This window comes from Atractosteus spatula, chromosome 14, assembly GCF_055471065.1.
Source record: "Atractosteus spatula isolate fAtrSpa1 chromosome 14, fAtrSpa1.hap1, whole genome shotgun sequence".
Classification (NCBI taxonomy): domain Eukaryota; kingdom Metazoa; phylum Chordata; class Actinopteri; order Semionotiformes; family Lepisosteidae; genus Atractosteus; species Atractosteus spatula.
In genome coordinates this window covers 21,860,033-21,932,121 of record NC_142719.1, presented here as the reverse complement: position 1 = coordinate 21,932,121, position 72,089 = coordinate 21,860,033, and the positions used below count along the sequence as shown (strand labels likewise).

At 38.2% G+C, this 72,089-nt stretch overlaps 1 protein-coding gene and 1 long non-coding RNA gene across 3 annotated transcripts; both read right to left on the bottom strand.

Annotated features, from left to right (window-relative positions):
- Window positions 1-11,698: 11,698 nt before the first annotated feature.
- Window positions 11,699-19,502, bottom strand: LOC148820907 (uncharacterized). Its single transcript, XR_016094132.1, has 3 exons — window positions 18,028-19,502; window positions 14,695-14,778; window positions 11,699-12,539 (listed from the first exon to the last, which is right to left on the bottom strand). It is a non-coding gene; the product is annotated as an uncharacterized LOC148820907 (long non-coding RNA).
- Window positions 19,503-21,926: 2,424 nt separating this feature from the next.
- Window positions 21,927-54,307, bottom strand: LOC148820906 (adhesion G protein-coupled receptor E3-like). Of its 2 annotated transcripts, none has more exons than XM_088932712.1 (10): window positions 54,248-54,307; window positions 49,501-49,566; window positions 48,116-48,409; window positions 32,276-32,322; window positions 29,983-30,060; window positions 29,064-29,241; window positions 27,513-27,626; window positions 26,756-26,952; window positions 22,561-22,776; window positions 21,927-22,021 (listed from the first exon to the last, which is right to left on the bottom strand). In XM_088932712.1, exons 1-10 carry the CDS (start codon window positions 54,267-54,269, stop codon window positions 22,004-22,006), a joined length of 1,230 nt encoding a protein of 409 aa, XP_088788838.1. In that variant the 5' UTR covers window positions 54,270-54,307; the 3' UTR covers window positions 21,927-22,003. The 2 variants fall into 2 exon arrangements, with proteins under 2 accessions (XP_088788838.1, XP_088788839.1); XM_088932713.1 differs by having other exon boundaries at window positions 22,008-22,119.
- Window positions 54,308-72,089: the final 17,782 nt, after the last annotated feature.

The window sequence follows — 72,089 nt, the reverse complement described above, 5'->3', positions numbered from 1 at the left end:
CTTTGTAACCGTTTTTGTAAACGAAAATACTTTATTTTTTCATTGACAAAAAGTAACACCACAGCATTTCGTTGATCCGATCACACATTTGTTTCCAATCATACAAAGTAATTCTTGAGAATCTCCAATTCACCATGCCTTTCACATGCTCATAAAAGATATTAATTTAGGAACATAAACATATTACTGTATGTAAACTGTACATACAATACATGCGAAAAACCCGTATGTCACCATAGGAAGCATGACAGTGTAGCCTCCAATTACCCACACCACAAAACAAAGGAATAAAGCTTTGTTTGATTTCTGAAACCCTTTCTTTATGTCCTGTTTTCATTCAGGTAAGGGTACTGCTGACAGCTAAAATTTACTTTACTCAGCAGCGTCTTAAAACCAGCACCCATGGTATTCAAACCAATTTTTTTTACACAGAAGACTGACACAGCTTCGCGTTGTGTACAGATGCAGTCATTCAAAGTTCGCGATACAAACACGTTCTGCATGCAACTACCCACAAGCCACTGCAGCGCACTGTGGTAAGTGATTGGCTGGCCAAAATGACCAACAGGGGCACTCGTGGTGCATTGGTCGGTAGTGAAAAGATTTAATCATTTAATGACTTCACTGTGTACATTTTAATCCCCTTAGTATTGAACATTTATATGAAATTTTACCACTAAAGGGAAATTTTAGTAGCTGAGCATAAAAAGAAGAGGAGCATAACGCATCTGAAGGTCATAAACGATATTAATTTAGGAACATAAACACATTACTGTATGTAAATTGTACTGTGTATGGCTGGTCTTGGTAGTTTAAAGAAAAAATACACACCAGTCTTCCATTTCTCCCTAAACATTTTAAGCATTAGGGTTTTATGAAACGGTACCCAAATATGCAATTGCTGTATAGAATGAATTTTAATTTAAAAAAATTATTTAACACGAAAATTAAGCTGTTTACATCTTCCGCCTGAGAATATAGTCACCCGTTGCTACCCAACGCAGAAACACAGCCACTAACTAGCAAAGAGAGGACATTAGCTAGCCAATATGATAAAGAAATAAATGATTATTTTGTTTATTTCTTTTGCACATTTATTTGTACATTTCCATCGATTGTACAAGCACTTGGAAACTGTCCAATCCCTAGTTCATCAGGCATTTTCTTTTACGCTGCGGGCATTCTCCCGGTCTGGCACCGGTCTGTGTCTTCTAGGATATAATGCCAGCGATTTTTTGTTAAATTTGGGTTTCCAATAACGCCGCAGGAAACTCTTGTTTTTATGTCCACTATAACAGACAATCTCCCTTGCTTTTAACCGAGCGTTTCATAATTTCCTAAAATGAAAATGATTTACTTTATTTCCCTCACGGGATCAATAAAGTATCTATCATCTATCTAAACTATGGGACAGAATTCTGGTGTCTCCCTATACCAGAGATTACGGTAGGGCTTCAGAATGGTGATTGGCTGACACCATCTGACACCCCTCTGATTGGGGAAAAAAGACGTGCTGATCTGCTCTACACACCAGGAAGTCAACAACATACAGTATGTTGTTTCTATTCCAAACGCGTATTTTAAAAGTTTAATTAAGTAAAAACCTTACAGCGTACACAGATTTCTAAGCTGAATAGGAGGAAGAAAAATCACCCGTGTTTCGTGCATAAAAAGTGGTTATTAACTATCGAAACCTGTTTTATTTATTTTATTTTTATTAAGATTAAGAGTTCCCGTCACCCCCATTTCCATTTAAATCGCAAACCCGTGTTTAATTAAATGTCTTTTAACGTAAATCGTTATCTTTGTCTTCTGCATAATAATGTTCACCACTCTGTCCAGCAAATTAATAATAAACTTTATCTTATATAGCGTTTTAAACGAATAAGTAATTAGATTGCTCATAAACCTAATCACTTATTCTACATAAACACAGCGTAATTGCTCTGAAAATGCTCTTTTTCTTTTTATTTAGGCTCAGATTTCAACTATAGTTCGTACACTAATTACTAGCACTAAATACTGATGTTATGTTCCCTCTTACCACAAAAATATTAAAAATAATGTATTGTAGCTGGAATGAATCTTTTTTGGAACGTGTCTCTACCTACTGCGACTCGGACACGGAATGGTTAAAGATGGCGAAAACTCAGGCACCCAGAGATGGGGGGGCATCTTTCCGCCTCCATAACTAAAATGCCAAATAGGAGTAGTTTTTAATTCAGTTTGAATTATAACTGTACATACTGTCTTCGTATTTGGTCAGGGCTTTAAAGAGAGGGCACGCCAAAATTTTTCGGTGCCGTTGTCTGCCCCTTAAAGGTACCCCTGTCGCGGAAGAATTTGACCTCGGAACGTTTACCCAGCGTAATTATTGTATTTAATTGCACTTTGACAGATTGTCTTTAAATCAGTTGTTGTTAGAATATCCCCACCTCCAAACAAGAACAAAATTGCAACGATTTTATTAACTGGCTGTTTCAGTAACCTAAAGTATATATTTAAAGTTATAAATTAACAATATATGTAAATGTTTTAAGATATGTTTATGTTGTGAATGTCTGTAGATTGTATCTTATTTTTAGTTTTTGTTTTGTTTCACGTTAATTTTATTTAGGGAATCTTGATTAAAATACTTTTATTTTTTCACAATCTGGTAATGCCAGACAGAATTCACATTCGCTGCAGCCAAATGGCCTTGCAGATCAGAAAATCAAGAAAAAAAACAATTATCGCTCCCGGCTCCTCAATGGAATCGCTTTAACATGCTAATGCGTTGGTGTAACACTCTGTGTCTACAGTACATTGTGAACAAACCAGTTGCCCAGGTATTTTCAACCCCCAACCACTGTTGTTTCATCGGTTGTTATCCTGTAAAGCGCTTTGAGGAGCCACCTTTAAAGGTGCTATATAAAATAAAGTTTATTATTATTATTATTATTATTATTAATATTTATCATATTTTCCTCCCAGAACTTGTAAATTATTTTTGTTATTGTTGTTGTTATCCTGTAAAGCGCTTTGAGAAACATACTGTCCAGCTTGTCAGGTGCATTCTCTTGTAAAATAATAAGTAGAGCTTTGGGCTTATTAGTGCTCCACTTACAGCAACCCAATGTAAATACATTTTGTCTCCACATCCACCACCACTTGTATGAATCATAGCCCTGCCAAACGATGCAAATTCCACTGCAATGGTTGTGTGCAGGAATTATTCAGTATGGCATCTCCATGTTCAAGTACCTTTAAAGGCGCTATATAAAATAAAGTTTATTATTATTATTAATATTGATGATATTCTTCCTCCCAGGACATGTAAAATTGTTGTTGTTATTGTTGTTATCCTGTAAAGCGCTTTGAGAAGCATACTGTCCAGCATATCGTATTTCATTGCACTTTGACAGATTGTCTTATAATCACTTGTTGTTAGAATATCCCCCAAGAGGATATTCCCCCCAAGAGGATATAGAGGATATCCCCTCCAAGAGGTATCCAGGTAACAGTGAAATGGGCGTACAGTCTGGGGAGATCGCCCGTTTTCAATGTAAATAGTTCCCTGGTTCCGCACCCCTTGGTGTCTCTGTCTCTCTGTCTCTCTCTCTATCTCTCTCTCTGTCTGGGGGTCCGGCTGCCTCGGTGCCCGGCAGGATACCAGGCCGCACCAGGGTGATGGTCGAACCGGTGTCGACGAGGGCCTGGCAGGGTCTGCCCTCGATGAGGCAGGGAAGAAATAAGCCTTGGCTGTAGCCAACCCTTCCCACAGCGGGCAGGGTGAAGCACTCTTTCTGACTTTCCGGAGTGGGGGTAGCGTTGCTCAAGGGCGGCCTTCCCCCCTTTAGGCCGCCCCACTCCCGTTTCCCAACAGCCTCCGGAGTCCCCGGGGATCCAGCGCCTGGCACTCCCGGGCGATGTGCCCCCTCTCCCCACAGAGGTGACAGATGACCAGCCGTCGTCGCTCCCCCAGCATTGCCGCGCTGGCCGTCTCCTCCTCCCCATCTGATTCCCCATGCACCCCTCCGTTGGTGCCCACGGGTCTCCTCGAAAACGGCATCAGCCTGCTCAGCCAGAGCCAGGGCCTGCTCCAAGAGGACCAGCGCGGCCAGCATCACGTGGAGCTACACATCAGTCGGCACCAGGGCCCAGAGGAACGCCTGGAGCACTATCTCCCAGTGGGCCTCCTCCGGGAGAGTAGGATAACCCTGGCGGGCTAAGTAGGCCACGTCCGCGGCGACTGGACCCAGTGGCTCTCCCGCTAGGCAGCAGCACCGGTGCCTCCCCTCTCCTGCCAAAACGCCTCCAGAGGGCCGACGCCAACCCAGCGTAGTTGTACCTCTGGTCCCCGGGTACATCCAGCAACACCTGGCAGGCCTTCCCCTCCAGGACGGCGGTGAGGTGGCCCACCATCTCCACCTGAGACCAGCCGTTTGCCCAGGCCACCATCTGGAACTGGGCCTCAAACATTTGCCATGGGATCTCCCCATTATAACGGTTCAGTCTCACCGGCGCAGGCTGGAGCGGGGGTGGCGGGCTGGACCCCGCTGGTCTGGCATCTCCTTCCTGCCACACGGCCTGAGGTGACCTGGGAAAGGGCCCCCCTTCCGCTGAGTAGGTCACCGTGGGGTAGCCCTGATAAGAGCTGTGGCCCCTGGCTATGCTGAGGGGTCGTCCTGGCCCCTGGCGGCTGCTGCTCACCCCCAAAAGGGGCTTTAGGGGGTCACTCAGCTGCTGGGGGAACCGGCGCTTCTCTGAGTCTGACATCATCAGCCGTTCATTGTCCATCCTCCCGCTTCTGACACCCATGTAATGAATTTGGGTTTGTTGAGGACGAACACAGAGACTCAAACTTGTGGAGTTAAAAACCATGCTTTATTTCTTCTCCGTCACCACCCGCTAGCAGCACTCCCGCACCCAGACGAGAGAGAAACACAAGACAAGCCCGCCAACAGCGCGGGCCCGAGAGAGACAGAGACAGAGAAAGAGAGAGAGAGAGAGAGAGACACCAAGGGGTGCTGAACCAGGGAACTATTTACATGGAAAACGGGCGATCTCCCCAGACTGTACGCCCGTTTCACCTGGATACTTCTTGGGGGATATCCTCTATATCCTCTTGGGGGGAATATCCTCTTGGGGGATATTCTAACAACAAGTGATTATAAGACGATCTGTCAAAGTGCAATGAAATACAATATGATGGACAGTATGCTTCTCAAAGCGCTTTACAGGATAAGAACAATAACAACAACAATTTTACAAGTCCTGGGAGGAAGAATATCATCAATATTAATAATAATAATAAACTTTATTTTATATAGCGCCTTTAAAGGTGGCTTTTTTAAAAAAAAAACTTTTTTTAAATGCAGTTGCATTTGCACACAGAGCAGTGTGTACTTGAACATGGAGATGCCATACTGAAAAATTCCTGCACACAACCATTGCAGCAGAATTTGCATCATTTGGCAGGGCTATGATTCATACAAGTGGTGGTGGATTTGGAGACAAAATGTATTTACATTGGGTTGCTGTAAGTGGAGCACTAATAAGCCCAAAGCTCTACTTATTATTTTACAAGAGAATGCACCTGACAAGCTGGACAGTATGCTTCTCAAAGCGCTTTACAGGATAACAACAACAATAGCAACAACAATTTACAAGTTCTGTGAGGAAAGATATGATCAATGTTCATAATAATAATAATAATAATAATAATAATAAACTTTATTTTATATAGCGCCTTTAAAGGTGGCTCCTCAAAGCGCTTTACAGGATAACAACCGATGAAACAACAGTGGCTGGGGGTTGAAAATACCTGTGAAACCGGTTGGTTCACAAACAATGTACTGAACACACAGAGACTCAGTAGCAATAGCAATTAGCAATATCAAAATAGCAATATTATGGACACACAATTGACTTTTTAAAAAAAAACGTTTTTTTGACAGCTGGTTTTTGTTGACAGCTTGACACAAGTTTATCAGTGAAAAGACCACGGGCATTCTTCCTCCCCCCTACATTCTCAGAGTAGAATAGAATTTATTATCAGCACAATTTATTACAGTGCTAAATTTAATATTATTGATTACTAATAGTTTATGCTAACACCTAGCTTTCTTAACGCGAGAAGTACTACCGTAAGTACTGTACAGTAAGTACTTACTGTACTGTACTTAGGTACTACTACTGTAACCAAAAAAAGGGTTTTTTTTTTGGGGGGAGGTGTCTTTCGCTGGAAGACTTCTACTTTGAAAATACCTGTGAAACCGGTTTAATTCGTCACAGTCAGCACTCCCGCAGAGAGTGATGAAAACCGCGCTGCGCCAGGCGAATGCACATAATGTTGGGCCTTTGGGCTCAGGTGGATTTGCGCCCTACAGTTCAACCTGCGGTACCGCTTTGTACTGTACATACAGTACAAACGTGTTATTTTGAAATATAAAAAATGTCAATATACTGTAGTGTCCATAATATTTGCTATTTTAGTTTTTCATAGAAGTGTTTCTGTTAAAAGAAAACTCATAGCTATTGCTGGATTTGAACACCCAACCTCACATTTATATAGTACTGTAAATCAGTCGCTTAAGCCCTGACGCCACCAAGGCAAGACATGCAGCATACACTGAAACAGCAATACAGATATTACAGTAATATGGTCGGAAGGTCAACCACGTAAGACTTTGGTGCTTAAAATGTTTAGGGAGAAATTGAGTATTGGTGTGTATTTTTTCTTTAAAATACCAATAACAGCAACATACAGTTTACATAATATGTTTATGTTCCTTATTGTTTATGACCTTCGTTATGCTCCTCTGCATTTTATGCTTAGCTACTAAAATTTCCCTTTAGTGGTAAAATTCCATATACATATTCAATACTAAGCGGATTAAACTGTGCACAGTAAACAGATTAAATGATTAAATCTTTTCACTAACGACCAACACACCACATTATCTTCCATGTCGCATTAACATTGGAATGTTTTTTTTACAAGTGTCAAAAGAAGTGATACACAACCTGTCTCCTCTATAACTCTTCAATTTACAGAGAAATTCTGCCAGAGCGTCACAACATTGTCCAATAATACTCTTCTCGTGTCTAATTTTTAGTTAAGCAGGATTTGAGCTACAGACCATAACAGACCAAAAAACAGAATGCACCTGCTATTCGGGTGTTAACAAAATGTGTTTACAAAGAAAGTAAAATACAGTAATACTACCAGCTATATAGATACATAGATTTAGAAATTTAGATCCTTAAATTAATATCATTATTAATTTATTTAGATACGTGATTACATATTCTCGATTATAAAACAGATCATTCCAGTCCTGGAATCTGACTGGCTGACACCCTTCTGAAGCGGTACCATAAACTCTGGTATACAGACGCCCCTGAAATTTGACTTGTTACTGTGTGATAAATTTTAAAGACGTAGATAAAAAAGCTTGGATTCTCATGTATCTGGTACAAATATCTTTTAAAACAGGCTTTGTTGTGCTCTTGAGGATCCTTGTGATATTTTGAGCTCTGGTTCAATGATAAGTGTCGCAGATTAAATAATTTTCGTTGTTAGAAATTATGAAACGCTCTGTTAAAAGCAAGGGAGTTTTTATGTCTGTTATACTAAAAGAAAATGCCCAACGAACTAGGGATTGGACAGTTTTTCAGTGCTTGTACAATCGATGGAAATGTTCATAAATTAAAATATTTATGATAAAGGTAGGTTGTGTACTTTTTCCCAACTGAGCAATCTTGCTTTCATAAAATATACCAACTTTTTAATGACTGATGATTAACATGCTGTAATACACAGTTTAAATTTAAAAGCTCAAATGCTGTACTAAGAGGTTAAGTTTTATTAGCTCCTCCTGGCGGTTTTACAAGGTGATTCCGGATACTTTCCGGTATGACGTCAAATGACGCGATACACCGCGTGATACTGCGTGAAACTGCGTTTTGATGCGACACGCCCACCGGGGTATACTGCGAAATACCCTACCAGTTTTGAATGGCTGCATCTGAATCTGTTTTTCTAAGAAAACATGTCAGTGGGGAAGGTGGACTTGCCCTTATTCTACTTTGAAAATACCTGTGAAACCAGTTTGTTTACAAACAATGTAGACAGAGAGAGAGAGAGAGAGATGCGATAACCGCGCAGCACTGGACAAATGCACATTAATGTAGGGCTTTCGGGCTCACATGGATTTGAGCCCTACAGTACAACCTGCGGTACCGCTGTGTACATACAGTACGAACATGTTGTGATATTTAGAAATATAAAAAATGTCAATATAATGCCAATAATATTTGCTATTTTAGTTTTTCAAAGAAATGTTTATTTGTTAAAAGAAAACTGATGGCGATAGCTGGGTTTGAACACCCAACCTCAAGGTTATAAGTCAGTCACTTAAGCTATCATGTCACCAAAACAGTCATGTGACAGACATATCTCAATGGAAAGTCTTATACTACTGTTTGTGCAACAGTACATGAATATATTTATACCGTTATTAATTTCTTTAGATACATGATTCCATATTATATTCCCTATTAATCAAATTCTAAAAATATGCTTCTGTTTACTCCGGTATCGAGCGTATTCGCAGAAGAGCTTAAAACTCACTTTTCTCACAAAGTACTGTATACTGTATAAACGTACAGTAACATGGTCAGAAGGAGCAAGGAGCACGTAAAAACGTTTCCAAAATAACCACATGTAAGACTTTGATACTTAAAATGTTTAGGAAGAAATGGAATACTGGTGTGTATTTTTTCTTTAAAATACCAAGACCAGCAATATACAGTTTACATAATATGTTTATGTTCCTAAATTAATATCGTTTATGACCTTCAGACGTGTTATGCTCCTATTCTTTTTATGCTCAGCTGCTAAAATGTGCACAGTAAAGAGATTAAATGATTAAATCTTTTCACTACCGACCAATGCACCACGAGTGCCCCTGTCGGTCATTTTGGCCAGCCAATCATGTACCGCAGTAGGGTGCGGTGGCGCACGCGTAGATGCCTGTAGTACGGGTTTGTAACATGCATTTTGAATGGCTGCATCTGTATGTAACTCTTCAGCTTACAGAAAAATTCCGCTAGAGCTAAAATGTTCTCCATGCCCTTCTTGTGTTTAATTTCCAGGGAGTAACCCTGTAACATAAGTGAACAGCGCATTGGCCCTTGATTATGGTAATAGAGTACATGTGATGTCTGGCTGAGTTTCAGCATTCACTTTTCTGTAATCTATACTAAACTGTGATGTCTCATCAAGTTTTGGTACCAAAAAACAAGGCGAACTCCACAGACTCAGAGAGATTGAAACTTGACATGTTACAGTTATTATATTTAATCAGAATAATTAAATATCCTGTGTCCTAATTAGGAGAAAAAATGTTTTATTTTTTAATTGCTCCAGATTGTGTGGCTGTGCAGCCACTATTAATTCTAACAGATGTCTAAGAAACTCAGTCAAACACATTCTGCAGTCTAACTCCCAATTAGCCTTCCAGGCTCTCCTGCTAACTGCCTGCTGATAGCCCAGGCAGGTTACCTATGAACATCCATTTACACATCAGCAGAGCCTGTTGATCCCTCTGAACAGATGTTTTGGGTTATTTGCACTCCTCTTACAGCCTCAGTCTCAGTCAAAGATATATGAGAAGAGTATAAAAATATTCCATTGATCCTTAGTATCTTTTTGGGCATGGAGAATTTGATCATTAAGAAGTGTGTCTAGATAAAGCTACCTCTCCAGACTCTAAACGGGATCAACAATATCCAGATCACTCCACTAAGGGGCTTCCATGGAACTAAAAAGAACATTTTAAATCCTGAGGATTGTAACAAAGAATGTAATTGTTACTGCAACCAACTGGAAAAAAGTTTTTTTGTGCATCTCTTTACTGTGCTTGTTTTAATACACTTAGTATTGAATATTTATATGGAATGTTATAACTAAAGGGAAATTTTAGTAGCTGAGCATAAAAAGAAGAGGAACATAATGTGTCTGAAGGTCATAAATGATATTAATTTAGGAACATAAACATATCATGTAAACTGTATATGGCTGGTATTGGTATTAAATAAAAAATGCACACCAGTATTCCACTTTCTTCCTAAACATCTTAAACATCAAAGTCTTTCATTCTGTTACATACTGTTGTTATTTTGGAAACATTTTTACATACTCCTTCTGACTAGATTAAGTTTATATACTTTCTAAAAAGTTATAATGTTTTAACCTTTTCTGCGAATACTTACGCTTGTTATCGCAGTAAAAAACCGCATACTTTTTAGAATTTGGAATAATAGGGAATATAATATGGAATTGAATCTCTAAAGAAATTAATAACGATATAATTATATTCATATACTGTAGCTCAAATCCTGCTAAACTAAAAATTAGACACAAGAAGAGTATTATTGGACAATGTTGTGAGGCTCTGGCGGAAGAGTTAAAGAGGAGACACATTGTGTATAGCCTCTTTTTACACTATTTACACAAAGAACATTCAAATGTCAATGCGACATGGAAGATATTATTAATAATGTAGTGCTTTCAGGCTCACATTATTGAGCCCTACACCCTGCACCCTACACCCTGCGAGACCGCTGTGTACATACGTTCACAATGAGAGAAATACTGCTCAATAAGAGTTTGTGCGAACAACCCGCATATGACCATTGGAACACAGAACAGCACTGAAACTTACTGTAGTATTGTCCTGGTCTTCACTTTGCAAACTCCATTCATCTAATTCTGGTCTCCTGTCTGTCCTCAAGCCCTGTCTACATTCTATGGGTCTCTTGCTATGCTCCAAAGCTCTAGAATTTTATCCCTAAGATTTCAGAGAGTCACTTTCCCTGAGCCCTTTCAAATAAAGACTTAAATTTAAATTGTTCTCTATCTGCCCTTTTGTTTTCCTGCTATATTCCCAACTCTTATTCTAATTATGTAATTCTGCTCTCTCCTCTCATTGTATTTTTCCTGACTGTAAAGTTCTTTAATAAGCCACTTTTAAAGGAACTATATAAATTGTATTATTATAATTATTGTTGTTATTAAATAATGATTTGCAGTTGTGGAACTTAAAGGATTCATTGTGCACCTGGCAGTGCTTTCTTGAGTCAGATCATTTGAAAAAAAATAAATAAATGCAGTGCACTCCAGGAAATAGATGTACCAGTATATTCACCCAACTCCTACAATTATATCTCCTTTACTAAGAACTTTTCTTCACTTGTATCCCTTATAAAATAACATTTAAAAAGACATCTAAGTGCTTGAATGGATCAGCTTCTGACAATATCTAATACAGTATATATCTAATATATGCCAAAACTGCAGCTTCACCCATAAAACATGTCTGAACATTCAAGTTTTGGTTAAAAAATCAAATTGAGGAAAGTGCATAAATCATATATACAGTACATCAAAAGAATATGACATTATTGAAAGTGGATAAATACTTTCTTAAGACACTGTATCTGGTGATACTGGACCAATTCAGACATTTTTTAAAAACTTTCTTTCTTGATGTATTATGAAAGCACTCAAGAATAAGTATATTTTCTTATTAAGTACTAATCTACAAAATGGCACAGGTCTGGGCATTGGAATCAAGTGAATGAGCAGGATTTGTTGTTCATTTTATATTTTCATTAAATTGCAATAAAAAAGCATTCAATTTGCTGGTGCTTTTGAAACAATATAGATCTTTAATTATACTGCTAAGGAAGTAAAGATCTTTAAACAAAAAGATACATAATTTTTTTTTTTTCAAAGGAGAAGGTTCAGACCACATCTCTACATAGCAAAATTCAACATTTTAAAAGATTTAAAAAAAAAAGATATCAAAGTCAGACTACAATTAATAGAACATGTAACCTTTAAGCTAAATTAAAATGTATTTATAAATAAACAAATTAACAACATTTAGAAATTACCCATATTTAAATAGATGGATGTGAATGTGCTGCTTTCTGAATTTTAAAACCACTTTGTTGTATGGTATTGCACATGGAAACTTTCTACGCAGATATGTAATATGTCCAGAGATGCTGCAATTGATAAACTAGAGCAAAAGACACATTGTCAAACCTGTCAAAAAACTATTATTTTTTAACTATTTTATAAAAACTTAAGTGAACAAAATAATGTTCTAAAAATTATACTCACATTTACATATCGACATGTCACAAAATTTGATAAATAACAAAAGAGTGAACTATAAAATTCGCTAGGCTGTGTCAATCTAGGACAATCCTGTATTAATTAAAGACATATTTTGTGGCTTAGGTGGCTGCACTGAGAGGCCTGATTTTTGGGATTGGAAATGTTGTTTAATTGTTTAACACACATTGTTTATACAGCATATTATAAAAGTAAAACATTTATAGACATTGTTTGCACATTTATACACATTTCAGTGCTCTGCAACAGACTGTAGCTTTTCTGCAGTATTTCTGCCATTCATGTCTTCTCAGCACATTTCCTTTTCATAGTTTTATTTTGGTTTGTGTTCTGTTGTAGATATTTCCTAGAAAAATTAAAGAATAAAGGAAATATGAGGAGAACTTTAGGTTAGTCTCTGTTTATGTTTATTTCCTGGACCTAATTTTTCATAATGGAGATGATACATTCACCTGACACTAATCCTGACATCATCTACCAAATTGCACCTTTCCTCTTCTTTCTCACCAAAATGTGAGCACATTTAGGTGATAGCTATAACTGCACCATGTTTCTTCTGTCACCTCCTCAATCCAACACTGCTCTTATAGAATTTCTCACTCTGCCTTTCGCTTTTCACTGCAATTTCACTGCTACTGAACTACTGCTCCTCACTGATTTATTACACACTACAGATTCCAGACATTCACTGAAATATAACTTTACAACAGAGGTACTATTCTATATTTTAATTTAGTTAAATTTTATTTTAGTCTGTATTACATTTAAATGACCTGCTGTGATAAAGCTACAAAACACATCTCTTATGCAACTTTGATGAAGATCAATTTGAAGTAATAGCATGTTATCTCAAAGCCATATATCACTTAAGGTATACAAAATGGATATTTGTAATATAATAATATTCGGACTGTGAAACATCTATGTTATTATTGCTTCAAACACATTTTTTTAATTAACATATTGTAGCACAATCGCCTGGTTGAGCTGCTGAAGAGCGCCCAGCCGGGGTACATGGCAAGGGGCAGGGCAGGAGTCACAGTGGCCAGGGCGGGGACTAGGAGAGCTGCTGACCAGTGCAACTGACCCATTGCAAAATGGGCGTACAGTTTAGTGAGATCACCCAGAATCTTGTAAATAGTTCCCTGGTTTCGTACCCCTGTTATACTTGTACCCAATTGCCACCCTCTCCCTGTGTAACTACCCAAATAGACCCCAGTTTGTTGCTCTCTCTGGTGCTCACTTGTTCTATCTCTCACTCTCACTCTCAACTCTCTCTCTCTCTGGCTGGCGTGCAGGCGTAGTGAGTGCAGTGCTGGCTGTGCCGAAAAATAAAGGGCCGTTTGGTAGTCAATGAGTGTCTGAGTCACTGTGTCCGTCAAACCCGAAAAATGTACAATATTCCATATACATTTGAATTCTAGAATAAGTGTGCTTGAGCTATGCAAAAACATAGTTCAGTTCTATTTGGGTTTCTGTGTGCCCAAATTATTTTGTATAAGATGACTACTTAGGGTCAAATGAAATGAAGAGGAAAGATGGGCTAATATTCAAATTATTCATGCATAGAGTCCTCAGGCTATATTAACAGAATATTTTATATCAAAAGCAGTAGTTACAGGCAATAGTAGGTGACTATGGAAGTGTCTCTAAGAATCTAGATACAATGGGTAATACCTAACCTGTGTCAAATTTTCCACTTCCTAGTGTTCAAACTAAGGGATGTTTAATTGCTGGGTGTGAAACATACCGATCAAACAAATCTTCTGGTTTAAGTTATTTTCTGGAATTAATTATTAAAAGTGCACAATAAAAAGAAAACACTGGGGAATGGACAAAAACAGAACAAGAAAGAGGAGAAGACATGAGGACACAGATCATCCATGAATACCAGATTGGAATTAATTATTTGAACCGTGCTAAAAGCGTTTTTGGGGACCTTTCATTTCCTGAGTGAAGAATTCCCTGGTTTAAAATGGTCTTTCCTGGTTTGTGGGTGCATTTATAGAATAGGGAGATGAATAGGTTCCCATTCATTTGGTGGCTTTCGGGTTTACAAAGAGAGAGATTTCTCCACCAAAAAGACAAAGGAAAATTGTTTGCCTTCTTTATCGATTTCAAGGGATTTGATGTGATTTGGCATGAAGGACTGTTTTATAAACTGCTTCAAAGTGGCATAGGGGGTAAAGTTACGACATAATTAAATTAATGTATTCAGAGAACAAATGTGCAGTGAAAATTGGAAACAAAAGAACAGAATTCTTGAGACAGGGCTGCAGCCTGAGCCCAACACTGTTCAATATTGCTTACACATGAAGAAGGCTACACAGCCTAAACTTATTTTTTTCTTTCTTCTCTTTTCAGCATGGAATAAACCTATTATGTGTTCTTTTGCAGCCTAAGCATGCTGACGCAGCTACCCACCTGAACTGTTCAATAAATATTCACAAGAATATTTAATATGTTTAAGAATACCATCTTTACTGAAAAGTGTTACTTACTGCTAATGTTCTCATTGTAATTCCAGAAGATATCTCCTTCTGTCTGTATTTGATCCTGAACCACCTTCTATACTCATCTCTTATCTGTTGATTAAAAAGGCAGTGTCTCTTAACAAAAGTGGAACATTTGTCATTGTCATTTATAAAGAATTTATATAAGCTTGAGGTACAGTAGAAATCTTAAAAACTATTTTATTCACAATATGATACCAGATTGTTAAAAATATGTAAAAAGGTTCCTATACACAAACAACTAAAGTCTGTTATTCACTAATTAGTTGTATAATAATTTACATCATTTCATTAGCATTTATATCATTTTAAAAGCTTACAGTGTAAGTTAGTGCTTATTTTTTTAATGGATATTAATGTTCACTTCCATGGTTGCTTTAATTATCTGCCTGTATCTTTCCCACTGAAGAAGCATTTGAATTCTGTGAAAACTGCACATTTATTTTAAACTTCAACAAGTGTAAATGATTAGCATTTTTCAATGATAGCCAATCAGACAGTTGTGCATTTTATAGATCAAGCAAAGGAACCGTGCCATGATTTCCATTTACTGTTTTCCCTACTGCCATAAGAATCTTGTCATGTTTACTAATTCTTTTTGCAATACCTTGTTGATATGATTGTGTCTCATACAACATCTCTCATCTAGGGGTGTCCCAGGGAAACACATCACATCCTCATGAGGATCCGTCATTGTTCTTTTCACCCCCTTTTAGTTTTCACGTCTGCACTTTTTTTTCTCCGTTCCGTTTTTATTTCACCTCATCGTGTCTGTTCTCTTCTGGTCTCTGGTTCCCTGGGCTGGTATCTAAGCAGCATCTCACCCTGGATTCTGAAGCCCATCTGCACACCTGTCTTTGGTTCTTCACTCCAGGATTCAGCTCCGAAGTCGAATTCCCGTTCTCCCTTGGGGCTCGACAACAGCATTCCATCCCTAAACAGAGATACCTGAATGTCCATTCTTTTTTTCTTGGGAGCTCAACACAGAATTCGGCTCCGGAGCTGAGGCTTCCCAATTCCTGTTACCAGGCTGATTAACCAGGGTAGAGATCCCCTTGCTGGACGCTGACCTCCTACCTCTCACCGCTATTGTAGTCTGTTCAGACCCCAGTCCAGATCATACCAGTTCCAGGGCTTCACTCAGCACTGCATCCTCTGTTCCAGTTCTTGACTGCATGGTGACCCTAGATCTTCACCCTGGATTTCTCTCTGCTGGCATACCTTCCACAAGATTATGTCCTGCATCCAGGGGGCAACTTCCGTCGTCCAAGAAGCAGTCCCCTCACCTTTGCCCATGGCCCAGTCTTGTTCCATAAAGTTCTGTCCTTGCACTTTTTCTTTTCTGTGTCTTCATCCTGGCTTCTCTTCTGGCTCCTCTTTGGGGTGGCTTCCTCTCTTGGTTTAGTGCTCTTTTCTTTTCTTTTCCTCACTCTCCTGTTTCTTGGGGTGTCTGTGTTCTTATATTTTTCTCCTTTTCCCTAAGTCTCCTTACAATGTCTCAGCAGAGCCTTCTGTCCTGGGAAGACATCCGCTCTGTTTGGAGAGCATTTCTGTTAGCCAGGACTCCCTGAGGATTCATGTTCCCGGGCTCTGAATGGGACCGCTCCCTGCAGCTGTGCTGGCTCAGGATTCTGAGGGCAGAGAGGGATCTTAGGATGGGTCATTGCCTCCCATCTTTCTCAGATGTCTCCCCACGTTGGTTGAGAGGATGCCTGGGTATCCAATTTTGTTCGCACCCAGGTGCCTCAGTCAGACAGTGCACGCCTGGCCTGGTCTCGGAGGAGACCTTCTGTGAGAGCATGTGAATCACAGACTCCTGGGCCCTCTGGCTGGACCACTGAGTGGGAGTCCTCTCAGTAGAGCCCCTGGGGTAAAGTACCTAGAGAAGACTTATTTTCCTGTCCTGCACATCAGCCTGTGGGTTTGCTGGCCTTCACCTCTGTCTATTTGGAGGGCTGCCTCCCAGATCAGTGCGGTTCCCTTTCCTTCTGGAGCCTCAATTGCCAATTCTGTCCTGGAGCCGAGGGTCCCAGATTCCAGTTGGCAAGCAGAGATGAGTGTTATGCTTCACTTGGTTTCTTTTCTTGCTGGTGTCTTCCTTGGATCGCTGGCCAGATTAAACTGATTAAACCCTTCCAGCCAGTAATTAATTATTTTATTATTTTTTCACTTTTCCTTTCTCCCAGAGCATCCTAGCCCTCAATCAGTTGGGTCTCCTTGACTCAAGTCTCAAGTTGGGTTCTGTCACTCTTTGATCACTTACGCTTGGGCTCTGGCATGTCACTACACTTATGGCAGTAACTGGTGGTGGCAATACACTGTAGGTAAGTTCAGTATATTTGGATATAGGATTACAGGAACTATACATAAACAAAGCATTACACTTTAATGTAATATTTGGGAGCAAATGTATGAACTGAAATTGTGTCTGAACAGGAGATGAAATTCCTTGTGCGGTCCATGTTATTTCGATAATAAACTGGAAATTTTAATAATTACAGTAAAAAATAACAATTGTCTCCAGCACTGTTAAAGCCACACGATCTTCCTCTTTTAAATTAGTTTTCAGCTTAATAATTCAGGATTGATGCAACCTTTTGAAAATGAGTTTGGATAAAAAGACTCAGAAGTCTGTCAACTAATAATTTCAGAGAATTAATAAAGAGTAATGAAGTGTGAGAGAAAAACTTCCTGAACACATGATGTCTTTCATATTTGGAGCTAGCTATACCTTAAAAACCTCTTTAATATACAAGCAAGCACATGGTTATATAAAACATGGCTTGTGTTTAAGCTTTAACAAAATTAATATTACGTACAATTTAGTTACTATTTCTCCATGTGCATAAAGCATCCAATTCATAGTAAAGAGAAGAACCAACCCAAAGTAAAGATTAGTGAATAAATGCATGGGCACAAAAAGCACATTTCGCTTTGCTTGGGAGGGCCAGAAACAGATGGATCAACAGGCTGTTGTTGTGCACTTGACAGTTTCTGTGCCATACCTTAGACCACTACATTATTTTAATGCACAATCTGAAGTGTATTGACCAAGATTTAAGGTGTATCTGTTTGTGATGACAAGTTAGAACATATTTTTTTAAGGTTTATGATGTTTGAGAATAAAATACCTGCACAATTTAAGAAATCATTTAACTTTCTGAATAAATATTTGACTACACTAAAGGACAATAATAGGGAATAACAATAACTATAAGAAATTACAATAAAATAAGGGAAAACAAGAGTGTGACATAGCAGCTACAGTGAAAAGTTGCAAACATTTTGCAGTGGTACGTTGGATTGTCTATTAGAAGTTACCTGTTGGTTCAGCACACAGTGCACTAGGAAGATAAAAGGACCCTGCAGGGAGTTGATGATGACAAATGCGTATCTGAAGAATACGTCTTCTTGGAAGAAGCCCAATATCCAGCTGCAGCCCATTATAATGAACTGTGCCATGGATTTGAAAGTCAGCAACCTGAAAAAAAGAAATGTAGCAAATGTCACTCTGGTAGTCCAGCAGTAATTATACCCTAGTACTGTAGATTCAATTGACTTGCCATTAGAGGTTGATCCTATTGTTAGTTTCATGGTTTCATTATGAAAATAAATTTAATAGCAATGAATGAATTAATTAATTGGCTGATTGACAAAAGGCTGAGAGTTTCATTTGGACATGTATTTAATCTTTGGTATACAGAGGCTTTCATGGTGGTAGTTGGTTTTGGGTTGTAGAGTAGATGTTTCTTTCGTAGAATTTTGGTCAACACTATTTGCATATTATTTTCTTTCCATTGTGGTCAGGCCTGTTGGTTATATTTAAGCCTTATTTCTTCTACAATCTTGTTAAATATTTAACAGTTTTGGAACAAACCACTGAAAAACCCTCTTGTAGTAGTGGCCTAGTTCAGCTTGATTTATGCAGAAATGCTGATTTATTATGGAATCTTTTACTTTACAACAAGAACATGATATTATACAACCTTTACCTGGTGTTTCTCACTTTAGAAATGTCAGTATTGAGAAAACTCAACTGTGATCTCAGAGTCTGTAAAATGAAGGCAAACAGTATAATGTTCACCTTTAGGGAAAATAAAAAAAAACAGAAATTGACTTTAGAACAACACCACCAAACATTGAAATATATAACCATAAAAAGTTTATCCAAGTAGTAGTGGAGCAATATAAACATTAAAGTACACAGTATATGCTTTTGAGAAAGTTGTATTCTTTTTGCTTACTTTGGTAATCAAACACATACATAGATGCAGTACTACAAAACATATGAATAATTATTTGTTTCTATTTTTGGAGAGAAATGAATTTGTATTGACCGATTCTGGTTAAAAAAACAATTTGGAAGTGTTTTTAGGGGGGCATGTTTCACAGTTCAGTAAGGAACTCTGAAAGGATCATCAAGGAATATAATGCATACAGATACAACTATCTAAATTGCACATCAAATCTCATGTTAACGCAATGCAAACTCAATTTTGGCCTGTATGCCGCAATCAGCCTTTCGCTGCTCAAAAAATATTTTTCAATGGCATTCGTGTTGTGTTAGATTTTACTGAAATGACAGTGTACCGGCAATGCTTATTAATAAGTCAGAATTAAGCATTGCTGTGCTTTCCTAAATGAGGCCCCATCGCTCTCTCACCTTGACCAAACAATCAGGAAACTGCAGGGCGTGGTAACCCCATGTGGGTCTCCGATGCTGGCTAAACTTTTGACCAATCATCACCTGTCTTGGTTCTGTTTTAAAAGACACTGCACAGCTCAGAAACTTTGCTTCTCTGGCCATTTTCACACCCATAGTGAAAGTCATGTGATGGCCAGTGTTGTCTGTATAGGGACTGGAACCTTGTTTCAGCACAGTGTCGGCCCGGGGAATGCCCAACATAAATTGCTAGCCACCAACATGGACACTTCGCTTGATCACCGAAGTATACATCTGGACTCTTATCGACAGCCTGAATAAGTTTTATTCAGCAACAGCGCTACACCGGAAGGAAACCGAGTTTCTTCCCCCTGAAAAGTGACTTTTTCAGACCCGCGGTCACCCTCTGTGCATAGAGACTTTTTACTAGTCAGCCGGACTACTAGTAGGTTCCTGAGAGAGAGACACTGTCAGGCACATCGCTGTAGCAGAAATCTCTCCTCCTAATTCGTCCCACTCCGAGCTGCACCCCGACTGGTTGGCTGAGCCAGAGAATGCCGGGATGACACCTATTGAATTCTGCAGCGATTGGACGCAGCTGCTAGCTGGTCTTGATGCCTGTGCCGGAAATAGGAATCCATATCTGGATAAGTAAACCCAATGTTCTACATTGCATCTCGAGAATTCAGTTGTTACCTCAACACTAATTGATATCAATTCAATTCATATGAGTGATGTATTTACTTTTGAGTAGCTAATGTAGAATTTATATTAATGAGACTGATTAATGATAGCATAGCCGAACGGTATACTGTACTGTTCAAGTTTATTGTCATTATACTCATATACAGGTATATGGTATAACAAAATGCTATTTAGCTAGCTCTCAGACGATACATAGTACAAAAAAACACCAATACAATTGTATAATAAAAGAAAGACTGAGACAACAGGCAGTGTGCAAAACAACAACAACAGGCAATGTGCAAAACAACAAAAGGTAACGGGTAATGTGCAAAAACAACATCAGATGTGCAAAAACGTGCATCAACAGAATGAAATAAAAGGATAGAAATTATGGGGAGTGAGCTTTTTGACATGTAAGGTAGGTAGATTTCAATGTGTGAGTTTTTGGTAAGAAAGAAAGAAGGCACTGTGAGGTTCAGATCATAGGTAAGAGGTAAGGTGAGATAGAGAGAGGCTGGGAGTTTAATAGTTTGATAGTGTGGGGGTAAAAACTGTCTCTGAGTCTGGTAGTCCGGGCCCGAATGCTCCGGTACCGTTTTCCAGGTGGTAGAGGGTCATATAGTCTGTAGCTGGGGTGTGTGGGGTCTTTGATGATGCTTAGAGCTATCCTCAAGCACCGTCTGTCATAAATGTCCTGCATAGATGAGAGGACAACCCCAGTGATGGACTGGGCAGTTTTCACCACCCGCTGTAGGGCTTTGCGGTCAGCAATACTATAGTTGCCATACCACACTGTGATGCAACCTGTCAGTGTGCTTTCTGTAGTGCATCTGAAAAAAGTTAGTGAGGATCTGGGGACATATCTTAGCCTTCTTCAACCGTCTTAGGAAGTACAGGCGCCGTTGCGCTTTCTTGATCAGACAGGTGGCATTGAGAGACCATGTGAGGTCCTCGGTGATATGGACGCCAAGGAATTTCAAGTTACTGACCCTTTCCTGAAGCATATTCTTTGTTTGTATCTTTGTATCTTGCATCTCTTCGTGATTATATACCTTGCACTTTGATAACCCTCACAGTAAGATCTGCATTCTGTATCCAGGCAGACTGTTATGTGTTTTATATGCACATTTTATGTATTAATAAATGTATCTCATGTATTGAATCTGTGTATGTGCATTGCTGATCATTGATTTTCTAAAAACCATAACGAATCACCTCGTGATTACTGCTACAATTAATAAATTGTCCCAGTTAATTCACAAAAACCCTACAGCAGCTTCATTTAATCTTTGTTTTTCTTAATCTACTGATACTATCTTGAAAATATTACATTTTCAGTTGTATAAAAATTTATACAAAACACAGCATGTGTAAGCTGCAAAGGGATAAGTAAAGGTTTATTCCATACTGAAAAGAGAAGAAAAGAAACACTATGTTTCAGCTATAGAGCTTTCTTTTGTGGAATTTGACATTCTCTTTCAACAGTAGTTTCTTTGAAGCACAATACAGCGCTGAGTATAAATATGTGCTAATATTTTGCACTTAATAAAGGTAGTTAAAGTTCTATTAATTCTTACATTAATTCTATTAATTCTTACATTAAATCTAGATATATGGAGATTTGATTCAATAATGCAATTATACATGTATACTATGTATTACTAGAATGAAACTACTACAATGCAAATTTCATTGTAGAACTAACACAACAGTAAAAATGGCTTTGGAATGTTTTGTGGTAGCCGATTTACAATTTTATAGCACCATTCTGTTTACTGTTAGAAAAACGGAAACAGAAAAGTTCTTCCTGTTTCTACTTTATCTTTCATTTTTCTTAACTTCAAATTTCAGTTCCATTAATTACCCCGCATTATAAATATAGGATTTAGTATACTTACAGCGATCAGGAAGCTAACAGGACCAAGGAAACTCCATTTAAAACTTTTCTCACAGGACAGCCAGCAACTGTAATGTCATCAAAAATTATTTTATTACCGGGATAGTAGGTAGGTCCAGCAGCAGTCTGATGTGTTTTTTTTTCTGTGTGTCTTTTTTTGTTGTCACTAAAATATATGAAGGAACTTTTATTATTTAATGGTGAAAGTTGAAAATTAAGAGAAGCACATTGCATTGTTTTTTTTGTAGAGCTTATAAGTAGTCACTTCAAGCTTAGCAATTCCCATTTTGTATTCTTACTTTGCGTTTGCTACCTGCAATCAATACCTTAATTTGCTTACATCAAATATAATCTGATAGGTACATGCTCAGTCCTGTATTTGTTATTTGTTATTTTTAATTCATTTTTTGCAATTCCTTCAGCATTTGTAAATCTTTCTCACTTTGCATCCTCTGTAAACTTAATGACTTTGCTACCGGGTATCTTGTAGTTTCTAGACTCTAGATTTGTTACTATTTCTGAAAAACCAAGTATTAAAAATGAAGAAGGGGATTTTAAAAGATTTATCTGATTTATCAGACAACTCAGTATGAAGAGACCTTCTCACCTGTGGGAAAACTCCTGCTGACACAACAACAATCATCGCAGGAATACCGTACCCAGGTGGAAACAGGTACCTCTTGGTCAGTCTGCTTCTGCTGCTGTACTTGACCACTCTCAGATTGGTCACTAACAGAAGCAGCTGCACTCCCTCCAGACACATCCACACAAAACTGGCAAGAAAAAGGAAGTGGAGGACTCCTGCTATAACTGCACAGATTACCTGCAGTAATACAGAGAACAGATCCAAAGTGCTGAAGTGCTGGAAAATAATACATTTGGTCAACTCAAACACATTCCAGAGGACACTATAGTGTCAAGGATCTGGGTATCATTTTATATGACTTAATATTAATAATAAATTTGTCCTATAAGCTATTATAAAAATCAAAAATCCAAAAAAATAGTTAAGGAATATGTTTCCCCATTACTACAGTGCATTGGTATGTTTTGCTTGAATTACAGATGCAACCATTCAAAGTGCGCGGCACAGACACGTACCGCAGGTAATTGGCTACGGCGTCGTGCATCGTGACGCGCGATGACGCAAAATACCGCGGTGCGTGATTGGTTGACCGACAGGGGCACTCGTGGTCCGTTGGTCTGTCGTAGAAAGACTTACTGTAAACGTCTTTACTGTGCCCGTTGTAGATATTGAATTTTACCACTGAAGGGAAATCTTAGTAGATGAGCATAAAAAGAATAGGAGCATACTGTAACGCGTGTGAAGGTCATAAACGATATTAATTTTGGAACATAAACATACAGTATATAGCTGGTCTTGGTACTTTAAAGAAAAAAATACACACCAGTATTCCATTTCTCCCTAAACATTGTAAGCTTCGAAGTCTTTAACTAACGTGATACCGGAGTCAACAAGCATACTTTTAGAATTTGATTAAAAGGGAATATAATATGGAATCGCGTATCTAAAGAATTTAATTACGGTATTCGTGTGCTGCGACAGGGCTGTGTAGGGCTGTTTCGCCTGCCTGTTCATGCGAGCTGTCTTGTAGCCGACTGGTCTAGGTGCGTGACTACCAGCTGGCAGGTTGTGTGTTCGAATCCAGCTGGTGCTGGACTTTTCTTTTAACAAACATTTCTTCGAAAAAATAGAATAGCGATATTATGGACAATCAATTGACTTTTATATTTCAAAATATCGCAACATGATCGATATTTGCGATATTTTGAACATATCTTCCCTTCTGACAGCGGTTCCTGCTTCTATTGTGTGTGTGTGTGTGTGCAACAGAGTAAATTTTTATAGAGAAATGGAGGCTGGACAGTATGCGTTACAATATAAACATTTATATTGATTTAAATCGTGTTCTGATTTAAATCGCAAACGCGTGTTTAATTATGTGTTTTTTAATCATAATCAGGCTAATGCATTTCTACATTTTCTGTATGAACCAGCTTAGAGGTTCATACAGAAAGACAGCTTGTGTTTAAATTGAGTGTAAGGTAATTTATGCTTCTAAAGTCATGGTCAGCATTTATTATTGTACTGTGCTGTAAACTTTTTCTGTGCCTAGTCACATTATTTTATAGCGTTTTTATTGCGTTATTAAATCCGGTGGCGCTGTGTGTTAGTTTCCTGACTCCCATTATTTAAACTGCGACACTGATCATTCATCTCTAAATAAACTTTATTTTATATAGCGTTTTAAGCGAATAGGTAATTAGATTGCTCATAAACCTAATCGCTTTTTCTACATAAACACAGCGTGATTGCTCTCTGAAAATGCTTTTCCTTTATTTTTAAAGTAGGCTCAGATTTCAACTATAGATCGTATTATTATAAACTGTCTTGGAAAAATGTATTTTATGTAAACCATGTTTGCTATTAATTCATTTAGGGCTAAAATACGTTCATTGTCTTCCAATCGAGTCGAGTTGACATTGGAAGCCTGCCACACCCGGACTGTTAAACCAACGCATTAGCACGTCGCCAGTATTGGCTTTAGTATTCCCCCCCCCTCTCCCCTCAATTCAATTCAATTCAAGGTGTTTTATTTGCATGACAGATGGGTACAAGCAGTGTTGGGTATGTATATTGTAACGCTTACGGCAGACAGGCACTGTGTAAGAGCCGGCGCACCAGAGCAGCGCACCGAGGGAGCGTCTGCATTTATAACTTAGTTTTTAAAATCAGTCAAGCAATATGAAGCATCTCCTTTTACTTAGTGCCTGAGCATAAAAAGAATAGGAGCATACTGCAACGCGTGTGAAGTCCATAAACAATATTAATTTTGGAACTTAAACATACAGTATATGGCTGGTCTCGGTACTTTAAAGAAAACATACACACCAGTATTCCATTTCTCCCTAAACATTTTAAGCATCGAAGTCTTTAACTAACGCGATACCGGAGTCAACAAGCATACTTTTAGAATTTGATTAAAAGGGAATATAATATGGAATCGCGTATCTCAAGAATTTAAAGACCAGACAATCGCAAACGCATTTTCAATAAAATTATTTTATTCGTTCAGCAGTTTGTGAGAGGGACATCCAGCAGGGAGAGACACACACACCGGTTTTCATTGACAAAATTGTTTTTTTTCAATCCCACTTTCTTTGGAAATGTATGCTTCAGTTTCACTCCTTCCCACGTGATTACATCTGTGGCGTAATGGATTAAGTGTGTGCTTTCCGTGCTGTAAGTTGGGTGTTTAATTTCTTTAGGTACGCTATTCTATATTATATTCCGTATTAATCAAATTCTAAAAAAGTCAATATAGTGTCCATAATATTTGCTATTTTAGTTTTTCAAATAAATTTGTACTTCTTAAAAGAAAACTCATGGCAACAGCCGGGCTTAATAACGATAGAATTATATTCATATACTGTAGCTCAAATCCTGCTTAACTAAAAATTAGACACAAGAAGAGTATTATTGGACAATGTTGTGAGGCTCTGGCGGAATTTCTCTGTAAACTGAAGAGTTATAGAGGAGACACGTTGTGTTTCAACTCTTTTAACACTTGTAAAAAAGAACATTCCAATGTTAATGCTACACAGAAGATATTATTAATAATGTAGGGCTTTCAGGCTCACATTGGTATGCACCCTACCAGCTTAGGGATCAAACCTGGGCCTCTAGCGTCACTCAACAGGGAACCAGCCAGTCAATCTACAGTGAGATCTACCCTTACCCCCGATGGATCAGGTCCCTGCTATTCACATGAAAGGCAGTGACGTCACTGCGCTGGCAAGCCGGCTCGCACAATACCTGTAATGTCGGCCATACGGCCTATGCGTTTACGAAGTATATAAACTTAATATAGTTAGAAGGAGCACCTTCCAAAATAACCACAGTATGTAACCGAATGAAAGACTTTGATGCATGAAATGTTTAGGAAGAAAGTGGAATACTGGTGTGATTTTTTTATTTAAACTATACAGTTTACATAATATGTTTATGTTCCTAAATTAATATTGTTTATGACCTTCACATGAGTTCTGCTCCTCTCCTTTTTATGCTCAGCTACTAAAATTTCCCTTTAGTTGTAAAATTCCATATAAATATTAAATACTAAGTGAATTAAAACATGTACAGTAAAGAGATTAAATAATTAAATTGTTTCACTAACAACCAATGCACCACGAGTGCCCTTGTCGGTCATTTTGGCCAGCCAAATCACAAACCGCTGCACGCCGCGGTGCACTGTTGGTAACTGCGTGCATTACGGGGTTGTACCGTGCATTTTGAATGGCTGCATCTGTATATGGTAATGAGCAATCAGCTAAAATATACATTAATCCCTCCTCTGTGTTCAACCTTTAGTCTCTCTCTCCATGGGTATCATAATGCACTGGAATGAACCCTGTAATAAAACTGTCAGAGATCCTCTAAATTTGTTTCTAGCCAGCCATTACCCACACTGCTAACACAGAACCACATTGAACTGCAGATGCAGGTAGCAGATAAGGGGAAAGGTTCACTCACTAACTCACTCCAAGTTTGTTGTGTCACTAATCTGAAAGCTGTGGTTAACAACTGTCAGCTCAGTTTCATCCAGCTTTGCTCTTATTCCATACAAGACCCTGTTGGCCACACAATATTGCTGATGGCGACACCCTATTGTACTGCATTATTTTAAAATGGACTCACAATTTATTTTTTCTCATTATTAAATTTTTTTTTAATTACCCTAAGAGTTGGAAGGAATAATTAAATTTTATGGTTGTCCTACCTGCTTATTCTGGAAAGTGACATTGATGGGCTGGAAACTTTTGTAGTTGTGATTGTTCTTCTGTTTTATTACAACAGTTACTATGTGTGAGTTGATCTGAGGAGATACAGTGTCCTCAGAGGAATTTGACTGGAAGAATCTTCCATCCAGAACAGATTCAAGCCCAGTATATGAGGCAAACAGAACAGCTGTATTTCCTTAAACAGTAAAACATTTATGAAGCTCTAAAATAAATATTTAGAAAAAAGTACCTCAGTCCATTTTATATTGAATTGAATCCCTCCCACTAAAACTATGTGCTGTTATTTTTTAGTCTTTCCAAAATTTAAAGAACACTTGATTTTTTAAAATCAGTATTATTTCTTGTTTATTTTATCCTAGTTTAGAACTGACAATTGTTTCTCATTCATAATTGAAGAGTGTTCATATGCTCCTACAACATGCTCACTCTCAAGTTATTTGCCATTTGACAACAAGTACACAAAACCCTCTGGAAGAGCTAACATCAAATGAAGGAGTGATGTATGTCTTAAAATAATTCAAACTTGGCAAATTCCATAGAAACCCTAGGGACATGTTATTTTAATTACACTCTTTTAATTTATCAAATCCAATTGCAATAATCCATATCAAAGCCCAAGATGTACAATGAATGTTACAAGGACAGCACATTATACTGTGTATTAATTTTAACAAAAATACCAGTTCTTTATGAATCTATGTGTAAAGTATATTCTGCACACATATTAGGGTTTACCTTGAGTGGTGTTCTGGATAGGACTTTGCAGATTTACTTGCAGTGTGTTCCCATATATTTGTAAAGGTTCTATTTTCTGAGTAAAATTAGCAGGAATGACAAGCCACTCTAGAGCTTTAAGAAAAAAAAATAGTGAGTGAAAAACTGAACAAACTTAAGTAGTAAAACCTGCTACAACAAGAAGAGACACAAAACAGGGAAAGTTCCAAACAAGAAAATTTGTAGTCCATACTAATCATTTGACTGAATCTTGCTTAAGGAAAGAAAATGACAAAAAAGGAAAGCAGGTACATCACACAAATATATTAATCTGCAGTTTTCTCACTTATAGTACTTTCATATCACAGCTAGTTAATGCTACAGTAATCCTCAATCCAATAAGTCCTCTGAACATAGTGGGATTCTGCTAAACAATTACAACCTTAAAGTTAGAGAAAATTTTGTATGATAAAAATCTTGAATATCAAACAAAAATAATTACTCTGTGTGACAAAAAGTATAAACTCATCCTACAACATATATTGGTTAGGTAAAATAAGCTAGCATCAATGTGATCATAATGCAGAAGGACTTGCAAAGTAATTTCATATGTACACCAGGGTTCACTAGCTTGTGTAGCTGCAAGCAGCAATCAGTATTTTCTGTGGAGGATATACATGTGGTAGTGAAAGGATTTCTTGTACAATTTCTGGTTACTGGTAGAGATGTAAAATGGCTAAAGTAGTCATGCTTTTTATATCTGTAGTATTTAAGTGAAAATGCACGAAGGATGTCCACTTTGGAAAATGTAAAAATGGATAGAGGACCTACAGTATCATGATGTTTTGTCTGAGCAAATGTGAAAATGTCTGAGGGAATGTGTAAACAGGATGTATTTCAAACAAAGTAAGAGGTGCTTAAAAATAACAGGTGATGCATTTTCTTTTCTGCAGTATAATTATACTTTCCCGAAACATTTTATACTATTTCTTGATCAACAATTTTCAAATATCTTGTATAAGTCACTGCACAGCACAATTCTACTTCCAAATTAATATAATTGACTCTGTTATATACTGTGCTCCACTTTAAAGGAAAAGCAAACGATATTGCCTTAAACATTGAAATGACCATGAATACTCATGCAGTAATGCTTGTGAGTATCAGAAAGATATCAATGTTTCTTTTTGTGCTGACAGCTAAAAGTATAACAATAATAATCAATAATATCAGGGAATAAGCAACAAATCTTAAATAATTTCATTATTCACATTTCAATGCTATGTTTAAAACAGTAAAAATGTGCATAGTTCTATAATGATTATGTAATTTAGATTATGGTAAAAAACAGTTGAGATTTTTTTTTTCCAATAAAAGGTTGAGGTCCTATTTAATCTATTTATATATTTATTGATTTTTGTGACAATTAAAAAATAGACCATACATAAATCTAAATTTGTAACTCTGTTATAAAAAACTGTTACATTTATCGTGAGAAAATATTGCAGTTAATGTTGCACACCATTTAAAATGAATGAAACCATATTATGTAGCAGATATTTATTTCCATACCTAGTTTATCATCACTTTTATTTTTCTTCATGAATTCATCAAAGTTAGCAGACACAGTCAGCTCAATATTCTCAACACTTTGCAGGATGATTTCTCCTGCTATTGTCCCCTCTTCTTTAGTCAAATTACTCATAATCTCAAGTTTTTTCAGGAAAGAGCTCAAGAGTCCAACAACTTTCTGTAATATAACAAATTGAAAATCAATACATTTCAAAATATACAAACAAATCCAAACTGCTTCAACAACATGCAGCAGAAGTGTGCTTTCTTCAATATAGGGCGGTACAGTGGTTGTGTGGCTGAGGATCTGTGCCTGGGGCTGGAAGGTTGCTGGTTTGAATTTCGCAGCCGGCAGAGGAATCCTACTCCATTGGGCCCCTGAGCAAAGCCCTTAACGCCAACTGCTCCAGGGGCGCTGTATAAATGGCTGACCTGTGCTCTCTTCTCTCCCTGTCTATGTGTCTCACTGAGAGCAAGTTGGACTATGCAAAAAAGACCAATTTCTAATTCAAGAAAGTGTAATGTCCAATAAAGTGATCTCTCTCTTATTTGAGAGAATCTGTTCTCAGTCAGTATTTCTCATACCATCTCCTGGAAAGCTCCAGTCCTGCAGCCTTTTCATTCCAGCAAAACAATTAAAAATCTAATTGAAGTAATTATTAGTTTAATAGTTACAGCTTGGTAGGTTTTCTGAACTCTTCAGGTACAGCTAATTTAAAAAGACTAATAAAACCTGAAGAAGCACAGCTTTCCAAGTCTGAGGTTTGGAGCCCAAAATATAGACTACATGCATACTGTACTGCAAATAAGGGAAGAATTCTTAATTTTTCTAGCAAGTACTTGGAAAAGCAAAGAAGCTAGAAACCTTTTTGTGGAAATATAAAACTTCAAAATATGTAAGAGAAAAGGGGTTACAAACCTGGGGTTCATTTTTGGTTTCACTAGAGTTGGAGCAGTAAATAGATAAAAAATCATATATAAAATTTGTAGATTTTATCTGCAAAAGAAAAAAAAAGTCTAGAATATCAAGACATACAGTATTAAACATTGTACAGTGTTCACCACAAAATTACTACTCACAATCACTGACTAGTTTACTATACTGTAGATTCTCACAGGCAGCAAAAATGTGAATATTAAGGAATATAAGATCATTTGAAAGATGACTTCCTAAGCATATAGCTAATTGATCCAAATGTGTCATGAAGCCATTAATTGAAAGAAGTCAGAGCATCAGCTTCAAAAAATGGCTGGGAGCCCATTCCTGACCCCCTCAACCATTAGATTAAAGCAGTTAATTTTGTTTTTGGTTTTAAGTACATTCTCATATGGTTTCCACTTGTGTCCACTTTGGTTCATGTTTACTTGCTAATTTTGAAGAAATCCACAAGGTTGACTTTTCTCAATGGCTTTGAAGTTTTGAAAAATGTAAAAAGGCACCATCATGGTATTTTCTGTTCTAAGAAAAAAACATGTAGTGTTTTTATCAAGTTGATTAAATATATTCTATTAAACCCAGATATACATCTGCATTTTATTTTATTCAAAATCTACACTTTAAGCTACAGCATATATTCTAATATTATATAAGACTAAATTAAAGTTGGAATATGTAGTCGTGTCAGCATGCATAGGCTGCAAAGGAACAGATAAAGGTTTATTTCATGCTGAAAGAAAAAGGAAAGAGACACAAGATTTTATCCTGAAGAAGGCCCCACAGTTGCAACACTGTCCATTTTTTTTCAGCATGGAATAAACCTTTACCTGTTCCTTTCTTATTTTTTGACCACATTAAACCGTTCTAACACCTTAATTCCTGCAATTTGAAAAAAATAAACTTTTATGGGAATTTTATCTAAAGAGTTCTGAAAATCTTAATAGTTTATGCTTCATGTGCTCATTACTTGTTCAAAGAGCTCTAACAAACTGAACAAACCTACCTTTTCTATAATCATATGGATCCTATTTCCAGACATAGGATATGTATGCAAGTTTTACATATTTGCATATTTTGTTTAATTTGTATTTGTGTCTGTATGTGAAATTAATAAAAAAATAATAAAAAATTCAAAAAAAATTATTTTACTATTTTTATTAACTTTTAAACTATGTACAGAGTCTGCCTAACTATATCCCCTAAATGCAGACAAGATTCAGTACTCTTGGGAATTTCTGCTCCAAATGGAACCAGTCATGTACACACATTATTGTGGCAAACATCACAATAAAAAATAAGAAAAAAATATTTTAAAAAACAGGCTGCATGCATGGTAAAAGTGGTGGGGTCCATTTGAGGAATAAAAATAACTTCACCTGACTCTTCTGCTATCAATAATCCTGAGAAATGTTCAGTTTCTTAGGAACAAAACTAACGTCCTCAAGCAAATATAAATTAACTCCATGAGTGCAGGGATACTGGTCTCCTAGCCTTTACAGATACTGGGCTTATAAAATCAGATTTGGTCTCGGATCTGACCGTTGTTTTGGCACCCTCCTTTGGCTGGACAGAGATGGCACAATAAAGAGAAAAACGTAAGGAAAAGGTGTTTGTATATAAACAAAGGATAGTGCAGATTAAAACTCAATTCTAATAATTCAAGAATTGCATGGAGTGGGGAAACTATGAAAACTTCAGTGTGGTGGGGCTGCAGGACAAAGGTAATTTCTCCAAAAATACGGTGAATATTGATGTTTTTAACACTAACGAAGTGTTAGCTGATAAAATAAACAGTTTTTAATTTAGTTTTGATAAACATGACTTGGAGAAATTAGGGAGCTTAAAGAGAAACTCATTGCCAGGTTGCATTTGATACTATTTCAAATATTCTTAAGAAAACAAATGTCAGAAAAAGTCAAGGACCTGTAATATCAGTGCGCAGGTACTTATGCCATGTGATGAGTAGCATAGTACTATATTTCACTGTATTTTCTTGAATCACCCAAAATTTGGAAACAAACGCCTGTTGCAAAACAAAACCCCCAAGACAATTGATTTCAGATCAGTGGCATTGACCTCTTTAGTAAAGATGTTAGAGAAATTTGTTAAAAGGCACACCTACTGGGTCTAAAGCAGTCTTAAGTCTAAAAGTTTAAAAGAGGAGTCAAGGATAGTACCCTCACATTATTTAATCTATTTATACACTTCTAGAAGGTACAAGACAAATGCCATATGATATGATTCTTTACAATCCACATTGCTCAGAAAAACTTACCTCTTTTAAATGATCTCTGCAGTTTTTAACATGCTTTCTTGCATTCTCTGTAAATAAATAATAATGATTATCATTAATTAGCGGAAGTATAGCACTGCTATATTTTGTTTTAAATGGAAACCAATAGGTGGAGTTCTAGGGGAGAAGCGGGGGTGCTCCGTCCCTTCCTCTATCATTCAATTATCTTTCCTGTTTAAACTCTAGCCCCGCTTACACACACGTCTAGAGTTTTTTAATTTGAACTTACTTGAATTCTGAGCACTAGACCTATAATGGCTTGCAGGCCTAATTCTCAATCATTTCCAGACCGCCTTCCTATCCTCCAGCACATTGAAGATTCTCCATGCTATTCATTTTCCGTTGTTTCACCATCTCAACTTAATTTTCCACCTAATCCTTCTTTCCCCCGTCGCTGATGCTTCTGCTTCTCCCATCCAGCCTCCCGCATTATGCCATTCAAACACCGCTGCATCACCTCAGATACGCTGACTCATCTCTTTTACAAGGAATGGCCTCTTCCAAATCTCCTCAAATCACTGTTCGACAGATGTATTCCTATTATGCCTCACTCTGACAGTTTAGCCCCCTTTTTTTCTACTTTTCTGCGATTCCATTTCAGGTCAACCAGTCCTTCATTCCTCTCTCTCTACAGCAGTACCTACAGCTCCTCCCTCTGCAAATCAGGCAGCCCCTCCTCCTTCTCTCAACACTCCAGTTCCACCTTTTCCTCCTCTACAGCTACCCAGCTCTCTCGCAGTTTCTCTTTCTCTGGAGATTTCCCAGCAGCTTTCTCAAACTCTAGAACCACTTTCTCGCTCTGTAGCCGATATTAACCCCCATCTGCTCAAGCTGGAAAATTCCCTACATTCAGCTCCACCTCCTTCAGCCCCGCCCATCTTGAGTCTTTTTTTTTCCACCCTCAGTACAGTTAAAGCCCCACACTCTATACTGTTCTCAGGCCACCCTCATTTTCACCGCCAGATCCTTGAAGGTAAAGATGCCAATTCAGTTTCTCTCATACTAGATGGTTCTGATCACAATTACTGAGTAATGGAATCTGGAGATCTCTAGTTGCTCTAAATCACCTGTGGGCAAACTATGGCCCGCGGGCCGGATCTGGCCTGCCAACCAATTTTAACCGGCCCTTGAGATAAAAATAAATTAGTCAATATTCGTCATATTCCACTTTCTTTGGTGCTGTTTTTTTCTTACATTTTATAATTCATGCCATTAGATTCAATTCATTTAAACTTTATTGTCATTATACTTACACAGGTGCATAGTATAGTGAAAAGTGTTTCTCATTAGTCACTCAGGTGCAGTATGTAAATAGATCAGAAGATAAGACAATAGACAGTAACACAATAACAATAACAGTGTAATAACATAACATGTAATCAAAACTGTGCAAAATCCACAATGAAAAGAATACAACAGGAGAAAAACAGTGCAAGGTAATACAGGGGAAAAAGAACAGTGCAAAAATAGTACGGTGATTAATAAATACTAATACAATTTTACTGAGCTATCAAAGGGACAGTACAATTTCAGCTTACATTCAGTTGTTATGTATGTAGTGGTGTTGGAGTACAGTCATTGTGGGTATAGGAAGAAGTTAGGAGAGATCATAGTATGATGGGAGGGAGTGGGGGCGTTACCAGCTTGACAGCTCTGGGGAAGAAGCTATTTTGGAGTCTAGTTGCGTGGGACTGGAGTGTCCGGAACCTTCTGCCAGATGGTAGGGGGACAAACAAGTTATGACTGGGGTGAGTGGGGTCATACATAATTTTGGTGGCTTTTTTCATACTTCTGGTGTTGTAGTTTTTCTGGATGGATGGTAAGGCACTGCCGATGATGTGTTGGGCAGTTTTGACCACCCGCTGCAGTGCCTTACGGTCGGATGCAGTGCAGTTGCCGTACCAGACTGTGATGCAGTATGCTCTCCACCGTACATCTGTAGAAGTTGTTGAGGATCTGTGGATGCAGGCGTATTTTCTTCAGCCTTCTCAGGAAGTACAGCCACTGTTGTGCCTTCTTGATGAGACTGGAGGTGTTGAGTGTCCATGTAAGGTCCTTAGAGATATAAACACCTAGGAATTTGAAGTTATTCACCATCTCCACTGCAGACCCTCCAATGTAGATGGGGGAGTGGACTTTTCCTTGTCTCCAGAAGTCAACAATCAGCTCTTTGATTTTGCTGACGTTGAGACATAGGTTGTTGGTTCAGCACCAGTCTGTAAGTTGTTTTATATCCTCCATGTAGGCAGTCTCATCATTGTCAGTGATCAGGTGTTTGTGCCTTGGCAGTGCAGTCGTGGGTGAACAGGGAGAAAGGCAGTGGGCTGAGCACACAGCCTTGAGGGGCACCGGTGTTAAGGGTGAGTGTGTTGGAGGTGAGGTTGCCAATCCTGACAGTCTGGGGTCTGCTGGTGAGGAAGTCTAGGATCCAGCTAGAGAGGGTTGTATCTAAACCTAGAGCCCTGAGTTTGGTAGAAAGTTTTATGGGTATGATGGTGTTAAATGCTGAGCTAAAGTCAATGAATAGCATTCTTGTATAGGTGTTCCTTTTATCCAGGTGGGTTAGTGTGGTGTGTAAAGCATAGAGATTGCATCCTCCTTGGAGCGGTTTGTGCGATAGGCAAACTGGAGCGGATCAAGTGTTTTTGGAATGCTGGCTTTAATGTGTGGAATAAGTAGTTTTACAGCTTCAAAGCACTTCATTATGATAGGGGTGAGTGCAATAGGGCAGTAGTCGTTCAGGCATGTGGGTGCTGATTTTTTTGGTACTGGCACAATGGTGGTCGTCTTGAAGCAGCTAGGTACAGTGGCCTGGGCCAAGGACAGGTTGAAGATGTCAGTACAGACATCAGCTATCTACCAGGCACATGTTCTGAGTACCAGGCCAGGGATACCATCAGGTCCAGCAGCTTTATGTGTGTTCACTCTACTTAGTGATTTCCACACATCTAGTTTGGACAGTGTGGGGGGTGGGGTGACAGGGTAGTCAGTGGTCCAGGTGGTTGGTTCAGGTTTATGAGCTTCAAAGCGTGCGTAGAAGGTGTTAAGCTTGTTTGGAAGAGAGGGGTCAGTGGCGCTTACAGGGCTTGTTTTGTTCTTGTAGCTTGTGATTGTATTTATGTCTTGCCACATGTGTAGTGGGTTAGCGTTGGTGTTGTAGTGGTGTTCTATCTGGGAGTTGTACTGTTTTTTGGCAGATTTTATGCCAGCTCTTAGATGGCGCATGAGCGCTTTACACAGTGATTTCAAACTGTGCATCACACTGCTTGGGGAAGTGCCATTGTCGGTCAGGGACATCTCAGGTATTGCCAGTGAAAGAAAAATTTTACGAGCAAAAAGCGCTGTATGTGCACACAGAATGTACAAGTCGCGCACAACCTAGCTAGATTGTGTCACATGACACTAGACAAGAGATTCGGCAATCTGTAAGCAGCAAACCAGTTAACCATGGCTTCAGTGTTTCATGTTTCTATAAATGGTCATTTTGTGAGTTTTTGACGATCGCAATAGAGAGGTTTTTAAATATGAGTAAAGATCATGAAGGATACAGAGCCTAGTTCTAAAGAGAAATGGAAACGCAAATAAAGTATGACAGTTTCTTGAACTTCTGTTTCATGTGCACAATTGTGGACACTGAAGAATGTCCACTGTGTGTTGTATGCCTTAAAGTGTTGGCTGCTGAGAGCATGCTCCCCAAAACATTGAAACATCATTTGGAAACTGTTCACAGTAGTTTGATAAGTAAACCTTGTGAGTATTTTTCACGCAAGTTCAACCATTCAAAGTGCGCAAAGAACACTGCGATAAGACGCGGTAGGCGTGGCGCATCTACCGCATTATACCACATGCAAATTAGATTATGATAATAGTATCCGGAAGCACCTTGTAAGACCTTGTAAAACCACAAGGTAAGGCTAATAAAGCTTAATGTCTCATGTACAGCATTTGAGCTGTCGACAGAAAATGCTTAGTTTCGAATTCCGATCACTGCTGAGGGACAATCTTTTTCCAATTAAGAATTTAAATTGTATACGTTTAGACCTTTAATAATTTTAAACTGTGTATTACAGCATGTTATCCATTAAACATTAAAAAGTCAGTATATTTTATAAAGCAAAATTGCTCAGTTGGACAAAAGTACTTCAGTTTACAGAGAAATTCTACCAAACCCTCACAACATTGTCCAATAATACTCTTCATGTGTCTTATTTTTAGTTTAGCAGGATTTGCGCGATAAGCACATTGTTTAATGGGGATGACATTACCCACATCTATTATCACTGTACAACACTAACTGCTTCAGGTGGGTGGCTACGTCAACCTGGGTAGTCTGCAAAGGAACAAGTAATAGGTTTATCCCATGCTGAAAAGAGAAGAGAGAAAACACAACGTTTCGGCTGTGAAGCCTTCTTCAGGTGTGAGGGTCTTCAGCTCAAAATGAAACGCTTGGAGTTTGTAATGTAGGGCGCTCTGAACGAGTTAAACTCTGATGCAGGAAAAATGTATTTCCCAGAAGCTATACTGATTCTCTCTGATGCAGTGCATCTGCTGGTCAGGTGACAGGGCTTGCCAGCATGGTGACATCACTGCCTTTCATATGAATAGGAGGGACCTTTTTGTCAATGAAAAAATAAAGTATTTATGTGTCGAATTAATTGACCTTCTTTTGGTTGGGTAGTAGACATGAATAGCATTAGGCAACACAGGGTCATTGTTATAATTTCTGTATTATTATCAAAACCCTCAAATCATTAATTTTTTTTTATTTTGGAAACATTTTGACATGTTCCTTGTAACTGCACTGCTGTCAATATTGTAGCAATAGACTAAATGAAACGCTTGGAGTTTGTAATGTAGGGATTTCTATATTTATGTCTTTATTTAGTTGTTTCGTTAGTGACAAAGGCTAAACTTTCAGCTTCAGTAATGTGTACACTGAGTCTGTTGTCTGTTTAGGATTCTGTAGCATTCCAGTTTATGTTGTGTTTGTGTGTGTGTGTCCCAGTGTGTGAGATATTGCTGCTTGATCTGTGCTGTGATGTGGTTTTGCATGAGTTGTGGTGCTCTAACAGTGCTGTCCTGAGGCTAGCTGGTGTCTGTGTTGCTCAGTCTGGCTGGCTGTGCCGAAAAATAAAAGCACCGTTTTTCAGTCAACGAGTGTCTGAATTACTGTGCCCGTCCTTGCCGAACCCGAAATACTACAATATATATTTCTAAATATCACCTATGCGGGTTGTTCGTACAAACTTGTATTGAGCAGTATTTCTCTCATTGTGAACATATGTACACAGCGGTCCCGCATGGTGTAGGGCACAAACCAATGTGAGCCCGAAAGCACTACATTATTTATATCTTCTGTGTCGCATTAACGTTGGAATGTTTTTTTTTACAAGTGTAAAAATAGGCAGTTTTAACTCTTCAGTTTACAGAGAAAAATTCACCAGAGCCTCACAACATTGTCCAATAATTCTCTTCTTGTGTCTAATTTATAGTTAAGCAGGATTTGAGCTACAGACCTTAGAAAAACAGGATTCACTTTTTTCTGTCTCTTTCTCACCCGTTGCGATTCAGGTGTTAAAAAAACGTGTTTACAAAGAAAGTGGAGTACAGTAATACTACCAGCTATATAAAAACATATATTTAGATCCTTAAATTAATATCGTTATTCATTTCTTTAGATACATGATTCCATAATATATTCCCTATTGATCAAATTCTAAATGTATGCTTTTAAACAAAAGTAAACAATCCGATAACGAGCGTATTTGCAGAAAAGGTTAAAACATTAAAACTTTTTACAAAGCATATAAATTTAATATAGTCAGAAGGAGCACGTAAAAACGTTTCCAAAATAACCACATGTAAGACTTTGATGCTTAAAATGTTAGGAAGAAAGTGGAATACTGGTGTGTATTTTTTTTTAAACTACCAATACCAGTAATATACAGTTTACATAATATTTCTGTGTTCCTAATTTAATATCGTTTCTGAGCATGTGAAAGACATAGTGAATTGGAGATTCTCAAAACTTACTTTATATGATTGGAAACAAATACGTGATCGGATCAACGAAATGCTGTGGTGTTACTTTTTGTCAATGAAAAATAAAGTCAGTTACAAAGAAAGTGGACTATGGTAATACTTTGAGATTACAGCCTGTCCAAGGTCATTCATTATTAATACTATTAGTAATATCTTCCATAAAGATTTGTATGCATAAAATATTTCTGCATAATTAAAATATTTATGATAAAGGTGGTAGGTTGTGTACTTTTGTCCAACTGAGCAATCTTGCTTTTATAACATATACCAACTTTTTAATGTTTAATGATTAACATGCTGTAATACACAGTTTAAATTTAAAAGTCTAAAGAGTATACAACTTAAATTCTTAATTGGAAAAAGATTGCCCTTCAGCAGTGACTGGGATTTGAAACCATGCGTTTTCTGGTGACAGCTCAAATGCTGTACATGAGAGCATAAGATTCATTAGCTCCAGGTGACGGCTTTACAAGATGATTCCGGATACTATTATCATAACTGCAGTATGACGGGTTGCGACGTGCCACTCCTACCACGTTTTAATGCAGCATACTCCGTGCATTCTGAATGGCTGCATCTGTATATGTCATGACAGAGCAAGTGCCGTATACACACATGGCACTGTTAGAACACGCTCAGGCAAACTTTCACAGTGGGTGACCAAATAATGTAAAAAAATGTAATTATTAGTTCCATTTTTCATTGAATACTTCCCTCACCCTTCATTTAGGGTTCTGTCAGTAGCTGATTTACTGCATGTTTGCTGGTTCCTTGTTTCCTTATGCCTTTTTTTTTCTTTTGTTTGTGCTTACTTAATTATATTTAGTGATTTCCTTGTTCTTTGCCACTACCACTCTGCAGTCCTGAGTGTTGGGTTTATTTTTGTGTCTTTCTTTTCTTTTTGGGCTTCATTGTTTTTTTCCATCTCGCCATGTCATTACAGTATACAGCACATTATATAGAGTGTTTTAAAGTACATTATATATGAAATATATTTTTCACAATCAAAATCTAAAATAAAATTGTGTTTAATTACTTGTTACTTAAATTAACAATACAACAATACAACAAAATATAGATTATTTTAATGTGGATATAAACCTTAAAAAAGCACATTGCATTTACAAGTTATAATAATAAACTATTTTTTTATATATCCTTCTGTGTAATTTTATTTAAAACAGATCTACTCTTTTAATATCAATTTAATATTTAACACACTATAATATACATAATAACATTAATTAAGTCAAAACAGATTAACCTCTATAATTGGAAAAAGATTGTCCCTACAGGGTTCAGGATTGATCAGGATTTTCGATACCAGACATTTTCGGGTGCTTCAATATGCCTCATTAAGCATTCACTGCGCCACCTGGTGGTTTTACAAAGTAGTCCAGTCCTGCAACACTATATTTTAAAGAAGCAAGTGCAATGTGGTATGAATAACTCATTATGCTGCTGTTATGATGTGGTTAACCTGAGCTGACAGCTGCGTCTAATGGCAGGCATTCAATCCAACTGCAGATGCTCTGCGATTTGTGGAAACTGATGAAGATTGCTGAAGAGAGAAAAATGGTGGCGAGAAAAAATACTGAAAAAGACAGGAGTCTAAGCTGAATCCAGGCAGGGAACAAGACTTGTTACAGAGACAGGGAAAAGGCACAGGGATGTTTCAGGCAGAACAGGGTCAAGGCAAGTTCAAATAACAGGAGTTCAGGGTTTATTCTAGGTTTTTTGTAAGAACCAAGAGATGCAAGGGCAGATCAGAGTGTAGTGGTCTCTGGAAGCTCAGATAATCCCTGTGGCATTTCAGATGTTTTATACAGGTCAGGGTTGATTAGATGAGGAGCCGGCTTGATAGAAGGAAGGGGAAGGGTGAATCGGCATGAGACCCGAGTGTGTAATAATTGGAGCCCCGTGAGGAATGTGTTCATTTTGGAGAGAACTGCATTAACCCATGGCTACCGTGGGTTGTGAGCCACTGCCTGTCAGGGTGTAACAGCTGCATTATTAGTCATTTATTCTGAATAATTCGATCTATACTTATTGTTCAGGTAACACTGCTATTGATATAATTCTCATTTATTTGAATTACATTTACAGATGCAGCCATTCAAAATGCGCGGGCGATACCGCATTATTTTCCGGTATGCTGTACGCAGTCTACCGCAAGTTACCGGTAAATACCGCAAGTTACCGGTAAATACCGCTAGCAAAATAATAGTATCCGGAATTTCCGCAAGGTGGAGCTAATAAAGCTCAACCTCTCATGTTTGAGCTGTAGCCATCAAAGTCTTTAACGAAGATATTAATAATAGTATTAATAATAAATGACCTTGGACAAGCTGTAAACTCAAAGTATTGCCCTGGTCCACAGTCTTTTTTTTCATTGACCGTCTTTGTAAAAGTAACACCACAGCATTTCGCAATCACGCATTTTTTTCCAATCATGCAAAGTACAGTAATTTTTGAGAATCGATTCACCATGCCTTACACATGCTCATAAAAGAGATTGATTTAGGAACATAAACATATTACCGTATGCAAACTGTACTGTATACAGTATGTATATGTATATTTAATGTCTTAACTGTGCCCGTTTAAGTATTGAATATTCATATCTAATTTTACCACTGAAGGGAAATCTTAGTAGCTGAGCATAAAAAGAATAGGAGCATACTGCAACGCGTGTGAAGGCCATAAACGATATTAATTTTGGAACATAAACATACAGTATATGGCTGGTCTCGGTACTTTAAAGAAAACATACACGAAACATGGTTTCATTATGACCAGAATCTGTCTTGAGATATTTTTAACTTGATTTACAGTATTTGAGAGGTATGTCTTAACACAGATACTACAGTGCTTAAGTACTACTCACGTATATGTTTCTAGGTTTATATTATGCATTTCATACGGTCAAATTACTTTTGAGCAACTAATAAGAAGCGCGAAACGGTATGCGTTTTAGTTTCGTTTCGTGCTGGGACCCGTGGATTGATTAGAGATATCAAGTACATACAAGTCATTTTTTAAATGTTGTAGTTCGTCTTGAAAAAATGTTACGAGTACATCATCTATCAACAATTACACAGGTTCTGTTTCCATATTGCGGATTTTGGTTTGGATTTCCTCTGTAAAACGTCTTCTCTAGTTGTCCTGCATATGTATTCGCTAATGAAGCTGTGTGTTCTGAGCCTGGATCTCTACATTTGTGTATGAACCAGCTTAGAGGGCTAAAGACAGCTTGTGTTTAAATTGAGTGTAAGGCAATTTATGCTTCTAAAGTCATGGTCAGCATTTTTGTACTGTGCTGTAAACTTGTTCTGTGCCAAGTCACATTATTTTATAGCGTTTTTATAGCGTTATCAAATCCGGTGGCGCGGTGTTAGTTTCCTGACTCCCATGTCACATGGTCTGTGATTGAAACCTGTAATACCGGTTTAATTCGTCACAGCCAGCACTCCGGTTGTAAAGTAGAAGCAGGCGAGATTTCCAGCGAAAAACACCTCCCCCTTCTTCAGGTGTGAGGGTCTTCTGCTCAGAATGAAACGCTAAAATGTAATGTAAGCTCTGAATGGGTTCAATTGTGATTTGGGCTTGATTAAGGTCGCTGCCTTTCATCTAAAACCCTACTTGAATCCTTCTAAACTAAAAATCAGTGTTAGTGAGTTCTAAATAAAGAGGTATCCAGGTAACAGTGAAACGGGCGGACAGTCTGGGGAGATCGCCCGTTTTCCATGTAAATAGTTCCCTGGTTCCGCACCCCTTGGTGTTTCTCTCGCTCTCTCTCGGGTCACCTGATCATTAGCTCGAAAGATTTGAGTGCTTTGTGTATATTCTAATGGTAGTGGGGGCAGGGTGTGTGGGAACAGGTTTGGTTGAAATTGCATTGGAGATCTATGTTCTTCACACCTGAAACATTTTCTCTGAAAGCATTTTCTTCGCTGTTTAACCGATCTTGTTACAGCATGTTACAGTTTACTATTATTAACCATATTAATTTTAAGTGCTTAATGTAAAATCTTGTAAAAATATATTTTCATTGTTCAAATATACATTAAGTCTGACTATCATATAATAAGTTAAATACAAAACTAAAGAAAAAATAGGGTTAAATATAATTCAAAATATTTTGCTAACAATGTTAACTGTTTATGAATAATAAAATGTATTAGCTAAGGAGTAGGATGGCACAGTTGTTAGTATGTTTTTTGTTTTGTTTCTTTTTCATAAATACAACAGTAGTACCTGATGTCTCAGTGGCTTTCAAAATTAAATTATGCATGCAAACCTGTGAACTAGAAAGATAACTAAGCTATCCATCCATTTATAATGGTGGCAAAGTGGTTAGCATTGCTATCTTGCAGCACTGGGGTCCTAGGTTCAATTCCTGCCATCCTGTGTGTGTGGGGTTTACATGTTCTCTCTGGGTTACATGGTTTTTCTCCATATGTGTGATATGACTCCCTCTTGCACTCCAAAACATACTGGTAAGTTAATTAGTTTATGGGAAACCTGGCCCTGGTCTGTGTGTGTTTGTGTCTGTCTGTCCTGTGATGGACTGGCGCTATGTCCAGGGTGTATTCTGCCTTGTGTCCGTTGCTTACTGGGATAGGCTCCAAATCCTCTGTACTGGATAAAGAGATTAGAAATGGAAGTAAAGGCACTGTGTGGATGGAACTATACACAGTGTTAGAAACCCACTATGAAATGGCAGCATCTCACTGAGAATAAAATATTTTATACTGCTGGCTTAAGGAAACAGCCTTTCCACCTCTCTTGCACATCAGTATCCATACCTAGTTATTTAAACAAATTGCCTCTAATTATAAACATCTTAATATGCTGGCTCTGTGGATCCGCATCAGCTATGTTTGCCCATTCCTTCAATTCATGTGCATCCAACACACAGTTCAATGCCAGCAACTACACATAAACTAAAATACAATCCTTATTTCAGTATCTATGTAAACATATAGTCTGTTAACTTCATCATCTTCATCAAAAGTATGCCTAACCCCATTAGGAAGTGTTCTTGTTATAAGTGTATTCCTCAGCTTTCCCCAAACTATCTTCTTCTTGCCAACATCTCTAGTCTTTTATCCTGCAATAACTCAGCCAACACTTAAATCTCCAAAAGCTGCTTGTGTTAATTTCTTTAAATCACAAATATCATGTGTAAATACTGGCCATGTAATACTCTGCATTGTGGAATAATAGTTTATTTTAAAGGGAACTAGAGAAACTAAGAACTAGAGAAATCAAGAAAGGCTTTTTTTCTAGAATTAATAAATGCACATCCTGTTCACTGGGGAAATTAAATCCACACTGAGCAATCTTCAATATGTTCAGAATATGACAGCAAGAATCCTATCAGGGATGCATTACACCTGTTTTCAAGTCCTTGCACTGGTTACCTATCAGATTTCGAGTCAACTTCAAAATCCTTATCCTCCTTATATACTGTCCTACAACTGGTATTATTGATCTCCGAATTATTGTACTTGACATGACTTCATTCAGCCTTTCCTGAACGTCTATGACAGGCAGAGAGAGTGCTGTTTCTGGTGCGATCTTTTACAGCTGACATTTCACTGTTTTAAACGAACAAGAAATTAGATTGCTCATAAATCACTTATTCTATATAAACACAGCGTAATTGCCCTCCGAAAATCTTCTTTTTCTTGTTCGTTTTAGAGACCTTGATCGAAACTGATTTTAGATGTCAGAAAGGATTTATTTTCTCTGTATTTCCTACATTGCTTTGTCGAGATTTTAACTTTATATCTAACTTTATATCTAGGCTCAGATTTCAACTATAAATCGTACAGTAATTAATAGCAGTAAATACTGATGTTTATACATAAAAAAGTCATGCCTTGGAGTATAGACCCCCAAAGGAATGCCATAGACTCAAACTGCAAAATAAACACATACAGAAAGAAAGTATTTGTATTGTAATTGCAAATCCTGGTACTGTATGAGTGATTGGTATGACTTTCCTCATTACAAATCTCTTATTAGAATTTAAATTTCTCTGTAACTCCAGGTCAGAACAGAGAAAATGTAACTGCCTTAAGGAGTTTACGATTATGAAAAATAGAAGGATAAGCATGATACGTATGTCTTCTGTCATTTTCTAAGTCATGTTACTGAGCACCAAATCTTATTGAGAATATGAATCCATTTAAGGTTTATACCATTAAAGTAACGGTTTATTCCATGCTGAAAATGTTTGTACCAGACTTTTTTGAGGCCTGTTTAATTGTGTCTGAAGTCTGATGTTGTAAATTTTATTGTTAAAAAGATCCATGAAAATGTCACTACTAAAGTTAGCTGGTACTGTTGGTACTGTAAGTGGCAAGTAGAGCTCATATTTTAGATTTTGTGTAGTTGCTAGCGTTGAACTGTGTGTTGGATGCACATGAATGAAGCGACGGACACAAGGCAGAATACACCCTGGACATAGCGCCAGTCCATCACAGGACAGACACAAACACACACACACCAGGGCCAGTTTAAATCTAACCTCAGAACCTTTCTTTTCAGAAGACTTAGTGTCTGTATCTGCTTCATTTTCTAATTTTGGTAGCACCTCTACCTGCTTGTATTTCTTATATGCATTTACTTTGTAATCTGTGGTCCTTTTATCTGTTTTTACATCTACTGTATTGTTTTGAGATGCCACCTTTAATGGTGATATATCAAATAAAGTTTTTTATTATTGTTATAGGGAAACATGATCAGATTGTCCCTGGTTCAGAAAAAAAAGATCTAAAGTATACTAGTTTGTCACTCTTCTAATTCCCTTTGCTAAATGACTTTTCATACTAATCTGATCAATCTAACTGCCAGTTTTCTGTGCTTTCTCTATCCTGCTAGATTTGCAATTATTCTGAAAATTTTCATCTTGAAATAACTCATTTCTAAATACCTTTTTCACTGTTAACATCTTGCAGCAACTCTGCGACAAAATATATACTTTGACAGTTCATCCTGCTACCAACATTAAATAAAACAAATCTTAAGATTTCTATATTGATGTCTTTATTTATTGGTTTCATTAGTGACAAAGGCTAAACTTTCTTGGAAAAATGTCTTTTATGTGTTGCGGAAAAAACTGACTTGCTTTAACAAAATATGTTTACAAATCCTTTCACCTGGCATTTTCGTAGTTAGAAATTATGGAACGCTCTATTAAAAGCAAGGGAGTTTTTATGTCCGTTGCAGTTCTTTTGCAACATGAATATAATTATATCGTTATTAATTTCTTGAGATACGCGATTCCATAGTATATTCCCTTTTAATCAAATTCTAAAAGTATGCTTGTTGACTCCGGTATCGCGGTAGTTAAAGACTTCGATGCTTAAAATGTTTAGGGAGAAATGGAATACTGGTGTGTATGTTTTCTTTAAAGTACCGATACCAGCCATATACTGTATGTTTAAGTTCCAAAATTAATATCGTTTATGGACTTCACACGCGTTGCAGTATGCTCCTATTCTTTTTATGCTCAGGCACAAAGTAAAAGGGGATGCTTCATATTGCTTGACTAATTTTAAAAACTAAGTTAGAAATGCAGACGCTTCCTCGGTGCGCTGCTCTGGTGCGCCGGCTCTTACACAGTGCCTGTCTGCCGTAAGCGTTACAATATACATACTCAACACTGCTTGTACCCATCTGTCATGCAAATAAAACACCTTGAATTGAATTGAATTGAGGGGAGAGGGGGGGAATACTAAAGCCAATACTGGCTCAATACCCTCGATGGGCTTTGACGTGCTAATGCGTTGGTTTAAGAGTCCGGGTGTGGCAGGCTTCCAATGTCAACTCGACTCGATTGGAAGACAATGAACGTATTTTGTGATATTTAGAAATATAAATTTGTTTGGTGCGAGTGAGGTTATATTTAATCTCTGACCAAGGGAAACGTTTCATTTTTTCAAAGAAATGTTTGTTAAAAAATAAAGTCATAGTTCTATGGGATTCAATCACAGACCATGTGACATGGGAGTCACGAAACTACTGTAACACACAGCGCCACCAGATTTAATAACGCAATAAAAACGCTATAAAATAATGTGACTAGGCACAGAAAAAGTTTACAGCACAGTACGATAATAAATGCTGACCATGACTTTAGAAGCATAAATTACCTTACACTCAATTTAAACACAAGCTGTCTTTCTGTATGAACCTCTAAGCTGGTTCATACAGAAAATGTAGAAATGCATTAGCCTGATTATGATTAAAAAACACATAATTAAACACGCGTTTGCGATTTAAATCAGAACACGATTTAAATCAATATAAATGTTTATATTGTAACGCATACTGTCCAGCCTCCATTTTTCTATAAAAATTTACTCTGTTGCACACACACACACAATAGAAGGAGGAACCGCTGTCAGAAGGGAAGATATGTTCAAAATATCGCAAATATCGATCATGTTGCGATATTTTGAAATATAAAAGTCAATTGATTGTCCATAATATCGCTATTCTATTTTTTCGAAGAAATGTTTGTTAAAAGAAAAGTCCAGTACCAGCTGGATTTGAACACACAACCTACCAGTTGCTAGTCACGCACCTAGACCAGTCGGCTACAACACAGCTCGCATGAAAAGGCAGGCGAAACAGCCCTACACAGCCCTGTCGCAGCACACGAATACCATTATTAAATTCCTTAGATACGCGATTCCATATTATATTCCCTTTTAATCAAATTCTAAAAGTATGCTTGTTGACTCCGGTATCACGTTAGTTAAAGACTTCAAAGCTTAAAATGTTTAGGGAGAAATGGAATACTGGTGTGTATTTTTTTCTTTAAAGTACCAAGACCAGCTATATACTGTATGTTTATGTTCCAAAATTAATATCGTTTATGGCCTTCACACGCGTTACAGTATGCTCCTATTCTTTTTATGCTCAGCTACTAAGATTTCCCTTCAGTGGTAAAATTCAATATCTACAACGGGCACAGCAAAGACGTTTACTGTAAGTCTTTCTACGACAGACCAACGAACCACGAGTGCCCCTGTTGGTCAACCAATCACTTACTGCGGTGCCACGCGTCATCTTGCGTCATACTGAGCGACGTCACCTGCGGTACGTGTCTGTGACGCGCACTTTGAATGGCTGCATCTGTATGCCACAAGTGCTTTTTCACTCAAATGTTTTGTAGTCTTGAAAGTTGCTAATAAAAATGGTAGGGTAATTTATAATTTATCCAATATCAGCAACTACTGAGTAATCTAAATATTTAACTAAAAATTTAATATATAGCCTATTATACATCACAAGTCATTTACAAAAATTAACTCTGCCCTATTTATATATGAATGATTGAGGTAAGGTGGTGTAAGTTCAACTAAACTAGATTAGTTCAAATGATTTGCAAGTGTAAAAAGCAAACATTAAAAATTGTGGTTGTAACAGCAGATTTATCTTTAATTTCATTATATAAAGTATTATTCACTGCGTGTATGAGAATGTTTTACAGTATATAACACTAAATGGTTAGAAAGTACGTTTATTGAAAGAGCATTTTTTTTAATTGTGAAGTATTTATATACAAATTTAAAAACACTTAAACTAGATTAGATAGTTTGTGGTTTCCTGGATCATTCTATAATTTCTGATACTAAAATAAATTCCTTGATCAATAATGTGTGCTTCACAAGTAAAATAATTTGTCCTGTGCACATGCATATACAAGTATCTTTACTATTTCTAACAAAAGTTCAGAGCAACAGAACATGACAGTCTTACCTGAACAGACAACAACAGCAGCATCACTGCCATAGCAAAATTCTTGTTTCCTTTCACACTGTAATACAGAGGTCTCATTGCCAGAACACTGAACTTTTGAGATTTGTTTCTCACTTTCTCCATTCCCAAAGTTGCCCGTTGTTAACTGAGCACTTCCACAGCCCAGTTCTCTGCACACCACCTTAGCATCCTTTTTGTCCCACAAATCTTTACACACTCCTACCCAACGGCTTCCATCATTGACCTCCACTCTGCCTTCACAGTCATGGCCCCCATTTACCAGTCTGACATTCACTAAAGGAAGAGAAAAAAAGATGTTGTAGTAATCTAGTTGTCTGTATAGTCCTGGTGTAACATATCTACATACAGTAAGGTCAACACTGAAATCACCAGGAGAAGCAAAGGACATTTTTGTTTAAGAAACCTTTCTTCAACAATTTACATTTTCAAAAATTCACATTCAGATGTTCCAATAAAAATGCATTAATAGAGCATTATAGACAGATTATGCACGAACAACTAGGATAACATTGTTAGCTTGACAAGGTAATGAACACTCTGAAAAAAAGCCCATTTGACAGGATTTTTGGAAGCCATCATACAGTATATGTACAGTATATCCCATGCAATGCCCAAAATAATTTCATCTGCAAGTAATTTCAGTCTATACATTAAAAAGTGATAGTAAACACCATCTCTCACCATTAGTCAACAAACATATTTCAAAATTGTATCCCAGTATTTTTTTTCTGTAATACAGGTCTGAAATACTATGCAAGCAAAAATGAATTTCTTTAAAAATCACATGTCTGAACACAGATTCAGGCAAACCAATTTTAATTTAGTTAAATTTCTAAGACTGGCTTGGAGCATACACATTTTACTGAAGATTTTTTTTAGAAATGTTATAACTTAAATCAATAAACGACACTGAAAATATTCAAAGTAGAAGTCTCAAACACAGTTCCTTGACTCTAAGCCTTTTAATCTCAATTACTTTGATTAATACAATTATTTTTCCAGAAGAATAAAAACATATTCAACCACTTATTCATCAGAAATGAAAACTTAAAAGATACAACTTAGATACAGATATTTCAGTACAATAAATAGAACTTAACCTGGAATTTGTTTCCATTATTCAGACATTTACAGTATGACAGTTATTTAAGCAATGTTGATTAGATCTTAAAGCAAATTAAATAGATTAAAGCAAAGCCTCTAATATTGTAATATTAGCTTTTACATTATCAGAAACAAGTTACATACCCTCCCAAAATTTGAAATGAAATATTTAGAAATGTATAAATGTGAAACACTCCTAGTAAATTACAGGCAATATTGTACATACATTAAAAAGAAAACAATCATGCTCTGCAGCTTACCAGCGCATGTCCCGCTAGGAAGACTTGGACCAATGCAGACAGGCAGGAGTAATCTGCTAATGATAACTGGGTACCAAAAGAAACACAAGATGAAACATTTGTATTCTGAAAACAATGTCACCATTTTATATTTATTGTTGTATATTTTTTTAATAAAATGTACACAGATCACTTATATATTGCAGTGATCTTATGAAATCATATTTCTTTTTGTAGTACCATCATGTGTAATGCTGGTCCAAGAAGAATCCAAAACCAACATGGAATGCCACAATTACAATTTTAATGAAATGTAAGAATTTAAGAATTCCTATACCTTTTTACAGTGTGTAATTTTATTTCCTTCAGCAAAATGCAAAAGATAAAAAAATCTGATTTGTTATTCAATTGCTAGCAAATACTCTCAACACAGTGGTAATTATTGTATGTACTTTAGAGTTTGTAGATCAACACTACATTAATAACAATATATAGGTTTATTCCATTCTGAAAAAAAGAAAAAAAGAAAACACAACGTTTCGGCTGTGGAGCCTTCTTCAGGTGTGCTTCTTCTTGCACACATGAAGAAGGCTCCACCCCCGAAACGTTGTGTTTTCTTTCTTCTTTTTTCAGCATGGAATAAACCTATTACTTGTTCCTTTGCAGCCTACGCATGCTGACGCAGCTACCCACCTGAATTAATAACAATATAACCAACATTATTATTATTAATAATAATATTGTTCAATTCACCATAGATATCAGCAGAACTGTATTTGTGTGGAGCCTATTTTGTATCAAGTGACAAAAGAGTATTTTTTTGGTGAGCTGCACTTAGCTGAAAACAACGGCCAGAGCGAGTTTCAGCAATGGTAAGTTAGTTAGAACTTACCAGAGGTTCTGCAGGAACCAGTGAAAAGTAAAAGTTTTTTGGTATCCATCAATGAACAGAGGATATACAGATGCAGCCATTCAAAACAAGTGGGCGATACCTCACTATTTTGCGGTGCGCTTTACGCAGTTTACCGCGAGTTACCGTAAATTCTCGTATAGTACCACAAAGAAAATAATAGTATCCGGAATTTCCGCAAGGAGGAGCTAATAAAGCTCAACCTCTCATGTTTGAGCTGTCGCCATCAAAGTCTTTAACGAAGATATTACAAATAGTATTAATAATGAATGACCTTGGACAAGCTGTAAACTCAAAGTATTGCCCTGGTACAAATTCTTTTTTTCATTGACCGTCTTTGTAAAAGTAACACCACAGCATTTCGCAATCACACATTTGTTTCCAATCATGCAAAGTACAGTAATTTTTCAGAATCTCCGATTCACCATGCCTTTCACATGCTCATAAAAGAGATTGATTTAGGAACATAAACATATTACTGTATGCAAACTGTACTGTATACAGTATCTATATGTATATTTAATGTCTTTACTGTGCCCGTTTAAGTATTGAATATTTATATGGAATTTTACCACTGAAGGGAAATCTTAGTAGCTGAGCATAAAAAGAATAGGAGCATACTGTAACGCGTGTGAAGGCCATAAACGATATTAATTTTGGAACATAAACATACAGTATATGGCTGGTCTCGGTACTTTAAAGAAAACATACACACCAGTATTCCATTTCTCCCTAAACATTTTAAGCATCAAAGTCTTTAACTAACGTGATACCGGAGTCAACAAGCATACTTTTAGAATTTGATTAAAAGGGAATATAATATGAAATCGCGTATCTAAAGAAATTAATAACGATATAATTATATTCATGTACCGCAACACAAGCCAGAATCCAGCCGGAGCCATGACTTTTTTTTTAACAAACATTTCTTTGAAAAAATAAAATGTTTCCCTGGGTCAGAGATTAAATAAAACTTCACTCGCATCAAACAAATTTATAAATATCACAACATGATCGAATTTAAGTCATTTTAATAACAATGAAAAGTCACCTATGCGTTACAATATAAACATTTATATTGATTTAAATCGCGTTTAAATCGCCTTTATTTAAAACCCATAAATAAAGCTGATATTGTTTAGACTTTTAATTATTTAAAACTGTATTACAGCAGCACAATGCACAATGCAACGTAAATCGCTATCTTTGTCTTCTGCGTAATAATGTTCACCTCTCTGTCCAGCAAATAAACAATAGTAATAATAATGAACTTTATTGTATATGGCGCCTTTAAAGGTGGCTCCTAAAAGCGCTTTACAGGATAAAAACAATAACAACAATACTGTTAGGCTGGGCAAACGATTTTTATTTTTTTTTAAAAAGAAATACAAAATGAGATATAATGATGTGTTTCAGCTTAGACATTAACGAAGAGCATAATGAAGGTCATAAAGGTCATAAATGATATTAATTTTGGAACATCAACATATTATGTAAACTGTATGTTGCTGTTATTGGTATTTTAAAGAACAAATACTGTAAAATCATGGGTTCGGTACAATGTTTCAGGCATTCATGTGAAGGACAACAGAGCTTTCACTGGCCGATTATCAAACTTTATTGATAAAACAAAAACAAAAACTATCCGACCAAGCCAGAAGAAGACAAAAAGAATAACTGACACAGCGCAAGCCTGCATTCCGAGCCTGCATTCTCTCCTCAGCCGTCCACACCACACTTTTCCCTGGGTCAGAGATTAAATAAAATTTCACTCGCACCAAACAAATTACCACACAGTGAACACTGAACATGTTAACCCAAATATGTCTCACAATACTTTTATGGTACATTACTTTGCCAAAATGTATTTAAAAATAAAAACGATTACAAACGCCAGCAGAGAGAGAGACACACACACAGTTCTTCATTGTCAAAAAGTAATTGTTTTTTACTTTGTCAGCACCCAGACAAACGCAAACGTGTTATTAATGAAATGCTTTTATTCATTCTTAATCTAACTCACAAGTTGTCATCTGTTGTTGAAGCTCTATGAGACTAGACTCACACATGGCTAGACTTGACTATTTAACCATGAGATTATGTTTATGTTTATTAATCTTCCTTGTTATGCACTGAGAATGATAAACATCCCCAAACACGGGGGCGGCGTAGCGGTCGGCTCTGGCTTTCCCATCTATACCGATGCACTGCAAGTACAACCCCCTCTCTACGGGAGTGCTGGCTTTGATGAATTAAACCAGTTTCACAGGTATTTTCAAAGTAGAAGGGGGCGAGATTTCCAGCGAAAGACACTACCCCCCCTCCAAAACCCAGTAAGTACAGTACTTACTAGTTAAGAAAGCTAGGCTCCTCAATGAAATCGCTTTAACATGCTAATGCGTTGGTGTAACAGTCCGGGCGTGGCAAACTTCTAATGTCTCCCGACTACGGCGAAAGGAACCCTTCTTTCATTGGAAGACAATGAACATATTCTACCCATACATGAGAATATAATGCTGGCGCGTGGGCGCGGTGGGGTGCTGTACCAGCTGTAAAAAAAAAGTTGTTTTTTTTTAAAAGTCAATTGAGTGTCCATAATATTGCAGTAAGTGAAAAGTGTGCTGTCCTTTGACAAAACAAGGCTCGCCAGATAATGTGAATCGAAACCTGTTTTTCTAGCTTTTAAAGTCGTGCGATGTGTAAGCAGGAACACATCATTATATCTTACATATGAAAAATACATAATATAGCTCCCAAACAAACGCAAACGTGTTTCTAATAAAATGCTTTTATTCGCTCATAATCTGACAATTTCAGGAAGACTAAGGAAGGACTAAGGAAATTGTCATCTGTTGTTGAAGCTCTGTGAGCTCGGTGACTTTGAGACCACTTGTTATCCCAAGTTGTTTGAAGCTGACTGACAAGATTTAAGATGTGGCTGTCAATGTTGGATTAAAAAAAACACGTTGCCCGACGTTAGTTGCATTGTTTGAAAAATAATTTTATTTCGAGAGACTGGATAATTCAAGTGTTTTTTTAACTTCCTGAAAAACAAGTAATAATTTAACAATATGTGCAAATGTTTTATGATATGTCGCTGTTGTGAATGTCTGTGGAGTGTATGTTATTTGCCTGTCCTGGCTGTGCTCTCTCGCTCGCCCTCCCCCCCCCCCAATTCAATTTAATTCAAGGTGCTTTATTAGCATGACAGATGGGTACAATCCGTGTTGGGTATTTACTTTGTAATCTGTGGTCCTTTTAACTGTTTTTACACCTACTGTATTGCTTTGAGATGCCACTTTTAAAGGTGATATATAAAATCAAGGCTTTAACTTGCTTTAACTCCACAAGTCTGAGTTCTTGTGTCCGTCCTATCCGAACCCGAAAGTATTACAATATGTATCTTTATAGCAGGTGGTGTACAGCTTTTTAGTATAGATTACACTTTTCTAAAATGTATTTAAAAAATAAAAACGATTACAATCTAATCTTTCCAAAGTTTCTACTAAACTATGTAGCAAAAACACATTATAATTAATTTATAATGAGTATAGCAAAATATCCACTCCTGTCCTATTTTATTTCAGAAGCTTGCAGAATCATTGGTTATGGTTTCATTTCTTAGCACTTCTTCCATTCATAATTGGTTCTTTGATTTTGCTTATACAGTAGGTGCTCATGAATGTTTTAAGTCCTGAAGCTCAGCAAAATAGTTAACAGCTTTTTTATTGTAAATATTATGATTTTCATGTGTTATTATTAAGGACAAGCAGTTTCCAGCCTGATATCAACTATATTATCTCCACAGAAGCATACATATTTTTATTGATATTAAACTTCAGTAAAGTTAGTAATTACCTTTTATCCAGAATCTCCACATCTTTTTCTGCCTTGAAGTAAAGCCAGAATATATGAACAGTTTATCTCTAAAAAAGGAAAACAGAAGGGTGGTGTTACCACATGATTTATTTCCTTCCTTAATATTGAGTTACAGCTGTGTCTAGAATGAAGAAGGAAGCTGTTGCAAAGGTGACAAATGGGGGATAATTACTAGAAATATGTGCACAGAGTTGGTAAGTCAGATGACCCTGGAAATGTGTTGTGTGCACTGAAAAATTGGGAATTAAAAATTGAATAATTAAAACATTATGTAAATTTTCATCTGTAATTTACTTAATAGGTTTCAGAAAGCTTGAGATGGGTTTTCATATTTTCTATTTTAATAAAATTAGTTCATTTCTCAAATATGCAGCCTACGTACTTAGCTACGTCGATACAGCACGCGCCAATACTTGAGTGTTCAGACTCCTCTCGAGCTTTCAGAGACAAAGCTTAGTGCCACATTCGCCAACAGAACAAGTAATCAAAAAGGAATACCTTGCAAAAATCAAGTAATATGTCAAGGCTGAAAGGAATAGATGCCAAGAGTACTTATGCTGGCTCCGATAGATCACGCACGCCTGGAGAACGAGGAGGATTATACTTTGGCTGCTAGAGTTTTACCATATTTGAACATCAAAAAAGGATACCCTGAAGAACTTTCCTATTGCCTTGTCTGAGAAGGGGGTTGGGATGGAGAAGGATTTAAAAATCTTTCTTCGTGGTTCCTATGAGAAGATGACTTGTAGGTGATACTTTGGATTGATCAGAGTGGTATTTGGTCCAAAAAGTTTGAGAACCACCGATGAATAGTGTAATTGATACTTTGACATTAACTCTGAGGAAATGACAGATCTGTCACAATCCCCAAAACACTGATTCAGAGCTTTTCAAACACTAAACACGCAGTGACTGGGTTTCAGTTGCAAAGTGTTGCAGGAACTCGGAATAACATCTGCATAGTGTTGAATGAATGAGAAACATTATAATAATAATAATTGCATACACTTATATAGCGCTTTTCTGGACACTCCACTCAAAGCACTTTACAGGTAATGGGGACTCCCCTCCACCACCACCAATGTGCAGCATGCACCTGAATGATGCGACGGCAGCCATAGCGCGCCAGAACACTCACCACACATCAGCTATCAGTGGGTTGGAGAACAAAGTAATGAAGCCAATTCATAGATGGGGATTATTAGGAGGCCATGATTGGTAAGGGCCAATGGGAAAATTGGCCAGGACGCCAGGGTTACACCCCTACTCTTTTCGAGAGACGCCCTGGAATTTTTAATGACCACAGAGAGTCAGGACCTCCGTTTTACATCTCATGCAAAGGACGGTGCCTTTTACAGTATAGTGTCCCCATCACTATACTGGGGTATTAGGACCCATATGGACCACAGGGTGAGCACCCCCTGCTGGCCCCACTAACACCTCTTCCAGCAGCAACCTTATTTTTCCCAGGAGGCCTCCCATCATGGTACTGACCATGCTCACACCTGCTTAGCTTGAGTGGGTTGCCAGTTGTGAGTTGCAGGGTGATATGGCTGCTGGCCAACATTAGATAAAGTCTTGTTTTTGTTTGATCAATTTGATTGAGAGGAAATGAAATGAATGAGAAGCCCATATGATATGATAAAGGGAATAGCAAATCAACTAACAGTTGGCAGTACAGCCACCAAAACTTTGCTAGTTTGAAATAGGAACTCAGTGGTATACAGTAGAATACACTACAGCAACTTGGAAGTGTAGGAGCAATAGATGTGTTGTTGGTAGTGGATTGAATGCTTGACAAGAAATTGAGAAAAATAAGGGGGCGGGGAAGCAGAGCAGTGGTGTTAGAGAACACATAAGGGGAGGAGGGAAGATGAAGCAACCATGGTTGTTTGAAGTTGTTCGGAGTTCTGGGGAGGGTTGGCATTTAGGAAGTGATAAAGTTGAGGTCTTAGTAACGCCAAGTGTGAGAGAAAACAATAACTTGCTAGACACCTGCCATCACTAATCATGTGTAATGTTCAATCTAAAAAGGAACTTGATGAGCTACAGGCAATTATCTCCATGAGTATAGGGAAGCAGTTCTGATGGCCTTCACAGATACGTGGCTTACAGACTCAGTTTTAGACTTGGATCTGAACATTGATAGTTTTGGCACACCCCTCTCAGGTGTTTGTCTGTATAGAAACAAAAGCAAATGGTTTAGCATTTCACCATGTGAGATAGACTCTGTTTGCCTGATATTGAGTTGCTGTCAATATCAATAAAGCCTTTTTATCTGCTCAGAGAATACCCACAGTTATTTATAACTGTTGAGTACATTTATCCAAAAAGTAAATGAAACAAAGCTGTTTAACAGCATTTGCAATGTCATTAAATCCCTGTAATCCCTGATGCACTTAATTCAATTAGGTGATTTTCACCACTCCAACTTAAAGAAGTCTTTGAGTAATTTTGGCCAATATATTGGTTTCCTAATGTGTTACAGTAAAGCTTTAAATTTGTGCTACAGCTTGATCAGTGGCTACTGCACAACCTCTGCTAGGATCATCCAAACACAATGCTGTGCTCTTAATGTTGAACAAACATTAAAATAACAGAATTCTGATGTTGGTGATAGAAGAGTCATTGGAAGAGTCGCTTGCAAACGGGAGAGTACTGTAGCTTACCAACGCCATTCCCCCTGAAAGATGTTGCTCAGCGCTTTTTATACACAGTAACAGACAAGCTTCCTACCTTTAACATAGATTACCTAATCCCTAAAACAAATCATTAGTTCTCTAGTCAAGTTTGGGTAGCGGAAAACAACTCCTTATTAAGACTTTCGTTATTGCTTACATTCGCAAAACAAGACATTCAACTTCCCTTTTTACTACATTTAAGAAATGAGCTGTATGTTTTCACTGACCTATAGATGTCCCCTGGTATGTTTCCACTTGCCAGGGTTATAAGCAGTTAGGAAGCTAAAAGACAGGCAGTTTGTTAGCTTTTATAAAATTTATAACATTTCTTCAGTCCCTCCTTTAGAACATTTTTGTTTTCACACCACTATGCTCTAAACAATGAGATTCTTGTCCTCCTCATGATTATATTAAATTATAATAACAGAGTTAAGTACTTTTATACATACAGCTTTAAGACAGTGAATACATAAAATAAAATGATTAGTAGTTTTAGACCAATAAAGATATATTGTACCAGTGATCCTTCCCAAGCTCCGAACACAGACTTCTGCCACTTTCCCACTCCCCAATCATCAGGATTATAGGCTTGATATTCTTGTCTTACATCATGGATGTGCTGTGCTAAGTTTGTGATATGTTCAGAATTGTCTGGGATATGAGTACTACATACAGCTGCTTATCACCCTAATAGAGGATGGCCAAAAACTATGATTATAGCGGGGAGCATATGGTTAGTTCCATTCTAATACATTTGAGGTACTCGGACGAAAAGCAGAACTATTTACCCATGCCAGTAAACCTAAATAATCACCTCTATCAAAGGGGATTACTCCTATGAGCATCTTTTATAGCAATACAAACCCAACATGATCTTTGATTATTATTTGTGGCTGATATGACAACACCAACAAAGTATTGATTCCATATTCCCCACTTTTAGAGTAATTCTCCTTATGCTTAACAGGTGCTCTGTCAGCCCCCACTCAGGAAGACTGACAGACACAGAAACAGTAACAACATAATTATTTCTGTTCACTCAGTCTCTGGTGCAGTGGCTCGGTGATAGTGTAAGCGTAGGCCCAGCGATCTCAGTCGGATGGCAGAGTTGGTAGTCAGTTGCACTTGATATGGTCTCTCCTCAGTGAGGTTGCAACATCTGGCAGGGTATCTTCTTCACTCACACCCACTCGCCAGGTACCAGGTTGTGTCTTCCCTCTACTGGAAGTCCCCAAGTGTCCAGCACCTGTTCACCAGCCCTGTGCACCGCTTCAATTAACAACCTACAATACTGCAATAGAGAATTAGATAGCAAATTTACACGCCTGACACACCTTCCCTGTGAAGTGTGTCCCTTTTTAATACAAGCAGCAGGGTAGTCCCCACTGAGGGCTTCAAGTGCTTGGCAATCACAAGTGCCTCAACCCACTGGGAAAACAGATCCACCATCATTATAAGATCCCAGGTTTCGCTTTACATATCAGCAAACTACAATAGTTAATTTGCCAGTGCATGCAAGGTCCCCAAGGGGCAGGCCTTTGGAGCTGTAGCACCTATACGCATCACATCAAGATCCACATAGGTGGCTACTGCTCAAACCCGGTCCCCACCCAGTTTTGGGAATACCGGCACACTATTTGAGTCACACCCAGGTGTCCTACAGAATGCATTAGTCAGGCTACAAAGGCATTGAAACTTAGGACATGCAAGCCTTCCAGTGCTCTGATGTCGCCATAATCCATCAGCTCCTAGCCAATTTTTTGAGCCAGGCCCACTTTTCCTCTTTACCTCTGTCTGTATGTGCTGTAATTGTCTTGTACAGCTGACCTTCTTCAGGTTCCTGTTTTTACTGTTCTTCTTTAAAGTCTGCTTGTCTGTCTGCTGTGTCAGCAAGGGCATTGCCTTTAGCCAAGCTGAATCCTTTTTGTTGTGTCCTTTACACTTAACAACTGCAATCTGTTTTGGGAGGGCCAGAACATCCAACAATTCTGCTACCAACCCAGCGTTTTTTTTACTAGAGTCCCTGTAGCTGTGAGAAAATCCCTGTTTCGCCACAATCTCCCAAAATTATGGCATACCCCAAATGCATACCGTGAATCCATATAAATTGTAACAGTTTGACCATTTAACATATTTACAAGTTTCAATTAAGTCCTTTCATTCGGACTGCTGGTTCAACACCAGATTATTCACAGTTTATACTGCCAGGCAGGTAGCCTGCACAACACATAAACACGGTCCCTTGGTGACCTCATTGAGGGGTCCTGAATAGTAAACCACCAGACAATGCCTACCTCCATGCTCCTGTGCCAGCACAGCAGCTTAAAACCCATTTCACTTACATACAGATTACATACAGATGATCCGTCTGAGGGAATCCAGCCCAGGGTCAGTGCCTGCAAAAAAGCTTGTTTCAAATAATTAAAAACGGTTTCTGCTGCAGGGGTCAAGGCAATTTTGTCTTTAGACTGCACTACCCTCCATAAGCCAATTTGTCACCAGGCGAGCTCGTTCTGAGAAGGAATTCACCCTGGCTTTATTACGTAATTGGTTATATACCCTTTTTTTTCGTCAAAAGATCTAATATTTGGAGTAGTCCAGCCTTATGGATTCCCTCACAGAACAATCACAATACCACAGAGCTCTATTGATGTAGTTCACATAAATGCTGTCTAATACAGTAATTCCTTATAAATGCTGCAGGGCATCCCAGCCCAATAGGTCTGGTGTGTCCCCCACCCGCATCTGTAGTTGAAACTGTACATCTTTTCCCAAGCATATTTTGATAGCTTGTATCTCCTTTAAACTCATCCCTTACCCCCCCCTACTTCTGTAGCCTCCTGCCACCTGTTAGAAAACTTTAAACTTTATATCACATCGTTTTGCTGTTTTAGTCAATAAACAAGACAACTGTGCTCCTGTGCCCCCCAATAGGGGAACCTGGACACCATTTACTGTACACTGTAAGATTATTTCTCTTTTCATTAAATCCTGAGATAAATTTAGGGAGGCTACAAAGGGGTTTCCTAGTTTATATCTATTATTTCACGCAAGGCTCTCGTTTCAGCTTCTGACATGTTCTTTAACTGTCAAATCAAATCTCATTCTTGCAATTTCTCCAAAAAAGCCGTTTTTTTAGTAACTGCACACCAGCTTATTAGTAGTTTTATCTTGGGGTTTTGTCCCCCTTTTCCCCCAGGACTAGTTAACACACCCCCATCTGAATATGCCCAATCAGGATATTTACCCCAGTCCTAATTATTTCCTTGAAGGGGTCTTATACAGTATCTGGGTATAATTCTGGGGTCGCACTATAATTGCGACAAACCAGCGGCTCCTTTTTCTCCTCCTTGGGAGTCTTTTTACCTCCTATTTGTAATACATGCTTCACAGATTATTAAATCAAATCTGTCTCTGCTCTCCGTAATATCAGGAAAGCATAGTTGTACATTCTTGGCAACATCAGATTTTAACCCACTCAAGTAATTTTGTTTTATTATTGTGGAAGTATCTTCATTCACTTCCTTTTCATCAGCTAACCCCGATGATACTAGCTCCATAAACATATAAACTTTTTGGTAAAATCGGAAACATCCTCACTTTCCTTCTGCTGACATGCTGTTACTTTTCTCCAATCTGTTTATGGTGAGTAATGCTCTTTCAAAAATCTCCACAATAATGTGAACCCTTCTCCCAGATTCTTTTAAGGCATTCTGTTTCTTGTTTTTCTGCATGTACTGTATAACTTTGTTTAGTTTCAGTTAATTATTTGTTAAACTCCTGCCTTTGCACCCTATTCAATGTGATTGTTTCATCCTGGTTCTGTCCACGTTCCATCAGACAGACCATATTTTTTTCAGCTTTTCTTCTACATCTTTTAACTTCATTTTCTCTGACACCCAGTCAGAAACCTTCGTTAACTTGTCTTTACCCCAACTCATTTTCCCAGACCCACGCACTCCCGTTTGGCTTTACTGCGTGTTTCCATCTTCAGACGGGTGGGGTATTATCCAAAACCCCTCTATCTTAACCCGCCTGGCCCTGATATACAAACCACGTTGGGCATTACTGTGCACCTTCAGATGGGTGGAATATTAGGATTAGTACATGGTTAGTTTTTTTCTTCTTAATTAAACATTTAAAATACATTAATTTCCTAAAGACAACACAACACAAAAAATCATATTCTGTTCACTTCCTGGTATGTAGAACAGATCAGCAGGTCTTTTTTTCCCAATTGCTTTTTTCCCCTGTATTTATCATATTGGCTAGCTAATGTCCTCTTTGGTAGATAATGGTACTTGTGGTTGTGTTTTCCGCGTTGCGTAGCAACAAGGGGCTATATTCTCAGGCGGAGGAATGTAAACATTTAAAATTTTTTTGAATTAAAATTCATTCTATACAACACTCACATATTTGGGGACCGTTTTATAAAAGCAATAAGGTACTCGAGGCCTGTGCTAAATCGTGGATATAGTCACAGTTTAAAGGTTGCCAGCCCTCTGCATTGCTTCAGGCCTAACAACACCTTTTAACTGTGACTATATCCACGATATAGAACGGCCTCTCATGACTTATTGCTTAAATAATTAAATTCTGAAAAGTATGAGTTTCTTTTACTGTGATAACGAGCGAACGTATTCATGGAAAATGGTAATCACTTAACTCACTTGACTTTGAACGTTTTTTTAATATTTAGAAATACCAACAAATTCAAAATAGTGTCGATAATATTTATTATCAGTGATAATGACAGTTGTAGCAGCTTCATTGTTATTAATAAATGACTTAGCTTCGAACATGTTGTGATATTTACAAATATAAAAAATGTCAATATAGTGTCCATAACATTTGCTATTTTAGTTTTTCAAAAAAATGTTTATTTGTTAAAAGAAAACTTGTGGCAACAACTGGGTTAGAACACCAGACCTCAGGCTTATAAGGCACACACTTAAGCCATCATGCCACAGACATAATCACGTGGAAAGCAGTCAAACTGAAGCACACATATCCATAGAAAGTGTATTATACAACTATTTGAGCTACAGTACATGACTATAATTATATTGTTTTTCATTTCTTTAGATACGTGATTCTATATTATATTCCTATTAATCAAATTCTAAAAGTATGCTTTTGTTTACTCCGATAACGAGCGTATTTGCAGGAAAGGTTAAAACATTTTATCTTTTTAAAAAGTATATAAACTACCAATAGCAGCCATATACAGCCATGTAGTGAAAAAGTCATTTGAGAAGATTGTTAAAAAGAATGTTAAATTTGCCTACAGGTCTAAAAGAGGAGTTGAATAAGCTACAGTCACATCACTGAATCTTTTTTTTTACACATCTAGAATATCCCAAGACACATGCCTGGCTTTTATGTATAGATTTTCAATGGTCTCAATGGTTGGATTGTCTTTAACACCATCCAACCACACTTGTTAGTGGAGAGATTAGTTTCAGATTTTAACTTAGAATTATCTTGTAGGTTGGAATTTAGACCTTTTGATCAACAGATCACAAAGACAGATGGGAAGTGTTTATATATCAGAGCTTTGTTCTTTTACCAGATTTCCCCAGGTCTGTGTGCTATATCCTTATTCATACGGTGAGCTTTAGAAGGACAGAAACATCATTAAGCTTGCTGATGATTCTTTGCCATTGTCAGTCTCCTCCAAAATGTAGGCACTGATTATGGGCCTGTGATGGATTATTTTGTTAAATGGTGTACAATTCCTTTCTTCAACTTAATGTGTTGAAAACCAAAAATATGATCATTGATTATAAAATGCATCCACCAGTAGCAAAACCATTAGTTATTGAGGAAACATTTTCATGTAATGAAGTTTAGTTGTCATTGTCAGGGAACCAATAGGTAGAATAGGAGGATCCTTGTGCATAACCGGGAATCCCACAGAACGCAGAGAAGCAAAGGGACAATCCAAAAGACGAGATCCAGAGGCTTGGTCGATACGGGAGGCAAAGGGTCCGATAATGAGAGATATATTCCATATCTGGATATATATATCTGGATATATTCCAAATATATTCCAGCAGCCATATCACCCTGCAACTCACAACTGGCAACCCACTGAAGCTAAGCAGGTAAGCCCGGTCAGTACTTGGATGGAAGACCTCCTGGGGAAAAACTAAGGTTGCTGCTGGAAGAGGTGTTAGTGGGGCCAGCAGGGGGCGCTCACCCTGTGGTCCATGTGGGTCCTAATGCCCCCGTATAGTGATGGGGACACTATACTGTAAACAGGCGCCTTCCTTCGGATGAGATGTAAAACCGAGGTCCTGACTCCCAATCATGGCCTCCTAATAATCCCCCTCTATGAATTGGCTACATTACTCTGCTCTCCTCCCCACTGATAGCTGATGTGTGGTGAGCGTTCTGGCCCACTATGGCTGCTGTTGCATCATCCAGGTGGATGCTGCACATTGGTGGTGGTGGAGGGGAGTCCCCATTACCTGTAAAGTGCTTTGAGTGGAGTGTCCAGAAAAGCGCTATATAAGTGTAAGCAATTATTATTATTATATCCAAAAGACAAAATCCAAAAGGCGGGAGTTAGTAACGGGAGATCGGTCAAAAAGCTTGGAAACACACACTGGACAATACTACAAGAGGCTTCTCAATAGTGAGCAAGGGTTAGTAAGCAATAGTGTATTTTTTTGGTAAAATAATAAAAACAAAAGAATAAAAAATTTTGGCCCACATCCATCCCTGGTCAGAGGTGTTAAATTATTTCTAGTAATTTGGAGGACTGTGCAGCGAAGCAATATTTCTTGGTAAGTAGAAATGTTTTTTTTCCAGAGTATTTTCCTAAAAAGATTTCATTATAAATAAAGTCAATAAGGACAATTTTAGATGGTTGCTGCTGACTACATACAGTAGCTTTAAACTGTGTGCTTAGAGGAAATAAAAGACTTTCAAAACAGGACATGAATAAAGCCACCCAGAATTACTAAAGCTATCCATATTGCACAACTAAAACAGATAATATACTATTGCATTGGAATGTGTCGTGGTGTTGCTTGGTGATAACAAGATCTCTGTTCAATCATTCTGTTTAAAGTGAAGTTATTGAGCCTCACCCGCCTAGGTACTCAAATGACAATTCTCTCAAATTAGAATTATACGCATGCAGAAAATGTGTCAGTTAACACTTTTTATTAATGCACAGCATGTCTGTCTACAGATTTTAAGAAGATTGTTTTTTTCTATTATTGAATATTGATAAGGGAGACAGAAATAATTACTTTTTTTAGTCCCTTTTCTAAGTAAACCACACATTTCCGGTAAATCAAAATGGAGCTTTCCTTATTGAAGAAAAACTTTCCCCTTTCTTATTATTTAAAGAAAGTAGACCAAACAGTTAAGTTAACATGTTAACCTTGTCTCTTACTCACTTTTCTAAGAACAACATCAGGCCTTTATTCCTGAGGATGAGAAATATGTATGTGTATGAAAATGTATGACTGGTCAGTGGCAGTTTGTTACCATATAAGGTGTAAGCAAGGTTAAAAAGTTAGGCAGTTAGGCCACTCTTGGGCAATTAATCAAGACCCTAATTAGCTAAGACTCTTGTTCCATTTCATGCTGCTTAATCAGACACAGGATATATAAGTTACACCTCCACTCAAGAGACCTTGAAGAAACCTAGGCCAGCTGGGAATGCACAAAACAATAAAACAGGCATAGATTCCTTCACTTTGAAGCCAGTTTTGATATGTGCACTTGGTTTAATCTAATTAATGATTGATTTTTACCGATAAACACTACTATTAAGCAAGATTTTATAAGATTCAAAGTACCAATGCAATGAAAGTCAAAGATTCTAAACAAGAACAAACTATTGAGTCTATTTTTCTCTTTTGGTTTCTAGCAGTATAGTGGTTCAAGAACCTCACTGAGTTGTTTAGATCACCAGGAATGCTTCTAGCTACCACCTCAATACAACCTGAGTGTTTGCATACTGCTGCAGGGTTGCAGGGTTCCCTTACACCTGTCCAGCTGACTTACACTCCAAGGATCTGTATAGGATCTGATAAAACAACAATCAATGTGTTTGGTGTCAGGCAAAATGTTGAAGTTAACTTCTATGTTTTTCTTTGATACTCACACACTGTTCTTATACATAATCATTTGATTTTTACAAATGACTTGCTTTCTTATTATTTCTCAACTTCAGTCTTGCTACTTTTTAAATTCTGAGCATTCTTCTCCTGTAAAAAGTCTTGAAGTTACAAACATTCTATACTGAACATTTTAATTAAATTAGTAATTTACGTTCTACTTGGTTCATTTTGAGATTCTGATGACCCTATCATTATAGTCTGGTTTCAAACAAACAACACAAATTTGTTCTGTGTCATTTCATGAAACAAGACCACTCCAGCTCCAGCTTTTAATTTGTAAGCTTATAAAATTTTGTTTCAGGTAAATAGCAAAAGTTTTTATATAGCAACTGAAAGATCTGTGTTTGACACTGTAGGGAAATTCATGAAAGATATATTCAAGCACAGCTAGGACTCAATATTTTCCCTACAACTGAGGAAGGAAACAAAACATTTGGTGATCTGCCCATGCATTAAATAAAGCTGCTCCTGTATTATAATTTAAATCAAAGCTGCAAAATAATGGTGACTATATCAATAGGAGAAAACAAATTACACCAATTACTTAATTACCATAAACACTAAATCTCTCATTTGTGTTTAAATAGAACATATAGACAGTCTTATTCTTCTGAATTTGGGATTTTAAAGTGTTTCTGTGAAGACCTTTTCACCTCTCAATGGAAGGCTTAATACTCCTTTAAAGATAATTGTATTAGAGATAAAGTACAGTTCTGGATAAATATTTTTAGTTCATTACCAATTCTTACGTTTGGGTTGGATTCATTTAATAGAAAGTGGAAAAATGTAAATAGAATTGAGGTTGCAGTAAAAGCCAGATTATCTTAGGCAATGGTTCTGTATCTCTGCTCAACTACATTAATAATAATTGCTTACACTTATATACAGATGCAGCCATTCAAAACGGGTGGGGTATTTCGCGGTATACTGCGGTGGGCGTGTTGCATCAAAACGCGGTATCACGCGGTGCATCGCATCATTTGACGTCATGCCTGAAAGTATCCGGAATCACCTTGTAAAACCGCCAGGAGGAGCCAATAAAGCTTAACCTCTCATGTACAGCATTTGAGCTTTGAAATTTAAACTGTGTATGTTAATCATCAGTCATTAAAAAGTTGGTATATTTTATGAAAGCAAGATTGCTCAGTTGGACAAAAGTACACAACCTACCTTTATCATAAATATTTTAATTATGCAGAAATATTTTATGCATCAAAGCCTTTACCGAAGATATTACTAATAGTATTAATAATGAATGACATTGGACAAGCTGTAAACTCAAAGTATTACGCTGGTCCACATTCTTTCTAACCGTCATTTTAAACGAAAATACTTTTATTTTTTTCTTTGACAAACACCACAGCATTTTGTTGATCTAACTAACGAGGACAGGACATTAGCTAGCCAATACGATAAAGGAATGACTGGAAAATCTGATCATGTTTCTCTATAACAATAATAAAAAAAACTTTATTTTACATATCACCTTTAAAAGTGGCATCTCAAAGCAATACAGTAGATGTAAAAACAGTTAAAAGGACCACAGATTACAAAGTAAATACCCAGACAAACGCAAACGCATTTTTAATAAAATGCTTTTATTCATTCACACACACCAGTTTTCATTGACAAAAAGTAATTGTTTTTTTTACATTCCTCTTGTCTAACAGGAATGTTTTGTTTGTGGACAGACTGTCCACAAACGTGAGACTGTCTTTATCAGACTTTCGTAATTTTGGCCATAGTCCATCTCCTTACCAAAGCGATACAGTGGTGCAGCTTGAAGTCTGTACCTGTATACGGTATGGTACAGATAAAACTTACACCATACCGATGAGCTAATACCAGGGAAAGACACTCCTATTTCATTTAAAACACAATACGCCAGGAAATGTGTCTGATGCATTAGCAAGTTAAAAAAAATTGCGTCGAAAACCCGGGCATAACAATTGTTTCCTTTTTCTGATCACTCGCTCTCTGGATACTCATCTCACCTGCCCTGTTCTTTGTTTTCTTGTTATTTGCTGATTATGCCTTCTGCGTTCCACTCCTGCCTTCACACCTAAAGAAGACTATTTTAAATTTCTTTGTGCGGTCCATAATGCAATTAACCCTTGCTAATACATTTGCGGTCTTTTCAAAGTATGTGCTGTCCTTTGACAAAACAAGGCTAGCCAGATAATGTGAATCGAAACCTGTTTTTCTAGCTTTTAAAAGTTGTGCGATGTGTAAGCAGGAACACATTATTATATCTTACATATGAAAAATACATAATATAGCTCCCAAACAAATGCAAACGTGTTTTGAATAAAATGCTTTTATTCACTTATAACCTAACAATTTCAGGAAGACTAAGTCTTGTTGTTGTCATCTGTTGTTGAAGCTCTGTGAGCTCAGTAACTTTGAGACCACTTGTTATCCCAAGTTGTTTGAATCGCCACAATTCAAATAGAGAAAAAGGAGCTGACTGACAAGATTTAAGATGTGACTGTCATTGTTGGATTAAAAAAAACACATTGCCCAACATTAGTTGCATTGCTTGAAAAATCATTTTATTTCAACAGACTGGATAAGTAATTCAAGTGTTTTTTTAACTTCCTGAAAAACAAGTAATAATTTAACAATATGTGCAAAAGTTTTATGATATGTCGCTGTTGTGAATGTCTGTGGAGTGTATCTTATTTGCCTGTCCTGGCTGGTGGAGCTCATCCAGCTGTGTCTGGATATCTCGGTCAAATATTCGGCTAGTGTGTATTGTCTGTTTAGGGTTCTGTAGCATTTCACATGGCTGGACAGCTTGTTCCCCACTCCCGCCCCTCTCTGTGTACAGTAGAGCCTCCTGTACTGGCTGGACAGGAGGCTCTACTGTACACAGAGAGGGGCGGGAGGGGGGAACAAGCTGCACAGCCCTGTGGTTGAAGCTGATACCCTGGATTCTCTCCAGACACAGCTGTATGGGCTCCACCATCCAGGACAGGAGGCTCTACTGTACACAGAGAGGGGCGGGAGGGGGGGACAAGCCAATACATACTCTTAAAGTTTGATTAATAGGGAATATAATATAAAAATATAGTACTAAAAATAAGATACACTCTACAGACATTCACAACAGCGACTGTCAGAAGATAGGACACAGCGGCTCAGACACCTGCTGAATGGAAAGGGGCACTTTAATGTTCTGTACGGCTAATATTAAAGCCAATACTTTAATATTCTTTTCTGTATGTTTAACAATAGTGTGTACTGGCCTAATTCGGCCCTGCACCCGTTGTTAGGTGTTAATGTGTTGGTGTTAAGTGTGAATTTGTACCTGTTTCCCTGAGGTCTGGCTTTTTTTCTGGAAAACCATAACTCTGGTCTTGTCCAGATTGACTGTCAGCGCCCAGGTCTGACAGTGCTGCTCCAGCAGTGCCAGTTTCTTCCCCAGCCTCTGTTCTGTGGGTGACAGCAGGACCAGGTCGTCTGCATAGAGCAGGAACTTGATTTCTGTAATTAATGCAGATCAGAAAATCAAGGAACAAAACAATTATTGCGCCCGGCTCCTCAATGGGCTTTGACGTCCTAATGCGTTGGTTTAACAGTCCCGGTGTGGCAAGTCTCTAATGTCTCCCGACTTCGGCAAAAGGAACCTGCCTTTCATTGGAAGACAATGAACACATTCTAGCCGTACATGAGAATATAGCATAAATACACCAAGGGATTGGGTGAATTCCCATCACAAAAAAACTGCGAGCCTGCACTACAGCGACCACAGTACAGTATGGAGACCAAGACCTTTTACGGGACGAGACGAGGTGCTTCTGCCGCCCCAGCTTCCAAAGAGCGAAGGGTAAGCAAATACAGCAGGCTTCATCTGAAATACGCGATTATACCACATATTACAAGGTATTATTGCCGTTTTGAATTTTACATTCAATTATAAATATTTCTTCATAGCCTGTTCTTCAGGAAAACACCACACGGGCGAAACGATCTTCAAAATCTACCACCAGGACAGTAAAAAAGAAAGCGGTAAGACGGTAAAATGCAAGCCTTCTTCAGGTGTGAGGGTCTTCTGCTCAGAATTTAACGCTAAAATGTAATGTAGGCTCTGAATGGGTTCGATTATGATTTGGGCTTGATTAAGGTCGCTGCCTTTCATCTAAAAATCCTGCTTGAATCCTTCTAAACTAAAAATTAGACTCGAGAAGAGGCTCTGGTGAAATTTCTCTTTTTTTAATTTCTCTTTTTTTCTTGGAAAAACATCTTACCCGCTGCAATCCGGGCACAGAAGGATTAAAAGAAGCCAGACAGGCAGGGGGAAGAGTGAGTTCTAAATAAAGAGGTATCCAGGTAACAGTGAAGGTAACAGCCGCAGACGTGGCCTACTTAGCCCTCCAGGGTTACCCTACTCTCCCGGAGGAGGCCCACTGGGAGATAGCGCTCCAGGCGTTCCTCTGGGCCCTGGCGCTGACTGAGGTGCAGCGCCACTTGATGCTGGCCGCGCCGGTCCCCTTGGAGCAGGCCCTGGCTCTGGCTGAGCAGGCTGATGCCATATTCGAGGAGACCGGTGGGCACCAACGGAGGGGTGCACGGGGAATCAGATGGGGAGGAGGAGACGGCCAGCGCAGCAATGCTGGGGGAGCGACGACGGCTGGTCATCTGCCACCGCTGTGGGGAGAGTGGGCACATGGCATGGGAGTGCCGGGTGCTGGAGCCCCGGGGACTCCGGAGGCCATCGAGAAACAGGAGCAGGGCGGCCTAAAGGGGGGAAGGCCGCCCTTGAGCGACTCTACCCCCACTCCGGAAAGCCAGAAGGAGCGCTTCACCCCGCCTGCTGCCGTGGGAAGGGTTGGCCACAGTCGGAGCCTTATTTCTTCCCTGCCTCATCGAGGGCAGACCCTGCCAAGCCCTCGTCGACACCGGTTTGACCATCACCCTGCTGCGGCCTGGTGTCCTGCCTGGCACCAAAGCAGCCGGACCCCCAGGGCGCTCACCGTGCACTTTGGGGCTGCGAGGGTAAAACACCCCTTCTACAGTACCTTGCCCCAGTCCGTGAGGAGTGTATCCTGGGGTTGGACTGGTTGCAGCAGGTGGGTGGTTGCCTTGACTTGGGCCGGCAAGAGTTGGTGGGGCAGGGGGAATGAATCAGTCTCTCGGTTGGCAGGGCGGGAGGTGTCCGGGGTTGACCGGAGCGGGAAGTGGAGGTGGCAGCGGCGGGCGTCGCTTTGGCTTGTCGGAGCCACGGGTGTCGGGGCGAGCGTGCCAGAGCTGACTCCCAGTACGGTGAGATAAGCTTGCCCCTACCCGAAGTCTGTAAGGCACTCTGTGCACTGTGGGAGGCCTTGGAGGTGAGGGACGGGGTACTGCGTCGGGGGTGGCAGGTGCCCTCCAGCAGCGAGGTCACTGCTTGGCGGCCTCCGGCTGGCCATGCACCGCTTGGAGAACTGCCCCACCATAAACTGCCACCTGACCTCGCCGCTGGAGGGCACCAGCCACCCCCGGCGCAGCACCCCGTCCCTCACGCCCAAGTCAAGGCAACAACCCACCTGCTGCAACCAGTCCAACCCCAGGATACAGTCCTCACGGACTGGGGCAAGGTAGAAGGGGTGTTTCACCCTCGCAGCTCCAAAGTGCACGGTGAGCGCCCTGGGGGTCCGGCTGCCTCGGTGCCCGGCAGGACACCAGGCCGCAGCAGGGTGATGGTCGAACCGGTGTCGACGAGGGCCTGGCAGGGTCTGCCCTCGGTGAGGCAGGGAAGGAATAAGCCAAAAGTCCTCATATCAACGATGCCTATACTGTTTTCCTCTACAGTATGCTAATCTATTGTCTGTGCTCTCTCGCTCGCCCCCCCCCCCCCTCAATTCAATTCAATTCAATTCAAGGTGCTTTATTAGCATGACAGATGGGTACAATCAGTGTTGCCAAAGCAAATAAAATAATAAAATTAACATGTAACAAAACACAAAATAAAAGTAAAATAAAATCTACAGACCTATTACAGACATTTACAACAGAGACATATTATAAAATATTGACATATACTGTAGACAGAAGGAGCATTATTGGGAGACAGGCTCACTGTTCCTCAGGCTGTGACAGGAGATCACATATTGGGCTGCCAGTTCCACTGAGTTCCCTCCTCCCTCTCCCAGTAGGACTGGGACCCGTTGTGATATTTACATATACTGCAGGCATGATGTAGACAAATACGTGAGTGTTTTCTTGTGTGCTGGTGTAGTCTGCCACTGTGCCTGTTCGTGCATTGAGGTCACCACTGAGCAGCACGTTTCCCTGGCCCTGGAAGTGACCGATCTCTGTGTAGAGACTGGGGAGAAGTCCCTCACTGTAGTAGGGGGATTCTTAGGGTGGGATGTACAGATGCAGCCATTCAAAGTGAGCGGTACAGACACGTACCGGAGGTAATTGGCTACGGTGTTGCGCATTGTGACACACGATGACGCGCGGTATCGCGGTACGTGATTGGTTGACCGACAGGGGCACTCGTGGTCTGTTGGTCTGTCGTAGAAAGATTTACAGTAAACGTCTTTACTGTGCCCGTTGTAGTATTGAATATTTATATGGAATTTTACCACTGAAGGGAAATCTTAGTAGCTGAGCATAAAAAGAATAGGAGCATACTGCAATTTACGTTGCATTGTCCAATGTGCTGCTGTAATACAGTTTAAAATACAGTAAGTCTATCAGCTTTATTTATGGGTTGCAATTTAGAAGAAGTCAAAAACCGCACTCAAAATGCAATTTAGAGCTTTCTGGCAAGAGGAGACACCCAAATTAATAATGTAACATGCCACTGTTTGTGCATGAACAAAGTTATACTGCAATTTTCCTTAGATATGCGATTAAAAAAAATAATTTTTTTGAATCCCCGGCGGAACACATTCCATAAGAATCAGCGCTTTTATATATCGCCTTTAAACACATATATTTAAACACGCGTTTACGATTTAAATCAAAACGCGATTCAAATCAATATAAATGTTTATTTTGTAACGCATA

Excerpts from the sequence above, each read along its gene's own strand:
- LOC148820906 (XM_088932712.1), bottom strand. The coding sequence starts at position 54,269 with ATGTGGAGATTCTGGATAAAAG. Across the intron at positions 27,627-29,063 it reads TAAAAGTGATGATAAACTAG|CTCTAGAGTGGCTTGTCATT; the intron begins GTATGGAAATAA and ends TTTTTCTTAAAG. Across the intron at positions 22,777-26,755 it reads TCACTTTCCAGAATAAGCAG|GTAATCTGTGCAGTTATAGC; the intron begins GTAGGACAACCA and ends GTATTACTGCAG.